Raw genomic sequence first — 72,089 nt, 5'->3', positions numbered from 1 at the left:
GCCATGTTAGGCTCCAGTTGTTTGTGTCTCCTGAAGTGATGGTCGTTCCACGGCAGATAAGGCAGACAGTAGCCAGTTCAGGTCTCTGTGCTTGTGCAGCAGGTGTCGAGGCAGCAGGTGCCCTGACGGTGCGTCACCTGTCATCCAGAAGTCCGTTTGTGTGGTGCAGGTGTGCTGTGGGCTTTCTGCAGCCCTGGGTGGAACCATGTTCCTCGCAATGGCCAGTCAGTCCTTTAGGTCTCCTGCCTAGGAAGATGGGCTGTGCATCTTGACACTTTTATGTCCTATGCTGACTAGGAACTTTTCCAGAGGGTGCCTCGCATTGTGGCCAGGCTGGGTGCCTTCTGGTGATCCACTTTGGTTTCTCTGTTTCAAAGTTCAAAGTCATTGGGGTTTTGAGAATCCCTTCAGAGGCGGCCTTGTGTTCGTTAAAGGCCTTCTTTCTCAAATCACATGCATGACATAGTGTGGGGCTTGGCAGTATTGCCTACAAGGTGACTAACTGGTGTTGGAGGAGAAGGTTCTTGAAGCTGGTGTAAGGTTAGGCAGAGGGCTTGGGCTCCTCCCCCCCTTTGCGTTTGTGTGCAGGGCTGGAGGAGCTTGCGCTGCTGATGTGAAGTTCAGGAGAGTACGTCTTTCTTTTGAGGATTCATTTGCAGTTGGTGATCAGCAGTCCAGGTTGCTCTCTCAGTGCGATGCCCGAGGTTGGACCCGGTGTGATGATGTCTGGTGGTGGCTGGCCTCTGATTGTCTGGAGGCACAGGAGCATGATCACGGCCGCGTTTCTTAGGCATTTCCAGATCTGTTGCATGGCCTCGGTAGTGAAGTGGATGCCTCTGTCTGAGTTGATTCTCTGTGGCAATCTTGACAGGAAAAAGCTGTGATTCATCAGGGGGTATGCCGTGGTCTGGGCGGTGTCGTTGGGTGCTGGTTGACACTCCACCCACTTGGTAAACTGGCACACCGCTGTGAGAAAGTACTTTTTGCCTTTTGTGGACCTGGGCAGGGGTTCTACCCGGTCGATTTGTAGGTTTGACCATGGGAACGTGGTCCCTCTGTGTTGCAGTGGGGCTCTGTGGTTCGGGTTTGCTGGTTGGAACCGGCAGCGAACTAGCCCTTCTCTAACATACTCTGCTGCATCTTGATGCATCCCAGGCCCATATGCCACCTGTTTCAGTGTGTCATACGTGGTTCTGGTGCCGTGGTGTCCAGCACATGGTGTGTTGTGGGCATACATTAGCATCACCCCCCTTTGTGACCGTGGCACTACAAGCTGTGGCGCTGTGTTGCCATCGGGTGCACACCAGAGAATGTTGTCCATAAGACGCATCATGTGTCTGGAGTTATGTAGATGCTTGTGGCTAGAGTCATCAATGAGCTCAGAGTCAGTGATAGGGTGGTTGGAGGGGTCTGAGAGGTGGTCAAGAATTGTCTTTGTTGCAGTGTCAGAGGCTTGCGTATCCGCAATATCGTTGTTGGAAATTTGCGGAGTTAGCGGTAGCAGCTGCAAGGCCGGCATTGTAGCCGGTGTCGATCGCTTGCTGTTAGTTAGCACTGCAACAATGGGGCTGGATGTGGGGTGCGGGGGTGCCCACATGTCGCCGTGTGGTGTGTTTTTACTGATTGTATTGCACAGTGGTAGACTTTTGGTTGAGTTGTCTGCCCACAGTGCAGGGATACTGTTCGTTGTGACAATGTCATTCAGCTGTAGATCATTCATGACCTGGGGGCAGAAGGCATCAGAGTCTTTGGATAGCTGAAATGTGCAAATTAGCGAATTTGAACTTGCCTTTGGGGCTGAAGCTGTGTTGTCACAGTGTGCTGCAGGGGGTCCCGTGGCCTTTGTGACCTGGCAGTCTGGCTCTGTGGGAGTTCCCGTGACCTCTGTGACTTGACAGTCTTGCTCAGACGATGTGTGTGTCTGAAGGGGCAGAGGGTCACGCACTTGAGCCCAGACTTTCAGCTGTTTGAAGTCCAGTACGGGTTCGAAGCGGTCCAGCAGGTCTTTTCCGATGAGAAACGGATAAGTGTTCATAGGGGAGATATAGACTGGGTGTATCAGCCTCATAGGTCCAATTGTCAGGTGGATGGAAGCTACGTGCTTGAGCTGGATGTCGTTTTGGCTATACGACTGCACATTTAGCTTACAAGTGTGAAGGTTAAGGGTGCGATTTTTCCTCTGTGCTTCAAATCTGAGTCTTTCAAACAGTTGGGCGGATATAAGCGTGAGGTCGGAGCCAGTGTCAACTAGGGCTTCGAGCTTAAATTCCCTTTCCATAGTGATAGTCAGATAGAGTTTTCGAGCCATCCCCTTCTCGATTAGGTTTCCCAGGAGTCTTGGTGTGGGGACCTGTATGTTGCTTGATAAGCCGTCTGGATATGTGTCAAGTGTCTCATTATGCGTGCAAACAATCAAAGCAGCGCTTTCTGGTACGCTGGGCTGTCCCATGATGCTGTCTTGATTAGAGGCTGTTGCTGTCAGCTGTAGTGAGTGTGTGCTGCTGACGTGTGGGGGTGCAACAGTTAGTACACTAGTCCGTGGTTGGGGAACAGTGTTCAGGGTGGATGATTCAGTTGCAGGAAGGGCGGGAAGGTTGATTTCAGGTATCATGTCTAGTCGTGCTGTACCTGGTCCGTCCTTCTTGTCTTCCTTGTGAGGTTTCTGTCGGAGGAACTCTTTTAGGATCTTTATGAGCTCTGTAACTTCAGAAGCAGCTACACTTTCTTTGCCAGACGTGGGTTCAGGTCTGGGCCTACCATTGTCCCGTCGAGAGTGGCCTCTTCGCTGGCTTTCTGGGCGAGGCGGGTCCCAGGATCGTTCAGAGCGATCGCTCTGGTACCGTGGACGGTCGCCATTATGACCACGCTGCCCTCTGCTGGCTTGGAGTGGTTTGGACTCTCTGTTGAGGGGTCGGTACCTGTGGTTCTGTTTGGCGCCCTCTAGGGTTAGCTCTGGGTGGTGCTCAGAGACAGGGCAGATGGTGGGCTGTTTTACAGTCTTTTCAGAAATGGTTTTCTGTTTGACGTAAGCTTTGTGAGCCAAGTCTCTTAACTGTTGCGTGCCCATGCTGCGCGGGCACGCCAGCACCCCCAGGTGGTAACTGATGGTAGGGTGCAGGTTTCGGAGGAAAAGAGTTTTGAAGTTGATGTCCTCCTCCATGCCTGGGTCGTTACGTGCCCCGAAGTAGGCACGTCGCAGTCTGTTATAAAAGTTCTGTGAGGTCTCACGTCGAGCTTGCTTGAGGTCCATGGCAGTGATGAACCCCTGGTCTGACTCGGGGTCGGAGTACTCACGAATTAGAGCTTGTCGTAGATGCCAGTAGTCCGCTTTGATGGCCTCTGGTTGTCGATCCAGAAAGCTGCGTACATCACGATTAGACGTGGCCCTGAGCAGGTACAGTCTGTCCCAGTTGTTCGCGTGAGCGACAGTTTGCAAATAAAAGTCTATGTCTTTTAAGTATGCGTGGACGTCGTGTCCTCCTGCCGGGTCTGGGCTGAAAGTAGGAATATTTCTGGCCAGCTTGTCGAGGTTCTTTGAAGCTTCGTGGCTGTTGACCTTGACTTCCTGGAAGGGCGTCCTTTCCTTTGCTGCTGACAGGGATTCGTGGAGACTGGCGGGTGCTCTTTTAAACAGGGGGCTGTCATTCCCCTTCGTAGCTCTTGCTTCGTGGCTAAAATGTGCGGAGTAACTGGTCAGGGGAAACTGTGTGTTGTGTGTTTCCCCCTTCCGGTAACGTTGCACTATATATGATTGTCTCAGTTCTCTTTGCACCATGTCAAGTTCATTTTTGAGCTCGTGTCTTTGCTGGACGAGCTCGTCGATCTCGGCTTGTGCCGACTGCAAATGTTTTGCATAGACTTTAGCTTTAATGTCTCTGTCTTTAAGTTCATCAGTGGCTCTCTCCAGGAGGAATTCGCCACGCCGAAGCTTTTCGTCGAGGTTTTTCCTGGCGTCTTTCTCTGACTGTACTCGTCGGTCGGTGTCACGACGGAGCTCCTTCAGGGTCTTTTGAAGTCTTTCTATTTCATTTCTTTGTTCTTTGTCTGTTTCGCCGTCTTTCTCTGTGTCTAGAAGCTGATCTAGACGAAGCTGGGTGAGGGCTTGGTCTCTCCGGGCCTGCTCGGCTTGAAGCTGTAGCGTTGCTGCCTCCTGTTCCAGGTTGGCGTAGCTCCCTTCGCTTAGCCGTGCCTGTGCGATGAGGACGTGGGCGAGGCTTCCGAGGATCTTGGCCACTTCCTTGTTGGAGTAGCTCTGCGTGGGGTCGTGTGTCATCAGCTGGTCTAGCTCTGTGTCCAGTTGTTCCTGTTTCAGCTGCCCCAGACTTCCTTGACTGGTGGCCGTTAGCGCTTCCAGCCATGTCGTTAGGCGGTCCCACGGGACGGCGGAACTGGGTGCATGGAACATTACTGCGGACGAGAGAAACACAGCACACACACACACACACAGAGAGAGAGCCAATGCAAGCTTGTTCTAAGCTAACGAGCTATCGTACGGATAGCTGGGAATTTTGGCTAACTGATGTAGACAGTTAGATAATCAGACAATTTAGACAATTAGGTGGGCGGTAGCCCTGGGGGGTCACTTGGTGAACTGCTGCTCGGTCGTCCCGGGACTATCTAATTCTCCTTGGGGTCTCTTGGTGAACTGAAAGAAACACAAACGTGATAGTCCAACAGTGAGGATAGGAAAGAGCACAGTGGAGACAAACACAAGATGAATTGGTCTGTAATGAAAGGAATGTCAGCGTGCGCGCCGGGAGTGTTAGGGAAATTAATTGGCTAAATGCTCAAGATATACTAAAATTCGGCTTGTACTATGGGTTATCCCATTTAGCTCATCCGGGGTGAATTGAGGTCGCTTAAGTGGAAGATTAAATATCAAGAGCAATTTAGAAAAAGGCAAAAGTTTCTGTCAAGTAGTGATAAAACAAAAAGCACTTTTGATACCGTTTGTAATTACCAGACTGAGCGTTATTCCCAATGGGAGGGGAAAAGAAAAACTTTTGCAGAGAGAAAAAAAATTAATAATAATAAAAAAAAATAAAAAAATTAATAATAATAATTTTTAATTAAAAAAATTAATTAAAATTAAAAATTAAAATTAAAAATTAAAAATTAAAAATTAAAAATTAAAATAAAATTATAAATTAAATAAAATAAAATAAAAATAAAAATTAGAAGCTCAACTTAATTCAAATTAAATTCAAAGCAAGTTTAAATGAAATTTAAATAAGCCTGTAAGGAAAATCAAATAAAAGAAAGCCAATCAAAAATCCTATCCTATAACGATTAATCTCTAAGTGGGAGTTATCCAAATAAAAGAATTAATCAGGAAGGGCATAGGGATTTAGTGTTGCGCTGACTTAACAGGGTATAGCCACACGGTGGCGTCCTTCCTTCCAATTGGACTGTCTGTGACTTAAACCTAATTTCACTTTGAGTTAGAGGAAGTTATGTTTCTTTTCAAACTTCAAATTCGAATAAGGGTGTTTAATCAGCGAGAAAGGAGACTTGGTTGTTGCTAGAAAAATTGTATAAATGAAACTGTGTACAACAGTAAGCAATAAACAATTTATAGGCTCAAACTTATTTTGTTAAGGCAGAATCAAATAACGGAGAGTGAAACTATCCGAATTTATCCACACGATGGCGCTATTGCGCCCGCCCTAGACTACAGTTAGTTAGGCGGAAATGCTCACCAGATGGCTTTGTCTGGTTCTAGAGTCGCCCTCCGGCGTGCTGCAAGCGGCGTTGCAATTCTTGAGTCGCCCTCTGGCGGTTTGCAAGCGGCGTTGCAATTTCTGAGTCGCCTTCGCGTTTTGCAAGCGGCGTTGCAATTCTTGAGTCGCCCTCTGGCGGTTTGCAAGCGGCGTTGCAATTTCTGGGTCGCCCTGGCGTTCTGTGCTTTACTGGCTCTTGCAAATCATTTACAAATGACTGGTGCTCTAGATGCACGAGTAACAAGACGGGTGAATGCAGGAATTTTCCGTCTGCCTATTCACGCATTTTACATGGACTCCAATAGACATTTATCAATATGGCTGACGGTTTTCAGCATCTCTGATTCAAATGTTTTAGGTCTCAAGTCTTTGGTTAGCTAAGCCAGACTTAAACCAGGAGTTATCGTTTATCTTAACGATATAATAATTATTCTGAGGCCCCTTATATTGTACAGGAGAGTCTCGTCCTGTCCCAATCTTCCGCACAGATAGAAACTTTTTGTAGTTCAGATCAAGCGGGATAACGCAACGTACGTGTCTACAGACATCATCAAAATCTCATTATTTTGATGGAACACATAATATATTGCTCGAGTCAAATGTATGGATTTTCTACAATACATTCGTTTGGAAATCACGCGGATAACCCTATTGTGCCTACGGCTGCAGAGTTTTTCGTTTCAAAATTGGATTTTTGTACCGTTCATATTTCCTTTAATATAATCCGGCTACTTCAACATTTCTCAGCATCTGTTTATGCCTGGGTTCGCTTTGCGCGTACCGTTCATAATTCACAAAACAAAACGAAACAAAAACGCGCGTGCAGGTTATTAATACCTCAAAAATACACAATGAATAGAATATGAATATCATTCACACATACACAAACGTTTGAAACTTGCCCGCATTTTTCTCCACCAAATACATGTAACAACAACGACTAATGAGTTTAATGTCTCGGGGAATAATTAACTCAAAAGGGATTTAATATTCAATATTCATGAATTTATGAATATAATTTGCCAGTTGTTCATTACGTATTAAAATTTTCCGATAGGGAAAATTGTTTAATTAAATACAAGTAACCCTTTATGAAATTGCTTGAAATTATCCTACTAAGTTTGTCCTGCAAATTAGTTATAGACTTTTCAAATCAATTCTCAATAAAGGGATTACTGCTTTACGAGCGCATAAGAAACATTAACTTTACTGATCAGGATAAGTTCAATATTTCAAATGGTCATACAGTTTACTTTACTAACATAGTAGCATAAGCAGTTAGGTAACGTTTAGATCGCAAGTTTCATTGACTTCGTGTATGTGGCAGAATAACAGATTCAACTCATTAAATGTCTTTTAAAGGTTTAATAAACACAGACTAAAAATAACACTACAATTCACACAGAAAGTACATACTAAATATGCAACAAGAGAGTAGAAGTATAGATATTAACGAAAGAATACATAAAAGAGAATAATGAATAGACTGAAGTTAGAGAGAGATAAAAGAGAGAGAGAGAGAGACAAAGAGAGTGAGAGAGAGAGACAAAGAGAGTGGGGGAGGGTAAGAAACAGCTTTCCTTCAGTTCAACCAAATACGACCTTCACGGAGTTAATTTATCCCAACGGGAGAATAACACACCCTCTTTACAGCAGTAAGAATAAGAATACTTGCATTCCTTTTGGTTTCGTTTTGGCTTCTCGCTTGTGTGCGTATGTGTCTCTGCGTGTTCAAATGTCCTGCATGTCCGGCGGTCCTTTCCGAGGTTGGGAGGGAAGCGGCTGTTTGCTTTAGCGATGCTTCGTGTTCTTGAAGATCGGATTGTAGAAGAGAAGATTTTTGGAAGAGATGAGGCCTGCTTGGAGGGCCTGCATTGGTGGCATGGCTTAAGTGCCAGCCCCGATGACGTGTTGGTTCAGCCAGAGAGAGAAGAGAGAGAGAAGAGGCTGTCTTCACTGGTCTTTTAAGGTCTGGAAATAGTCCCACCCTCCAGGGTTAGACTTAACCAATGAGAGTGTTGGGATTTCCCGGCGGGAAATTCCTCAGCAGAATTTATAGCTCTTTGTTTAAAAGTTGGACTCAGTGGGTCTCTGAGTTCTTCATACTATAATTAATGCAACAAACACACACTGCATTTTCTGAATAAGTGATATACATGGAAGTGTAAGTCGTGAAGTGAGCATTAATTTGATAGGAGACATGACATATATGAGGTTATCTGAACTAGTACTTTGTTAAGACAAAGACAAAAATATGCAAAATACCATACAGAATAAACATTTTACAAGACAGTTATGTGTTTACATATAATGTCCTGGGGTGCATGTTCATTTATAGATGGTTTGTCTATAATTTGAGGCAAAAGCTCTGTGTCTTAAAGTCTTTGTGTATAAGACTTCCTGTGGCCACATTCTTTCCGGTCATAAAAGATCTTATCAGATGGTTTCCAGGGTAGCTGAAGAATCCTTCTCTGTTGTGTTGGGGGAAGGTCTGTCCATCAGCACACTTTCAAAACATATTTGTTAAATGTAACTGGCGATTGTGTGTTTGATTCGCCTGAGTCGCTACAATAATAATAATTCAAATGTGTTTGTCTGGTTCTGCTCATCCTTTTGTATTTGCCTTTCTCTAAAGTCTAGATGATCTTCAGCAAACGCCTTCTCCAGCACCAGCAGCAGAGACTGTTTAAGCTTCTTCTTATATTCATCACACATTAACACATAGAGAAAGGGGTTCAGAGAGCTGTTCAGAAAAAACAGATAGGCACTGAATATCATTGCTTTCCGAAATACTTCATCACTGGCACTCAAGTTAACAATTTTTACTGCACAAAACAAGCAAAAATAGTATGGAAAGCAACATATGAAAAAAGCCAAGATGACAGTGATAATGACACGGTACGATCTGAGCTGCTTCCCCATTTTGAGCCGTTTGATTCGTACTCCAATAGCAATGTGGCAAGATGCAATGATCAGGAAGGGGATGAGACAGCCCACTAAAAATTCATATGTGACCAGAAACTTAGCAAAAGATGAATGTACAGTGTAGAAAGGGATAGAACAACCGATGGATAAAACCCACACTATCATGCAGATGATCCTGGCTCTAAATACAGTTCGGTTATTTTGAGCCCAAACAGGCATCCATGTGCACAGGCATCGGTCCAGACTGATAACTACCAGTAAAAAATTGCTAGCAAACATATTTAGTGTCATTGCAATGGAGATAAAGTATATTAAGGATCTGTCCAATGAAAAGTAGATCATAAAAAGTATTATGAGGATGATGGCTAATATGTAAATGAAGTCTGCAGTTGCCAAGTTGAGAAACCAAATAGACTTCACTGTTGTCTTCATTCTGCAGCAAGTCAGAAATATGACAAGCCCGTTTCCAATCAAACCCACTATAAAGGTGACAATGAAAATGCATATAAAAAAGATCCCAAAGCCTAAGCTCATAGGTTGAGTAGTGGTATCGTTTGTTGGGCCTTTGGTCAGGTTTTCAGGTCCAAAACTTGTGGCTTCTAGCAGAGAGAGAGAGAGAGAGAGAGAGAGAGAGAGAGAGAGAGAGAGAGAGATGTAAGGGCTGTTTTTGAGTTTGTTTCAGATCTTAACATTGTGGTGTTTCATGTGCAACATAATTTTTCCATGAAGTTTCATACACCAAAATACAATTTTCTTGAAAAAAATAAAAATAAATTATATATTAATATATATTAATATAATAATTAATAATATATATATATATATATATATATATATATATATATATATATATATATATATATATATATATATATATATATATATATATATATCTTGATCTATTGGCACCAAAATGTATTCATACCTTTGTATTATGTAATCTAACTTTTGTATTTATTTTAGGGCTGTCAATCGATTCAAATTTAATCACGATTAATTACATCATTGTCATGAGTTAACTTGCGATTAATCACAACTTAATAGCACATTTTTTTCATTTGTAAATGTATCTTAAATGAATATGTTTCAAGTTTTAATACTTTAATCAACATAGGTATAGACAAATAATACATATGCATGCTTTATGCAAATATACATTTTATTTAGTAAAACCATATTTAGTAAAACCATACTCAACAGAGAATGAAGACAAGACATTATTCAAAGGTCATAGAGGTTTTTCAAAGAACTCGTTCATGTCTCTTTAGCCTAGGCTTAAAAATTCAGAATAAGCAGTGACTTCTCTTGTTTTAAGAATATAAATAAAGGAAGTTTTTACACTGGCAGTTTAGTTCAGAACAGGGCTCAGTTCGTATGAAACATTGGTAATGTGAAATCTGTCATGCAGACCTGGGACGCTCCAGTACCACACCATACCTGGAGTAGGTTGTAATGAGTATGAGTACAGTCCCTGACAAAAGTCTTGTCGCTTATCTATTTTCTAGAAATACCTGATATTAACCTGACTTTTTATTCATTAATTGGTGTTAGAAATAGCTCATTTGAAAAGCTAAAACCCTCCCAAATGATGTTTAATGCACTGAAATAAATAATTTTCATAGAAAAAATATTTATCATTTAATCAAGACAGAAAGGTCAAATTTTGGCAAGACAAAAGTTTTGTCGCCTATACAGAAATTGAACATATTTACGGCAAATACAAAAATATGTCAGCATATTAAGTTGTGTTGCTGTGAGATCCAAATTTAATATCTTGTATGACTTCCATGAGCTTGAAGGACTGCATCCATGCGGTTTGGCAAGGATTCATACAATTTATTAATGAAGTCATCAGGAATAGCTAAGAAAGCATTCTTGCATGCCTCACAGAGTTCATCAATATTATTTGGTTTCATCTTCCATGCGTCCTCTTTCATCCTACCCCACATATGCTCAATGATGTTCATGTCTGGTGACTGGGCTGGCCAATCCTGGAGCATCTTGATCTTCTTCGCCTTGAGGAACTTTGATGTAGAGATGGAAGTATGCGATGGAGCACCGTCCTGCTGCAGAATTTGGCCTCTTTTATGGTTGGGAATATAAGAGGTAGCTAAGATTTCTTTGTATTTTAGACTATTGATGTTGCGTTCAAAACTGCAGATCTCTCGCACACCCCCATACTGGATGTAACCCCAGACCATGAATTTTCCGCCACCAAACTTCACTGTTTTCTGGGTGAATCTCGGATCCATTCTGGCTCCAGTAGGTCTCCTGCAATATTTGCGACTGTGGTGTAATTCAACAGAAGATTCATCTGAAAAATCCACCTTCTGCCACTTTTCCAGCGTCCATCCTTTTAGCAGGCTGTGGGCCTTGGCAAATGCCACACAGTTTTTCAATTGTCTTTTGTTTAGTGCTGGCTTCTGGGCACTGATTCGACCATGGAGGCCATTTCGAGACAGAATCCGACAAGCAGTTCTGGTTGACACAGGGACTTCAGGTGACCAGGTCTCGTGGAGCTCTGCTGCAGTGGAAAATGAGCTGGCCTTGGATTTTCGAGCCAACAAACGGTCCTCTCAAGCAGTTGTCTTGCGGGGTCTGCCTGACCAGGGCTTGTCAAAAACGTCTCCAGTCTCTTCAAATCTTTTTTTATCCTCTGTACTTGACGCTGAGACACATTGAAGGTGTCTGCCACATCAGCAGTGGATCTGGTCTTCAGCCTCTTGATAATCAAAACTTTAGTCTCTGGGTGAATCTTAGGCATGTTTGCAGAGGTCTAGTTGCAGTTGATGTGAAGGTCTAGCGTACTGGGGTTCTTTTTATACACACTTGAGACTTAATTGATCCATTATTAGTCACAGGTGAAGCTCATATGACAAGGTGACAACATTTATGTCTTTGCAAAAATTGACTTAATGGGCTTTACCAAGCTGTAAATATTAGAATACTTTTTCACTGAAACATTATCACAAAAGCTGGTGGGATTAAAATGAGCCATTTCTTGTAAAAAAAATCTTGATTAGAAATATATTTCAGCGACAATAATTTTGTCAGGGACTTTATAGTGTGGCCCCTTTATTCTCTATTTTATAGAACTGCTGGTATTTTGTGTGTCTATCTGTGCGCTGAACTGTGCCGCGGACCCGGGAGCACTCTTGTTCAAAAAAGTAACCTGCGTATTATTTTTAGCCGACTGTAATGTATTTAGTTCAATAAAACGTCTCGGTTACGTATGTAACCCTCGTTCCCTGAGGAGGGAACGGAGACGTAACGTCAGTGACTGACGAATGGGGGTTTCGCCTAGAAGCCAATCATCTTCGAGATCTTAGAAAGCGCCCAATGGCAGTGCCAATGCCATGGGCATGCGAAATTTGCATGCGTAACTCCGCCTACCCACCTGGGTATATAAGGAAGTAGCTGGCATGAATCGCATTATGTTACCTGCTGAGGAGCCAAGACTGAACTCTCGGAAGTGGCAGCGGGACGTTACGTCTCCGTTCCCTCCTCAGGGAACGAGGGTTACATACGTAACCGAGACGTTCCCTTTCGTTCAGTCACTCCGACGTAACGTCAGTGACTGACGAATGGGGGTCCCAATGCAATAACGCCACTCGGCTGTCTTCCAGTGCCCTGCGCAAGCGTGAGAACCCTGATGCAAGTTAGGTCGGTCAAAGGCCTCTACTTAACGCAGGAATACCAAGGTACACTGGGAGGCATATTCCAGGAGGAGATATGCGCCAAGATGCCTACCCGTAGGGAGGACTTAGGAATACACGTATGACCCGGGGGGCAGCATACGGAAGATCACTGGGGTACCAGCCGCAGGTGGATTTTTAACTCCAGGGGGTGGCAAGGTTGTCAAGGGAATACACCTGCTCAGGGAGGCTTACGGTGGAAATACACATGTGGGGGTCGCCGGAGGGGAACCATGCACATGGGGCACCTGGCTGGACACGAGTGTCTGGGCTAAGGGCAGACTTACTGGCGTCGGCGTCGTCAGTGCTGGAGGAGCTCAGGGCTCTCGGGGAGCCCACCTGAGAAGAATATCGCACGTATCCAGTCCGTGGAGTGGAATGGCGAGCCAAGGTTATTATAGTTTTGCTTTTTGAAATTAGTTTTTATTTTATTATCGTTTTCAATTTTGCTCCAAATTTCAGTTTAGTTTTAGTTAGTTTTACAAATGGTTTTGCTAGTTTTAGCTTAGTTTTTATTTTGCAAATACATTTCTATTTAGTTTTTATTTATTTAGTTTCAGTTTTAGTTTTAGTAATTATAGTTTAGCAGAGTTACCATAATGAAGTGTAGAGACCAAATCAAGGTTTAGCAAAATTTCAGCAAAGTTTAATGTTTGCACAGATTAGAGTTTAATCTTACTAAACATCCTTAAGTGAAATCAATTGATAAACAAGCATTATTGTTTAAACCAAGGACGGTCTTACAAAACATGCATAAAGTTGGGTCTTCACCTTTGAGCAAAAAAGCTTGAGTCAAACTATGACCTATACAAACAACAATCTGGAGATTAAAAATGAAATAAATTATATTTTGATATTAAAAAATTATATTTGATATTTTTGACATAGATCCTCTGAGTATTAGCCTATCTTAAAGAACAAAATAAATACAAAGCAAAATATAAAAGTAAAAATTATAAATTCCAGACAAACTCATTCATAACAAAGATGAAATATTGTTAAACAATTAAAAGCTTATTTTAATTTCTTCAGTAGTACAATGTAGGCTAGCAGTGTAAGACCACAGCTAAAGTCATCTGAATACAGCCAACACACACTGTTGTGTGTGTGTGTGTGTGTGTGTGTGTGTGTGTGTGTGTGTGTGTGTGTTGTGCTATAATTGTAAAGGGGGCCAATGTCTTCACTTATCTAGTAAAAATATTATGATAACTGACTAATAAGGACATTTGACTGGTCCTCACTAGTTAAAAAGGCTTATAAATCGGCCAAAACATGTTTTTATTTAAATCTATTGTTTTGCACGTTCTTGGGATGGGGAGGTTTAGGGATAGGGGTTGGGTTTGGGGATATAAAATATCATTAACCTGATATAAAATCAATGGAAGTCCTCACAATGTCCTCACTTATATAGTGAAACAAACGCGTGTGTGTGTGTGTATCCTTCCTGGTATTCCCTACTTTGTGGGGAAATGTCTCCACACAGATAATAATATAATATAATGTAAATGATTATGATAACACCTTTGAGCCTGTCATTATTATGCAAACATGAAATCTCAAACGTAGGCTACAGTAGGCTAGTACTTGCTACTAGTTGCTGACTTTTGCGCCTGCGTCTCTCGTCGCGTAAGAAACGGCATTCTAAAACAGTGAGCTTAAGTTAAAAGAAGTTCAACGTGCATCTCATTACCATGTGTTATTTCCCATTTCACTGCCACGGACGCATTTGATTCTTTGTGAACTGCCTGTCTGCACCATAGACCGTAAAAAAATATGGACGACTCGACATCATCCGTTTCCGCTTGCCATATTTGAAGCTTTCAGGCAGCCTTGCACGGCGCGGACATCTTGGGACCGAGTCTGCGCAGTAGCGATTTCGGGACCGGAGTTGCGCAGTAGAGCGCAGGAAGTAGAGCAGGAAGTACAGTCGCGATATCAAAAGCCCGCCCACACGCTCGCAGATGCAGAACAATTAATTATGTTGGTGTGAAATAAACAGTTATGGAAATGTAGAAATTAAAGCTAAAGCTCTAATCTGCTCCCAAAAATTTCGAAAAAAGTCCGTTAGTGCCTCAGTGACAACTTCACTCAGAGAAGCCGTCAGTCTCAGCTGTCAATCATGACGTCACACCCCCGTTTTTATAGCATCAAATAACTAACTCAAACTAAACTTATTTTTAAAACGAACACCTGAAATGAAATCATCGTGATGATAACTGCCTTCAGTGACATATACTAACTTTGGGGGAACATTTTTGAAGTGTAATTTTATTATTTAGTTTGCCTCGTGTCCATTAGAAAACACAGAGGGGCGGCTATACTGGGACCGGTCGCCGGGGGGCGATCGAGGCGCGAAAGCTTCAGTAAATGAGAGGGAGACTGCAGGCTTGGTCTGCACGTGTCCGTCACTCAGATCACTTCACGCGCAGTTGCGCAATACAGACACTCCCTCAACCGCCACAGTCAGATTTTCCACCACATTAAAGAGAGCTTATTAATAACGAAAACGAATATTTATTTTTGGTAATTATTATTTTATTTCAGTTAGTTTTTTAGTAAGAGTAGTTAGTTTCGTTTAGTTTTAGTTTTTTATTTATTCAGATTTTTAAATTTTATTTCAGTTTACGAAAATGTTTTTTGACCAATAGTTTTAGTCTTAGTTTCAGTTTTCGTTTACGAAAATAACCTTGTGGCGAGCAAGCGAAGACACCTGAGCCAATCCTTACCGGCCACTAGTAGAGGCGAGTACATAGTCGGATACAGGCTCCACTCGGAGGTTATAGAACCTGGCGAATGTGTTTGGTGTCGCCCAGCCTGCAGCTCTGCAGATGTCTGTCAGCGGAGCGCCATGTGCTAAAGCCCAAGAGGAGGCCACACTCCGAGTGGAATGGGCCCTGACCCCAAGGGGACATGGACGTCCCTGTTGCTGGTAAGCCAAAACAATGGTGTCCACTACCCAGTGAGACAGCCTTTGCTTTGAGAGAGCCTTCCCTTTCAGCATCCCACCATAACAGACAAAGAGCTGGTCTGAGGTCCTGAAACACTGCGTCCTGTCTACGTAAGCGCGAAGGGTGCGTACTGGACAGAGCAATGCCAAGGCTGGGTCTGCCTCCTCCAAAGGCAGCGCTTGCAGGTTCACCACCTTGTCTCTGAACGGAGTGGTGGGAACCTTGGGCACATATCCAGGCCGGGGTCTCAGGATCACGTGAGAGTCTGCCGGCCCGAATTCCAGGCACGCTTCGTCAACCGAAAATGCCTGCAGGTCCCCTACCCTCTTGATGGAGGCCAATGCGGTCAGGAGCGCTGTCTTCATGGACACTAGAACTTAACATCTACTGACCGCAAAGGCTCAAATGGGGCCCTCTGCAGAGCACTTAGAACTACTGAGAGGTCCCAAGAGGGTACGAGAGGAGCACGAGGAGGATGTAGTCTCCTTGCACCCCTCAGGAACCTGATGACCAGGTCATGCTTACTTACCGTTTTCCCGTCCAGGAGGTCATGGTAGGCAGCGATAGCGGCCACATAAACCTTCAGGGTGGATGGAGACAGCCTTCGATCCAACCCTTCCTGGAGGAAGAGAGCACAGACCCGATCGGGCATTTCCAGGGGTCTTCTTGGCAAGAAGAGCACCAATTGACGAAGAGGTTCCACTTCAACGCATAGGCCTGTCTCGTGGACTCGGCCCGAGCGGAAGTGATGGTAGCCACCACCGTAGGTGGTAGGGTACACAAACCTGCCGCGTCCCGTCCAGGAGCCACACGTGGAGGTTCCAAAGATCGGGACGCGGGTGCCACAGGGTGCCCCGTCTCTGAGAGAGTAGGTCCTGTCTCAGAGGAATCGGCCAGGGAGGGGCTGTCACAAGGAGAACTAGTTCTGGGAACCAGGTCCGGCCGTGCCAGTACGGGGCGACCAAGATGACCTGCTCCTTGTCCTCCCTGACCTTGCACAGAACACGTGCAAGAAGGCTCACTGGGGGAAACGCATACTTGCGTAGGCCTTGCGGCCAGCTGAGCGCCAGTGCATCCGTGCCGAACGTGCCCTCTGTCAGGGAATAGTACAGGCTGCAGTGGGATGAGTCGTGGGAGGCAAACAGATCTACCCGTGCGTCCCCGAACTGATCCCAAATCAGCTGGACCGACTGGGGATGGAGTCTCCACTCCCCAGGGATTGGCTGAACCCGTGAGAGCTCATAGGCTGCACGGTTCAGGATCCCCGGGATATGGACAGCATGAAGGGACCTCAGGCACTTCTGACTCCATAAAACGAGATGGCGGGCGAGTTGAGACATGCGGCGGGAGCGTAGACCGCCCTGGTGGTTGATGTACGCTACTACGGCCGTGTTGTCCGATCTGACTAGTACGTGTTGACCCTTCAGCAACGCTCAAAAGCGGTGCAGGGCGAACCGTACTGCCAGCAACTCGAGGCAATTGATATGCAGGCGGCTCTGGCTCTCTGACCAAGAGCCAGCGGCTACATGTCCATTGCACATGGCATCCCAACCCGTGGTGGACGCATCTGTTGACACAACAACATGCCGGGAAACTCGTTCTAAGGGCACACCTGCCCGTAGAAAGCTGAGGTTCGACCACTGGGTGAGTGTCTGTCTGCAGGCCCGAGTCACTGGGACCCGGAGCGTGCCGGACTGCCATGCCCATCTCGGGACTCGATCGCGAAGCCAGTGCTGAAGCGGTCTCATATGAAGCAATCCGAGCGGCGTACCGCGGCTGCAGATGCCATATGCCCCAGGAGCCTCTGAAACAGTTTCAGTGGAACCGCACTCTTGCTCTCTATCTGACGGAGGCAAGTCAGCAGTGATTGTGCGCGCACACTGGTAAGCTGCGCACACATGGCGACCGAGTCGATCTCCATACCGAGAAAAGAGATCCTCTGCACTGGGCAGAGTTTGCTCTTCTCCCAGTTGACCCGAAGGCCCAAACGAGCTAAGTGGTGGAGAACCAGGTCTCTGTGTTCGCACACCCGGTCCCGAGAGTGGCCCAGTATGAGCCAGTCGTCGAGATAGTACAGGATGCGAACCCCTTGTTGCCTGAGTGGCGCAAGGGCTGCCTCGACAATCTTCGTGAAGACGCGAGGGGACAGAGCTAGCCCGAATGGTAGTACGGCATACTGATATGCCCGCCCTTCGAACACAAACCGTAGGAACGGTCTGCGTCATGGAAGGATGGACACATGGAAGTACGCGTCCTTCAGGTCGATCGCTGCAAACCAATCGCATGGACGAACGCATTCGAAAAGGCGTTACGCAGTCAACATCCTGAACGGAAGCCTGTACAGGGATCGGCTCAGGACGCGAGGTCCAGGATCAGTCGTAACCCACCAGATTTCTTTGGTACAATGAAGTAAGGGCTGTAAAAGCCGGACTTCATCTCGGCTGGAGGGACGAGCTCGACCGCGCCCTTCGCCAGTAGGGTCGCGATCTCCGCACGCATGACTGGGGCATTGGACCCCACCACGGTGTACCGGACACCCCGGAAGCGGGGAGGAGCTCGCGCGAACTGAATCGCGCAGCCGAGCCGGATGGTCCGTGCGACCCAGCGGGACAGTCCCGGCAGCTGTAGCCACGCTCCCAGGGAGTGTACCAACGGGGTCATGCGGAGCACCGGCATACCCTCGGTGGGGCAGCGAGGCAGCGTTACCGGCCCGGACTCGGGTGGCGTAGCGGCCCGGTGTCGGGGCGGCGGTAACAGCTGCGCCCTGACAGAGGAGACCAGGGAAGGACTCGCGTTCCACTGGGGTCTGCTCTGAGAGGGGGCTGGCGACAGAGAGGGACGAGAGCGGCGTGGCCCGGGGGCGGCGCACACTGCCGTCACCGGTCTCTGGGTGCTCAGGGATGGGTTAATCAGTTCTTTCTTGCAAAGGTTGCTGCTGACCCGTGGGCCAGCAGCTGGACAAAGGATTCTCCCCCGGCCCTCCACCGGGGGAAGGGGCGGACCTGCCACCGTCCCATGAAAGAACTGCCCATCCCAGAGCTGTCCGCGTCCGGAGCGCCGCTGGCCTTATTTTCAGCAGGCTGCGGGGCTGGCGCGGACTGGGACGGCTTCCTGCAGCGTGCCCTGTGGCGTGGCCAGGGTGAAGGCTGCTGCTGTGGCCACGCGGGAGGGGGTCGCAGGAAGTCGCCCTGGCGGCGAGGAGGCTGAGGCAACTGTGCCGGCGGCGCTTAGGTGCAGCAGCGGGCCGCCGGGGCAGATGGCCTCAGTCTGCCTCTGGGGACAGCCAAGAACTGTTGGGCGCAGTCCCTGACCGTGCCACCGATAAGGCCGGCCTGGGATATGGGCGAGCTGAGGAGGCGGGCTCACTCATCCGTCCCACATCGACCAAGTAAGGCCAGTTGTCTTTCCCGGACCACAGCTGTGGACATCTCCTGACCAAGTGGGCGTGTGGTCACCTATGCCGCGCTGGGCGGGATCGGTGGCGGCACGCCTTTCTCGAGGCAGTGTTACCGGCCCGGACTCGGGTGGCATAGCGGCCCGGTGTCGAGGCACTGGTAACGACTGCGCCCTGACAGAGGAGACCAGGGAAGGACTCGCGTTCCACTGGGGTCTGCTCTGCGAGGGGGCTCGTAAGCCCTGGATCAGCTCTGTCCTCGTGCATACGCATCGGGGCGGCAGCTTACCCCATAGCACTGCTGGACTACGCCACCGAAGTAGACGAGCCAGCAGGCTTGGGAGGGCGCTTAGGATAGCCTCACCGCGTCAAGTCAAAGCACTCTAAGTGGACACCGTAGTGCGCAACAGAGCACCTGACTGAGAAGGAGGGACCCCAGTGTACCCTTAGGCCGCGACCCCTCGAGGGCAGAGAAGGCGGAGGAGGCCACCAAACGGTCGCGGGAAGACCCGGAGATCTCCCGGACCGCGTGCACTCCTCATGCATCTCGGGAGCGAAATGGCATTGGGGGCGGGGCCTGCAGCTGTCGGGTGCCACCTCCAAAAACCAATCGCCCAACCGCGAGCACTCGTGACAGGGTGGAGATTCACACCAGCCCGAGGCTCGCGGCTGCCCGAGATAACATGGCTGTCAACTCTAGGTCAGATTCTACAGTGCTACCACACCCGGAGGCGGAGCATAGCCGAATCGTCATCCCCAAAGGACTCTAGCCCACCTTGAGATGCGGCAATTGACCTCTCGCCACTATCTGGAGTATGAACGAAACGAACGGGGCGTCAGCAGATGGTCCCGCTGCTTCAGTCCAACACTCACTGGAAGCGATGTGCAAGAGGGCGGGAGTGGCCCGAGGAATGATCGTCGGGGTTCTTAATACCACAGCACCGCGCTCAGGTCACCCTGGCCACCAGCCAAAGTACCACCTCTCTCGGAGATGGTAGATCGGGGTGTGGAAGAGGGGACTCTCTCTCTTTACAGAGATCATTGAGTCTCGACCACAACATCGCGATGGTCATGTTCCCACAGAGGGAACACAGCACATCCACAAACACTGTCCGAACGTGCTGGGCCCAAACACGTCGAGCAGTGAATGCGTCCCAAAGACAGCAACAGATATCGACCGCACCCAGAAGTGCGCGGGCAACCCGTCTTGAAAAAGACGTGCCACACGCAAGCTCTTTTTGTGAGAGGAAGCTCTGCAGAGTGCCGAAGCGCTCAGGGAAAACACACACAGCTGTTGCAGATCACTGCACAGATCAGCAGGCAGGCAATGTGAGATCGCTGGAACGCGCCGTTACACCAACACCCTGGAGAACCGCTTGTCTCGAAGACTGAAGAGAGGACTTCAGAATTCAGGCTTGCCGGAGTGAAGAGATGCTCTTGGCTCCGAAGCAGAAACATAATGCGATTCATGCCAGCTACTTCCTTATATACCCAGGTGGGTAGGCGGAGTTACGCATGCAAATTTCGCATGCCCATGGCATTGGCACTGCCATTGGGCGCTTTCTAAGATCTCGAAGATGATTCGCTTCTAGGCGAAACCCCCATTCGTCAGTCACTGACGTTACGTCGGAGTGACTGAACGAAAGGGAACACATGTTCTGTAAGTGGTGATAGTGTTAATGATTTTCCTCGGACATGAGCGAGAGTGAGCTTGCAGTGTATTCATGCATCGCACACGGACTGCAAAGAATGTGCTTAGTGTAAAAAGGCACTTTTCTTTCGACCTTGTTTCTAATAAAAATTAAACTGAATAAAATGTTTTAAAAAATGGTAGCTTATGTAGGCTATAACTGCACTTGTTTCAGAATATTAATGTTAATGTTATCCCTTTTCTTTCCCTATTCATGTTTGCTGCTGCATCATTTACGTTTATGGCTGCTCTCGATTTCTCCAACTACGGGCTAGACCACAGATCAAACAGAAAATGCACGCTGCGTTAAACATGCGTTAATAAAATTAGTGCGGTTAAAATGAATTTGCGTTAACACGTTAATTTTGACTGCTCTAATTTATTTATTTTAGTATAGCTTTATGCATTTGAAGTGAAATTATACAAATAGAATAGAAAATGTTAATACAATATGAAAATAACTTAGAGTTAAACTATGTCAGAACAAATTCATCTTGATGTCAGATAACTTTGATAGAAATGTCTGTAATGGATTACAATCAACCAAACAGCTGTCAGCTGTTCAATTTAAGTACACAATTAGATAATACCAATTTATTAAAGTAATGCTTCATTTTGTTCATTCTTTTGTGTAAAAGGTTGCATTAGCAATTAAAGTAAAAACACTTCAGCAAAACATAGTTTGGTCAAAGTGTCTGAATAATTTTACTGGTAGTCCATTGTATGAATCATTTTGGGGTATAATATGTCACAGTTTACTTTAGTTTGCTATCCTCACTTAAATTAAATATAGTGTCCTGCACTCACTAGTAAAACATATTTCTGGTATCTGACATAATTTTGGGTTTGACTGTATACAGTATAAATTATATAACATATTTGTATATATTCAACAACAGTGTAATGTTTAAACTGTGAGGCAAACATGTTCATGGGATACATTTCTATTCAGACTAAAGAATAGGCTAGTTTGGTAATATTACATGATATTATATTAATTATATAACACATTAATTATATAACAGTTTTGCATTAGAATGTTATTATGCTTTTGATGATGATAAAAAAAAAACATGAATAATTGACATATTAAGTTCTTACCCATTTTTCAGTTGTTAATGCACTGGGTAAAGCCGAGTCTTGATCTTGGTTTATCTTCTTAGTCTTGCTGACAGTTTTTTTTGGTTTTATACCAGACAGTAAAACCCTGGTACAGCCCTACATCCTGATCTGATGTTACTGACAGTGGCCATCAGACTTGATGAAATGATTACAGCTGTATATGGCATCTGTTACATGTAAGCCTGTCTTGTCTGTGCTGGTTTAGATTTGCTGCATCCCAATTCGCCTACTTATACTACGTCCTAAAAGTATGTACTCTTTTTGTGAAGAAAAAGTATATACTTTTGAGTGTGTAGCAGAAAAGTACGCAAGCTTCGGGACATACTACTTCGCCACTCTGTCGCTTAGTTACATGCATCCCGTCACCGTTTATCTGCCCTGTCAATCATCGTCAGATTCGTCACAGTTCAAATCCTCCACATTCAGATTAATCTCCTACCGTATCGGAGAGAAATGTAGCTGCTCGTTGATCTGCCATTTGTGGGTCTTTAATGCAGAGACTCTCCTCATGTGTTTGCAGTTTGAATATAATGATGCATTTAAAAGTTAATGGCCAAACATGTCATTACAAAAGTTCACAATGCTGCTGCAGGTGAAATATAATGTGGACAACACTGAATAAATATATTTTTGTCAGGTTAAATATTGATAGTTGGTCACTCCTTTATCTAAACTTCTCTACTTAACCGTCGAACTCGCACATCCGTCATGTTTGTAGTTTTTTAACGCTTTTTATCCGCGTTTGTAGTTCTAATCGAATCCTCGTCCAACTCGCAATGGGTTGTGGGCAATATCAGCCGTTAGAGTGCCCATCGATCCATACTGTGAATTCGGACCGGAAATAGTAAACCATCCGGGAATCTTTGGAATACTCTTTTCAACATACTACGATTTGGGACATACTAATTCTATTTTCGTATACTATTTAGGATGGATAGTATGCGAATTGGGACGCAGGGATTGTGTTTCTCAGTTCAGTTAATTAATCATGTCAGTCACCTGTGCCTTGTCCTTCACCTGCACCTCATTATCCTCATTTACCCAGTGTATTTAAACCCTCAGTTTGCCCTCAGTGTTTGTCGGTTCTTGTTTGTATGTAGCTGTGTTTCGTGTATTCCTGAGTTTCAGATTAAAATACCTGTTTTCTGTTCTCCTTCGTCTCTGTGAGCTTATTTATGTCAGACAACTTGTAACAGAAGAACCGACCGAAACAGTTTTTTGCAGCGTTTTTTCCCCCTTTTTTTGTATGTGTTACCCCGTCTTCCCATGGCCCTTTCCGAAGTCCAGCTTATCTGCCTGGAGCAGGGAGACCGCCTGCTGGAAGCACATACCCGGGAATTTCTCCAGCTCGCGTGCCTGTCCCTTTTCCCGGACCGCTCGCTCAGTGTTCTCTACTACGCCGGCCTGAGCGAGCGGTCGAAGGCACGCGTTTCAGTTGGTGGTCTAAAGGAAGACTTCACCGTATTCGTGGAGTGGGTGCTGGTAAATAACCACTCACCCTTTACCATTGGCCCGCTGAGGAGGACAACGTTACCAGCCTCACTCCACCACTGCCAGAGACCAGCCAACCACCACCAGCGAGTGACGCACTGGAGAAGTTGCACAAGCCCATCGCAGACCGGGGGGGACTGGCCAATGCGGATGACGAGCCCGTACTGAGGACAACAACGGAGGGTGTCATCGCCACGGAGGCCGGACCACCAACGAAGGTCCACCAAAAAAAATTAAACATGAATTTGCAACATGCCATCATCATCAACATCACAGATACATTGATTTACTCCCCATTTGTATTTGAACATATCTATGTCATTAACCAATCTATAGTAAGTAAATTCTATTTTGATCCGTGATTTTAGTAAACCTTTAAAAATGGCCACTACATCCGTTGTTCCATCACCTCTCAAAAGATTTGTCTGTGAAAGCCATATGGCCAGTTTTGCTTGCCCAAATAAAAAATGTATTAAAACATGAACATCCCTCCTTTTTCTACTGTATGTTGGGCCATAGATGAAAAAAACTGGTGTAAACACTTCCCTCAGAGTATTACACCACTCTTCCAATTTCTGAAAAAGTGGCTAAAGCCTTTCACATTCTAAAAACAGATGAAAAACGGTTTCTTGCTCTTCACATAAAGGACAACCCCCCGCTACCTGTGGATCAAGGTGTGCTCTGTATCTGTTTGTAGCTATAATCCCATGTACAATTCTCCACTGAAGGTCTCCAGACCTTTTCTCCAGCGGTAGTTTGTACAGGGCCCGCCAGCTACCTTTAGGGCGCCTAGCCCGAACAACTCCAGCCATTTAGACTCTTTGACACTCTCAAGTGTTTTCAAGTGCCATATTTTAACACACGGTGTATAAAAGTCTTTTTTTCCAGCATCCCGAAACAACAACAGCTGAGGTACCTTAAAAGTTAGCAAACTACCTTCCTTTTCTTGCCATATTCCAGTCTCAGCAGAAACACTCAGGTCTGGAAACACACATTTGTCCAGCTCATCATCAAAAGCTTCCAGTGCCCATCTATAGTCTTGTGGCAGAGTCTCTAAAAGTCACTAAAAGCCCCATGTTCCCTGCCTTCCTCAGGAGGGCACAGGCAACTCCAGCCCAGCTCACATCCTCATCATAGAGCAGTCTCTGTGTCGTCTGCATTCTGAAGGCCTTTATTCTTGATACGACATCGATCAGTCCTTGGCCTCCTTCCTGCGTAGGCAAATATAACACTGTCGCCTTCAGCCAATGATGTCCTGACCAGAAAAACTCCACCAGTCGCTTCTGGATGTTCTTCACCAGTTCATCAGGAGGCTCGAGTATTGCCATTTTATGCCACAAAAAAGACGCAATCAAATTATTACAAACCAGTACCCTCCCCCTGTAGGATAACTGGGGTAGCAACCACGTCCATTTAGACAACCGAGCACACACTTTCTCCACTAGGCCCTCCCAATTTTTTTATTTTATACTCTTTAGTCCTTATAAATACTCCTAAGTATTTAAAACCATCACTTTTCCACTGTAAGCCACCAGGAAGTACAGGACCTTTAAAAACTCTTCCACACCACAAAGCCTCACATTTCCCCCAATTAACAACTGCTGAAGATGCTTTACCATAACTCTCTAAAGCCTCCTTGAGCCTCTGAATATAATTTTGCTCCCGAACTACAACTGTGACATAATCAGCATATGCTGAAAGTTTAATATTTGGACAAAGGGTATCAACCTGTAGACCCTTCAGCTCTCTTCTCAACTTGCACAGCAAGGGTTCGATCACGATACTATATAGTTGACCTGAGAGCGGACAACCCTGCCTAATACCTCTTTCCACGCTAATAGGGGTACTTAAACCTCTGGCCATTTTAATCATACATGTTGCCTCTGTATATAAAAGTTTAATTTTTGAAATAAAAATATCCCCAAAACCAAAGGCTTTCAAAGTATTAAAAAGAAAAACATGATCAACTCTGTCGAAGGCTTTTTCTTGATCTAAAGATAACAAACCCAAATCAACATTATTATAATAGGTAAAATCAAACACATCCCTTATTAGGTGAAGATTATCTGTAATAGATCTTTTCTTTATGCAATAGGATTGATCTTTATGCACAATTTCTTGTAACACATTATTTAGTCTGTTAGCCAGACATTTAGAAAGAATCTTATATTCAGTGCATAAAAGCGCTACCGGCCTCCAATTCTTTAAAAGGGTCAAATCACCTTTTTTTGGGAGTAATGATAAAACAGCACGTTGGCAACTTGTCGGACATTTTTGAAGAATTCTAAAATAGTCATCACCAATAATGGCCCAAAAACACTTATAGAATTCACCAGGCAGCCCATCCAGTCCTGGAGTACGACCTGAAGAGAGACTCATAACGGCCGAAGTAAGCAATTTCCCACCATTGTACAATGCTTTCAAAGAAACTCTTTTCTGTCTTCCATGTCTCCCAAAACAAATTAAAAGCTTCACAAAAATCCTTATCTTCTAAAAGTTTTGTGTTAAAATGCCAATAACAACTCTTATGTGTATTTTTTACCAATGTAATCGCAACAGTAATAAATTTATGATCAGAAATCACATTAGGAATTATACTTGTTCCAACAACTCTATTTCTCATGTTAACAGATATATAAAAACGGTCCAGACGAGCAGCAGAAATAGTTTCATTGCAAACTTTCACCCATGTATATTGCTTTGTAAGGGGATTATGTTCTCTCCACACATCTATTACGTTTAACTTTTTCATAACAGCAGCTAAACAGGTGGCTGACATTGCATGAGGCTCCTCACCATTTCAATCTAAAATAAAATCAATGGTACAGTTCCAGTCACCTCCAACCACAATAAAAACATCATCTTTTTGTTCCTTAATTATTTTCTCCAACTTAGTAAAAAATGTTAAACGTTCTGCTCCAACATTAGGAGCATAGATATTCACAAACAAAAAGTTTAAATTACAAATTTCAACCTTTACTATTAAACACCTTCCTGGCTCCACCTCGTTTTTAAATAAAACTTTTGCTTTAATAGAGGGGGAAAAAAGAATAGCTACACCGGCACTTAAATTAGTCCCATGACTCAAAACATATTCTCCTTTCCACCATAAACCCCAATCAACTTCATTACTTAGAGTACTATGGGTCTCTTGTAAGAAAGTAACATTTAATTCCTTCAAATTGATCATTTCTGATAATATTCCATTCTTCCTCCCATCTCTCATCCCATTTATATTGAGGGATCCCACCCGCAAGATCTCCATGAGAGAAAGGAAAAGGAGAAAAAAACAGGAAAAAGAAAACTTTTAGTTTTAGTATTTCCCCTCGTTATTCTTTCTCTTCCTCCTTTCCTACTCTGTCTAATACCAGTTAAATGTTTTTTAGACGGAACCTCTTTTGTTTGAGAGTACGTCATAACCACTTGATTTTCTTACTTTCATCACAGAAGTAACACATTTTTCAGTGTCAGGGAAATAATCACCAATATCAACCCCAGCTTTACCTTTAGTCTTGTCCAGAAAAGCATTAATCTCTTCAACAGTGTATAGCTCATTATCACCCTCTCCATCTGACCACTGCTCACCATCTCTCATACCATCATCAGTAAACTGTGACAAAACATCTAACTCATCAGCCATGTTCTCATCAGAGCCTCCTGCCTGAGCTCCACCATTCACCTCCTCTAAAACACCATTATTTCCATCATTCATCTCAATAATCTCATCACCAGCAGACTGAGAGGCATTATTGTCAATAACATCAGCATCATTTACACTTTCAGCATTGACACTCACCTCCTCTTGTCTTTTCACCTCCTCTGTGACTCCTTCATCTTGTTCCTCACTGCTCTGCTCTGCTTCATCGTTTCTCTGATGTTCAACAGCAGCTCCAGTGTCAGCTCTAGACGTGGTCGGCCTTTGATCATCTCTATGCGGGCACGCATAGCGTTTGTGGCCCAAATCGCCACACTCAAAGCACTTCAAACTCTCGGTACTCGCATATACCATGTAATAGTTTTCTCCGTGATTCACACGAAAGGAAACTTCTAAAGTTCGCGTTGGAGAAGTAAGAAACATGTAGACCTGACGTCTAAAAGACAGTACATGTTTAAGTGCCACATTTTTACACCCGAGGTGAATCATTTTTACAGGGCTCGCAATCTTCCCAAACCTCTGCAACTCTTTCGTGATTGCGTCATTAGAAACAAACGGGGGCGCATTTGAGATTGTCAGTTTTGTTGCCGGAGCAGATAACGGGTTCACGGAAACAAACGTTTCTTTAACCCATAACCCACTCACGGTCAACTGATTAATCAGCGCTTCAGTTTTCAAAAATACCACAATCGCTTTATTCATTCGCGATGCCGACACTATGTTATCAAAACCAATCTGCTCCCCAACAACTAGGAGCAGATCTTCCACCGTCACTCCAGGCTCTGGCACACACCTACACCCGTGCCGGAGGGACAGAGCTGACCCTGGAGCAGACGCCATCCCGGCGTCTAACGCACGCGTTTTGAAGACCGCGACTTTTTCCGTCTCTACTCTCTACCTAAACAATATAACCAAATACCGAGGGGGAAGAAAGGCCACAATGAAATGAAAGGAAAAACAAATGTATGAAAAAAGAGAAAACGTCTCGGTTACGTATGTAACCCTAGTTCCCTGAGGGAACGAGACGCTGCTTCGAAACGCTGTGAGAACGCCTCTGCGTTAATGCGTCGTGAAGCGCCTGTAGAACTATTCCATCGGAAAAAAGATCGATCGGCGGCGTGATGACGTCATCGACCGGAAGCTATAAAGCGTCCGTGAAAACAAACAGGAACTAACTTCTGATAAAGCCTGAAGTAAGTGATCACGGACACGCCGGGAGTATGGCAGAGCGACGCAGCGTCTCGTTCCCTCAGGGAACTAGGGTTACATACGTAACCGAGACGTTCCCTTTCGGGGAACTCGAGCTGCGTCGAAACGCTGTGAGAACGCTTATACCCACATCGCCATAGGACCAAGTGTCTCGTATGTGTGAAGCCGAAGCGCACACGGTTACAAGAGTACCTGCGCCCCAACAGTAGATGCCAGGTCTAGTTCGTAGAACCTGACGAAGGTTAGCCAACCCGGACCAACCGGCCACATTGCAAATATCATGGAGGGAAGCCCCCGACAAAAGTGCTTTTGAAGCAGCCATACCCCTGGTAGAATGCGCCCGGACAGCCAGTGGAGACGGCTGTCCGGCCGCCTCGTAAGCAAGTGAGATGGCCTCGACCACCCACTTGCTCATTCTCTGCTTAGATACAGGGGCCCCCTTCTTAGGGGGTCCGAAACAGACAAATAACTGATCAGTCTTTCTCCACAGGGCAGCTCTGTGGACATATGTTTCCAACGCCCTAACAGGGCACAGCAGATTTAATCTTTCCTGGTCTGACGTCGTGAAAGGAGGAGGACAGAAGGCTTGAAGAGTAATGGGGCCCCGTGGGCTCATAGGAACCTTGGGGACATAACTCGGCCTGGGATGTAGGAAGGCTTTCACCATCCCCGGCGCAAACTCTAAACATGAGGGCCCTACTGACAGGGACTGAATATCTCCTATTCTTTTGAGAGACGACATGGCCAAAAGAAAGATGGTTTTTAGAGTGAGGAACTTGTCCGAAACCTCCTCTAAGGGTTCGAACGGCGGCCCAGACAAGCCCCTCAAGACAATGGCCAAGTCCCATGCTGGGACCCTCGAGTGCATAGCCGGCCTCAACCTTAAAGTACCACCGAGGAAGCGTGTAATCAGAGGGTGTCTTCCCAAAGACACTCCACCCAAAGGGACGTGGAAGGCACCCAAGGCCGCCACGTACACCTTTATTGTGGAGGGGGTCAACCCTGCCGAGAACCTTGCCTGCAGGAACTCCAGCACTGTACCAACCGGGCAGTTAACTGGGTCCCACTGACGTTCTCTGCACCATGCTGAGAAAAGTTTCCATTTCAGAGCGTACAGCTTCCTTGTGGATGGAGCTCTGGAGTGGAGGATGGTCTCTACGACCTCGGCCGAGAGACCTTCCTCTATGAGCCTAGCCCCCTCAGAGGCCAGGCCCATAGTTTCCACATCTCCGGGCGTGGGTGCAGGAATCTCCCGCCCGCCTGAGAGAGTAGATCCCTCATGGTCGGAATCTCCATCTGAGAGCCTTCCAGGAGAGATATCAGGTCCGAAAACCACACTCTGGTCGGCCAGTACAGAGCCACTAGAAGTACTTGAGCCCCGTCCCGGCATACCCTCTCCAGAACTCCTGGAAGCAAGACAATCGGGGGGAAGGCGTACAGAGGTAGCCTCGGCCACTCCTGTACCATGGCATCCAACCCCAGCGGGGCTGGATGGGACAGAGAAAACCACTGCGGGCAGTGGGAATTCTCCGCCGAAGCAAATAGGTCTATTTCTGCCTTCCCATATACCTTCCATAGGAGCTCCACCACCTCTGGGTGGAGTCTCCACTCCCCGGGCCTCGGCCCCTGCCTCGACAGGCTGTCTGCTTCCTGATTCAGGACCCCCGGGATATATACTGCCTTGATTGACAGCAATTTCCCTTGGGTCCACAGGAGGATCCGATATGCCAATTTGTCCAGCGGACGGGACCTCAGACCCCCCTGGTGATTTATATAGGCGACCACCGATGTGTTGTCTGACCTGACCAACACATGATGGCCCCTGAGGTCGGGCAGGAACTGTTTCAATGCCAGAAACACTGCGAGCATCTCTAGCCGATTTATGTGCCAGTGCCGCTGATGATCCTGCCATAGACCCTGGGATGAGCGACCACTCATGGTCGCCCCCCAGCCCGTGAGAGAGGCATCTGTCGTTAGCGTTATGCGACGAACATGAGCCCCTAACACGGGACCCTGAGATAGAAACCCCGGGTTTTTCCACATGACCAGAGCACGTAGGCATCGCCGCGTGGTCTCATGTATAGTAGGCCAAGAGGTATTACGTTGGACGCTGCTGCCATGAGACCTAACAGTTTCTGGAACTGTTTCACAGTGACGGCCCGGCCTAGCTTCTGTTCTTTGACTGCTGCCAGGATCGATGCTATGCGTGTTGGCGATAATTGCGCCCGCATTATTACCGAATCCCAGTTCACGCCTAGAAAAGTGGTTCTCTGAGCCGGAGAAAGCACACTCTTCTTGGCGTTCAGCCTCAACCCCAACTTCGACATATGCGCGAGAACAGCATCTCGATGCTGAACCGCCATCTGCTCTGTATTCGCTAGAATCAGCCAGTCGTCGATATAATTCAGTATGCGGATGCCCTGCAGAACCTCAACCAGCTCCTCGCATGCAGGGGACTGAAGTGGCGAGTCTTCAGTCTCGATGCTTTCAACGTCCACCTCCTCAGAGCTGGACAGTTGAAGCACCGGCGACTCTCTCGGGGGGGAAGAAACCGCCATGTGTGCTTCCATGCCCCGAGAAGAGCCGCTGGATGGTGCATGTGAGGGCAGAGATAAGGCAGCGCCCGTCAATAACCCCTCTGCAACATCCAATTGTGATCCCCACGACTGCAGCCTCCGCTCCACCTCGGTGGCTCCTCAAAGAGTGCCCGGCGGGAGCGCAGTGTTCTCAGCGGTAACTTCTCACAATGTTACCTCTCTCTCTCTCTCAATGAGATTTTTCACAGAATTCAAGCGATAAATGTCGTTTTGACGCTCTTTAATATGACTTGACTGATCACTGTATTGGCGTGTCAGTTCAAACCGCAGCAAGCGAGTAAACGCAATCATCTCTTCCTAATAAACATGAATTGATATCTCTTGTAAGGTGTGTTGAGGATACATTACAACTTACTGAAATGTATCATATGTTGTGTAATAACTCAATCAGTGTTTCAACCTTGGAAAGACAAAACAGCTTGAGAACATGTCCTGTACCATCACATTTACCTCAGAAGTCTTTCAGTGTAGCAGTTATTCACTAGAGTGAAACAAACTCTTTCACTATTATGCACTATATTATTCTATATATTCATTATATTCTACTTAACCAGTTAGTGATGTCCTTTTTATTTAATGCATGCTTAAATAAATATGGTATCATTTGACAGTTGTGTAAATGGTTATATTTCAAGAACGAATTGGAGCGAATTATTATTATTAGATTTAGAAGCTAATGCAAAAAAAACATAACAAATTATGTGAAGCTAATGAGTTTTGATTAGTATATCTAATCTTGATCAGTTGGCACCAAAAATGTATTTAATACCTTTCTAAACTGCAATCTAAGTTTTGTATTTATTTATTTAATATATTTTATGAACTGCATTTGGTAAATGGACTGCATTCATAGAGCACTTTTAACAGACCTTATGGCCATCCAAAGCGCTTTACATCTTGCCTTGCATTCACCCATTCACTCATACACCGACAGTGGTGTCTGCCATGTTAGGCGCCATCCAGCTCATCGGGAGCAGCTGGGGTTGGGTGTCTTGCTCATGGACACTTCAACACTTGGTCAAGTGGAACCGGGGATCGAACCACCAACCTTCCGGTTTGTAGACAATCTACATGAACCACTGAGCCACTGCCGCCCCCATTTTAGCCATGTTTTATGCATTTGAAGATAAATTATAAATTGTGCATATATATATATATATATATATATATATATATATATATATATATATATATATATATATATATATATATATATATATATATATATATAGAAAGGCATGTAATGGATTGCAATCAACCAATCAGCTGTTCGATTTTTGATTAACAATTAGATAATACCAATTTAGGTCAACCAATGACCAAGCAATGCTTCATTTTGTTCACTCTGTGGTGTAAAAGGTGACTTAAAACGCTATCAAAGAAAAAACCCTTAAGCAAAACATGGTCAGGTCAAAGTGTCTGAATAAATTTGGTCCCAATTTATATAATTTTTTTTTCTGGTAGTCCACTGTATAAACAGTTGTTTGGATATAATGTGTATATTTTTACTTTTTTTTTTTACTGTCCTCACTTTTATAAATTAGCTATAGTGTCCTGCACCCACTAGTAAAAAAATCTGGTGTCTGAATAATTTTTGGTTTGACTGTATATAAAGTGTATGTCATATATTTGTATATATTCAACAACAGTGTAATTTTTCAACTGTGAGGAAATATATTTATTGGATATATTTCTATTCAGACTTATTAATCGGCTAGATTTATATTATTATATTTTATGATATTATTTTAAATATGATGATATATTATCAATGATCTGATTTACTAGAATGTTATGATAGACTTTTTAAAAACATGAATAATTAACATATTCAGTTCTTACCCATTTTTGAGCTGTTAATGCACTGGGACAAGCTGAGTCTTGATCTCGTTTTATCTTTGTAGTCTTGCGAATTGTTGGACTGTTGGTTTTATACCAGACAGCAAACCCCAGTAGAACAGCCCTACAGATTGATGTATAATACGCCATAAAGTGCGTATCATATGCACGGGAAAAACCGCGTACCATAAGCACGCCAAAACTTATTTTGGCGTATACATTTCACGAGATTGCAAACTCGTACTATTTATACGCATTTTCGTGAGATCCGTCTCATCAGACTTGATGAAATGATTACAGCTGTATATGGCATCACAGTGGGTATTGGATATGTACCGCAGAACCTTTCCTGCCACAGAATGGTCCTATACCTCAAACACAGAGGTGCAATAGTCAACAATGCAATTAATCATAAAAATATGTTTCAGTGATTAATATGAAAGTCACAAACATAGTATGCTTGGTCTGAAGAAAAAAGGTAACATTACAGTTTTTTAATTGCTTACACAATTTCTGAAATGGCTCCATTTCTCAAAATTCTACACACACAAAAAACACACACGCACTGAATATACAAAACATAATAGATCTCTTGCAAAAGCAAACACTTAATTCAAAATTATTTTAACTTTTCTAAAAATGTTTTTTTTTACATTGTTTTGGGGCCCTTAAGTTTTGACATTTGACAGCTGATCTGATGCTTCCTAATGATATCTCCCTTGCGGTACTCCATACTGAACTTTTGATCAGTGTAACATCTCTTAATTTACTGCTACAAACTGTCAGATAAGTGTGATTTAAACCTTGCCAATGCAGTTCCACTAATGCCAACATAATTTTCAAGTCTATTCAAAAGAATGTTGTGATCGATAGTATTGAATGCAGCGCTAAGATCAAGTAACACTAACAGAGAGATACAACCACGATCGGATGGTAAGAGTAAATAATTTGTAATTCTGACACCAATGCTCTGTCTGAAGTGTTACGGCTGCATGGTTATAATTTTATTCCTAATATTATCAATCTTAACAGTAAAGAAATTCATAAAATCATTACTGCTGTGCTGTTTACATACATCAGAAGTTGAAGCTTTGTTTTTTTTTTAATTTAGCCACTATATCGGAAAAAATACCTAGGGTTGTGTTTGTTTTCTTCTAAAAGAGTTGAGAAATAAGCAGATGTAGCAGTTTTATGGCCTTTCTGTATGCAATCATGGTCTCTTTCCACAAATTGCGAAAAAACAGTTTTGTTTCTTTCCAGCTCCGCTCCATTTTTCTGGCTGCTGTTCCCTTATCGAGTCGGTTCCTCGACATTACGTATGGGGAAACCCTTTTCCTCGAAATGCTGAAGCCTGATTGAATCACTCTATTGCTTTGCAATAGCCAATGGCGTCCTGGCAATCGCCTGATTGGCTGGCCCAGCCACTATAAAAGCGATGTCAGGCGCCAAAAAACCTCAGAATCTTTCTTCTTCACCTGGAGCCTGGTTTCGTCGTTGATTTACGCTACGAGAGTGGACCACGCGGATTGCGAATCCCCTCTTGCGTTCCGGCGGATTACTAACTTCAAGATGTCTCTTTGTGCGAGTGTGGCGGGCCCGTCGATTTTCCGGACGCACACGAGGATTGTGTGCTGTGTCTGGGCCTAGCCCATGCTGAGGCGGCATTGGAAGGATCAGATTGCCGAGCCTGTGAGGAATTGCCAATCAGGATCCTTCGTGCGCGGCTAGCCGTCGTTCGCGGCGACGACCCGCTGCCTCCTGCATCTCCTCAGCCCGCCGCCGTCGAGCCGCGGGCCGGCAGATCGCAGGTAACCCCTTCAAGGGGCTCTGCGGGGGGTTTGACGTCGGCCCATCCCCCACGTTGCCCTCGCGTGTCAGAACCCCCACTCACCTATGTTGAGGATAGTTCCCGCCCTCCGGCCGAAGCGCGGGAAATGGTCTCATTCGGATACGGAGAGGACGACGCCATGTCCACGAGTGCTTCCGATCCGGGTGCCTGGTCGGAAGTTCCTTCAGAGGCTGGCTGTACCTCAACCTCTCTGGATACGGAACTGATGAATATTCTTTCAGAGGCAGTGGCGGTTATGGAGCTGGACTGGGCGGCACCTGAACAGCCGTCCAAACGCTGGATGGACGGGTCCTTCCTCGGCGCTAGCCACCAGGCGGACGTCGCGCAGAGGCCCGCCCCCTTCTTTCCCGAGCTCCACGAGGAGCTCACTCGTTCATGGCGCTCCCCTCACTCAGCTCGGGCCCATGCTCAAGGGACTCAACTGCTCACGACAGTGGAAGGGGCGGAGAAAAAAGGATACGCCAGACCGCCTCCCGTCGAGGACGCCGTCGCGGCTCACTTATGCCCGTCCCGCGGTTGGAAAGCCGCCTCACTGCCTTCTAAGCCATGCCGAGCCACTGCTCACATCGCTGAAAAGGCATATATTTCAGCAGGACATGCAGCATCTGCCCTCCACACGATGGCAATCCTGCAGGTCTTCCAAACGCGACTCCTGCGGTCCCTGGACGAGGAAGGCCCGGACCCAGAATCAGTCCGTAAGCTGCGCATAGCAGGACCTCGGATTGGCCGCTTCTAAGAAGGTGGCCCAGGGAATCGGCCGCAACATGGGCAGCCTCGTTGTCCTGCATCGACATCTGTGGCTGACACTCACGGAGATGCGGGACGCGGAGAAGAAGCAACTCCTCGACGCGCCGGTAAGCCCGCAGGGCCTCTTTGGCGTCACGGTGGAGGCGTTTTCAGAGAAGTACACGGAGGCATTGAAGCAATCTAAGATGCTGCCGCATCTTCTCCCCAAACGATCGAATGCGCTTCCCAGAGCGAGGTCCAGATCGTCATCGGCTCAACGTCAGGCAGGTTACGCTGGGCGCGCGCCTGTCCAGGGCGGGAATCCGCGCCGCGAGCCGGAACCGCCACTCCGTCAGAGGCAGTTCAGGAAACCCCGTTTCGGGGCGAAGTCGGCCCCTCATCATCAGGGTCGGCAGGCGGAGAAAAAGGAGCAGCGCTCCTGATGTTCCTGTGAGGAGGAAAAGAGCGCGGCCCGCGCACGACAGCGGACCGGCGGCCAAAAGAGCGCGTTCCCGCTCAGAGTTCTTTCAGCAGCCAACAAAGAATCCCAATGTGCATTCAAATGTTGTGTCAAATACAATGTACTGTGTTGCAATAAAACGTTACATGACTCACCAAAAGAGCTCTTTTCCTCCATTAACTACTGTCCGCGACATAAGCGAAACCTCTCCCTCGGGAGATGTTTGGCGGAGCGGAAGCTCGGCGCAACCCGAGTTTTTAAATGTCTCCGTGGGTCAGACCACAGACACATCACCTGCCGTCATTGTAAGCAGCGATGCTCTGCCGGCGACTGGCACGACGCCCTCGCCGCAGCGAACACCGCCGTCACTATTGTCGAACCACCTAAGCGCGTGGGCACAGCTACCGGCGGCGTCAGAGTGGGTGATCAACACTGTAAAGCGCGGCTACACGCTACAGTTCGCTCGCAGACCACCCCGCTTCAACGGTGTGATTATGACAGAAGTGTCGGAAGAGAGCGCCCCACTGTTACGGGCAGAAATCTCCTCCCTCATAGCGAAGCAAGCGATAGAGATGGTACCCGAGGAACAGAGGGAGTGCGGGCTGTACAGCCGCTACTTCCTTGTTCCGAAAAAGGACGGGGGCATGCGCCCCATTTTAGATCTAATACCGCTGAACAAAGCGCTCGCGAAACGATCGTTCAAAATGATTACAGTGAAGCAAATCCTGGCGCACATTCAGCCCGGGGATCATTTCATTGCGGTGGATCTGAAAGACGCTTATTTTCACATCCAGGTAGCCCCTCATCACAGGCGTTTTCTGCGATTTGCGTTCGAAGGTGTTGCATTCCAGTTCAAAGTGTTACCCTTCGGCCTAGCACTGGCCCCCCGTACATTTACGATGTGCATGAATGCGGCGCTTTCTCCCCTGAGACTCAGTGGAATGCGCGTGCTAAACTATCTCGACGACTGGCTGATCCTTGCTCAATCGAAAAGTGTGCTCGAGGAACACAAACAGATGCTCCTCGCTCATTTAGCGCGCCTAGGTTTGTCTGTGAACATGCAGAAGAGCACGCTTCAGCCCTGCCAATCCATTACCTTTCTGGGTATGGTTTTGGACTCGCGCACGATGATCGCGCGCTTATCGACACAGAGAATCCAGTCCATTCACAATACACTGGCCTCGTTTGTGCGAGACAGGGCAGTCACTTTAAAAACGTTCCAGAGACTACTGGGTCTAATGGCGGCTGCAGCCTCCGTCTGTCGGCTGGGCTTACTGCATATGAGACCGCTGCAGCTCTGGCTACAGAACAGAGCCCCATCACACGCGTGGAGGGCAGGGACAGAACGCCTTGTCATAACGCGAGCATGTCTCGAGACCTTGACGCCCTGGTTCGGCACAGCTATGTTCGAACAGGGTGCTGCTATGGGCAGGGTGGTCAGGAGGATAGTGGTGACCACAGACGCATCGCTGTCAGGCTGGGGAGCCCTCTGCGATGGCAGACCAGCGTTCGGTACGTGGACGGGAGACCAAAAGCGCTGGCATATAAACTGCTTGGAGATGGAGGCTGTTCGTCTGGCGCTGCAGGTTTTTCTTCCGTTTCTGAAGGACCGTCATGTTCTGATCAGAACAGACAACACGGCGGTGATCGCGTATATCAATCGCCAGGGAGGAATGCGCTCCCGCGCCCTACACGGCTTGGCGAGACGCCTGCTGTTGTGGACGGATCGGGCACTTCTCTCGATCCGGGCAGTACATATACCGGGCAGCTTGAACCGCGGAGCCGACATGCTGTCCAGGGAGGGCATTGTTCATGGGGAGTGGAGACTGCATCCCCAAACAGTAAAGATGATCTGGAGCATCTTTGGCGAAGCGGAAATAGACCTCTTTGCGTCGGAAGAGAACACTCACTGCCCTCTATACTTCTCGCTGACGACCGCTCCCCTGAAAGGGGACGCGCTGTCGAGCCGTTGGCCCACGGGTCAGAAATACGCGTTCCCCCCAGTCAAAATAATGCCGCTAGTGCTGCAAAAGATCAGGGAGGAGAGGGACGCTCTGCTTTTGGTAGCGCCAAAGTGGCCCAACCAACCGTGGTTCCCGGAGCTGATGAACATGTCGTCAACTCCTCCGTGGCGAATTCCACTGAGGAGGGATCTGTTGTCCCAGGCGAGGGGCTCCATATGGCACCCCAGGCCGGAATTGTGGGACCTACACGTGTGGAAAATCAGTGTGGAGTGAACCAGTTGGATGCTTCACACCGAGTCTGGCTCACGCTAGCAGAGTCCAGAGCACCGTCAACGAGGCGCTTATACGCACTGAAATGGGGAGTGTTTGCGCACTGGTGTGATAGCAAAAATGAAGACCCTGTGGTTTGTGCTATTCCCGTAGTTTTAACCTTCCTACAGGAACGTCTGGATAATGGCAGCTCTCCCTCTACGTTGAAGGTCTATGTGGCCGCTATCGCAGCCTCTCATAGTATACTGGATGGCCGTTCAGTGGGTAAACACCCCTTAATAACGAGCTTTCTTCGGGGAGCGAGGCGACTGAATCCCCCTCGCCCTCGCCAAATGCCAGTATGGGACCTAGCCTTAGTGCTCAGAGCGCTATCTGACACACCGTTCGAACCAGCTGAGTCTATCGAACTGAAAGTGCTCTCATTTAAGACGGCGCTGCTGCTCGCGCTGGCGTGTGGGAAGCGGGTAGGTGATCTACATGCCCTCTCAGTTAGTAATGCTTGTATGCAGTTTGGTCCAGACGATTGTATGGTCAGACTCACGCCCAGACACGGCTACACGCCTAAAGTGCTCTCAACCCCGTTCAGGGCCCAGGTTGTCATGATACAAGCTTTTTGTTCCACAGAGCCAACCTCAGATTCAGCGTCACAGAAGTGCGCCTTGTGCCCCGTGCGTGCGCTGCGTGCTTATGTAGACAGAACTAGTCAGATTCGAAGTTCAGAACAGCTCTTCGTCTGCTACGCTGGCGCCAGGAAAGGTGGCCCGCTGTCGAAGCAGAGACTGTCGCACTGGATTGTGGAGGCTGTGCGCCTAGCTTATCATTCCCAGGGACTTGACTGCCCGATAGGAGTGCGTGCCCACTCTACTAGGAGTCTGGCATCTTCATGGGCCTGGGCTAAAGGTATGTCTATTCAAGACATTTGCCTTGCGGCAGGCTGGTCATCTCACAACACTTTTGCGAAATTTTATAACTTAGATATTCCCTCGTTTGCACCACACGTTCTGTCAGTGCAGGAGGAGAAGGCTGAACAGCCATTGGACGACTGAGTCACCTGAAGACACGCCCCAACCCAGCGCGTGTTTCAGACGTGGTTTCAACTAGGTCGTCTAAGCAGCACGGGACAATACAGAGTCAAGTTAACTCTATAGCGCCTTTAAGTCATAACCACATTTTCAGTGTTATCCCCATTATCTATGCCCGCTTATCCACGCCGGCTATATATTCGAGCACCAACATCTTGTTGCCTTATTCACCCCCTGTAATTCACTAGTCCAACGTAGTTCGACTGTATACAAGGGAGACGCTGACAGTGTCAACGCAGAGTTGGCTCTCTGCCAGGGTTTTCAACCAGGTCCGATACCTGACCTGAAGGGGGAGGGGCGAACGCGCTGATACCAGTGGTTACAGCCGAAAGCGCCATTGGCTCTGTTGTACCGGGCCGACTCTATTTTCTTTTCACACGGCGGGGTTTTATACGTTCCCCATACGTAATGTCGAGGAACCGACTCGATAAGGGAACGTCTCTGGTTACTCAACGTAACCTTAGTTCCCTGAGAGGAGGGAACGAGACATTACGTAAACTGCCGTGTGAAACGCCTCCTCATTGCCTCAATAGCTCTCGTTCAGTCGAAAGATTCTGAGGTTTTTTGGCGCCTGACATCGCTTTTATAGTGGCTGGGCCAGCCAATCAGGCGATTGCCAGGACGCCATTGGCTATTGCAAAGCAATAGAGTGATTCAATCAGGCTTCAGCATTTCGAGGAAAAGGGTTTCCCCATACGTAATGTCTCGTTCCCTCCTCTCAGGGAACTAAGGTTACGTTGAGTAACCAGAGACGTTTTAAGGGCCTTAGTGTGCTCGTTATACCACAGCGTTGGATTATTTTCTTTAATCTTCTTTAAGTGCCTGGGATCAACTATGTCTAAAGTGGTTATAGTGGGTATAGCAGCGGTTATAGTCCTGCAGAAAATCAGCAAATTCTTTGATAAAGTCTGTATTGTGCCCTGGTGGCCTGTATACAGTCGCCAACACAAATGTCAAACGGGATTTATCATTTACACTACACAACGTTACATAAAGCACCAAAACTTTAAAGGAATTATATTTGAATCTAGACCTCTAAATAATACTGAGGATATTATTATAAATTACATCAACACCTCCCCCTTTACCTTTCAGACATGGCTCGTGTTTATAACAATAATCTCGGGGAGTGGACTCTAAAGTTATGTAGTCATCAGGTTTTAGCCAGGTTTCTGTCAAACTCAGCACATCTAGGTTATGAAATTTGTCACAAAGACAACTAAACTGAAAACAGTCTTCAATCCAACTTACTCAGAGAAATACAGGGAGATAGGCTTCACAACACTTGAGGCACCCTGAAGGGGGTAAAAATATATATTTATTTCTCAAAACAATGAGTTATAATTAACATTATTATTATATGTTATATTATATGGTGATTGTGATCATGGTGAGCTGTTAGTTTTGAGTGGTGTGACTAATGTAGAGAACTGTGTTTAGCATTTGAGAAAAAGTTTGTTTTACAGTTGCAAACTAAGTGTAAAGCAGAAAATATTACAGTTTTGAAAACTTGGTCTGAAGATTCGGTACATGAGAGAAAAATGTTAGTGTCTAAGCATTTTTTTTTAAATGTCTAGAAGCACAAAGACAAGTATTCATGGTAAATGTTTTTTTTTTTTTTTTTTTTGCAATATTTCTTTAGTAATGCGTAGATGTGCCACAGGATATTTCAAAATGTGGTTAGTAGAAATTTGCGGTTGTTCTAAGAAATACAGTTCTGAATCTATGTGTAAAAATTGCAACAATTCCACTAATTTAGATAAGTTGATCAGATTGGTATTAAACCATTATAAAATTAACTTTTCTTATAGAGGTGAAGGTCGTTTGTTGACTAAACATCACTATGAGGAAGGAGACTAGTCTGCCTCAATCTTGTTCTCATGATACATGGAAGTTAAAGTATGTAAAGAAAATGCACTTGTTTAAGCACTTCTTAAGTGCACTTGTTTAAGCCTGTGTTTTCAAATTGAAAAACGTCTCAGGTTACGTATGTAACCATGGTTCCCTGAGAGGGAACGAGACACTGCGCTGGAACATTAAATGTCAAAGCAAGACGGTCACAGGCATGCTGGGAGTATGGCAAAGCGACGCAGTGTCTCATTCCCTTTCAGGGAACCATGGTTACATACCAAACCTGAGACGTTCCCTTATCAAGGGAACTCGCACTTCGTCGGAACGCTGCGGGAACTCAATACCCATTCCACCATAATACCAAGTGCCTGTTTGTGTGAAATCTTAGCGCACACAGTAGCTGTGTCCCAAAGTGAAGGGTGCGCACTTCGAAGGCCATGCACTTCGAAGGCCAGACCAGGCCACGCCTTCAAAGTGCACGAAGTGCACGAAGGGCGAACCGAGGGACAGGGTTGCCAGGTCTGAATAATAAAACCCCTCCAATTGTTATTCAAAAGTATCGGAATCACAGCCAGAATGGGCCAAAATATCCCAAAATGCGGGGCGCGGGCAGTAGAAATATTGCTTAAGTAAAGACAACTTAACCTGTGGACTATAGGCTACAAACACCCCAAAGCAACAGTAGCCTAAATGCAACCCCATTCCAGACTTGGCAACAATGAACCAAGCGCCGTTAATGGACTAGCAGGTTCTGACAACTGACAGCGGACGTTCGTGAGGAGATTTTAAAAAGAGAAATGGAGCATATACTACTACTTAGATTATATATATATATATATATATATATATATATATATATATATATATATATATATATATATATATATATATATATATATATATATATATATATATATACTTTTTTTGAGCTTTCTATTGGGTTTTGACATGCTTCAAAGCCTGCGACGATGGGCTGGACCATAAGCATGGAAATCTGTAGCCGGTTAAATATTGTCAAATTGCAAATATTATTTAACAGTTTATTTCTTATGTTAAATGTAACTGTTACAATATATTTTAAACATTTAGCCTATATACGTCCAAGTTTTTTTTTTTAAGTAGGCCTACTTATTTTTATTCAACTCATCATCTCAGATGCATTTTTTATGGCATGCCATGCAGCCGTCGACCGATTCGGCCCCACAAAGCTGCGGACAGTGGAAATATGCACTCATCCCAGAAGATGATGTCCCGCTCAGGCCTTACCAGAGTCTCTAATGTGCATTATTCCCCATCCCGGTCCAGCTCCAGCTTCTCCCGCTCAGCGCAATGAAAGTGTTGAAAAGTGTTTTCTTCTGGTTTGGCTGATAATAAAAATTTGTTGTTTCTAATGTTAAACTTAAGTTATTTTATTGGTCTATAAATAGGCTATAGTTGTAAAAAGCCTACGTAGGCTAATAGACCAATTTATTTTCATTTACACATTTTAAATTACATGACAAGAAATTATATGTATAAACATTTAATGTAGCTACAAATTATAACGTGCATTACAAAAATAAACAATAACTAGGCTATAGAAAAAACACTTCTCTTTAATTTAGCCTACGTTTGAAGTTAACGAAAATGAACAATAGACAGCAGTTCGTTTAATTTACAAATAACTTGCATAAAAAATAATAAGCTAGCCATTTAAATTGTTCTGTGTCGGCCACGCATTCAGCCTTTGGAGGATCGATGTTTCGTTGACCGTCGTCAGTGAACATTCATTCAATCATTCATATATATATAAAAAAAACTTTATTTTAGCATCTAAGTCAGCAGTTTTCGTTTGTTTGTATTTTTTCTTATAATTCTGAGTGACAGATGTCACATTTGATTTAGCTTATTTTTCTGTGATATTTGTTTTAGTTGTTGACATAGGCTACAGCAGGCTGTAAGAAAAATAAATGATTGCACGGACAATTCCTATCCAGTGTCTCTGTAAGGGAAATTTAAAAGATAGATTCTGGAAACAACATCTAAATTTAGCTGGATCAGTCGGGTCGGGAATAAAATAATTTATAGCGGGTGAGCACCGAGTGAATTTTGCGCGATCGGAATGGTGCGGTGCGGAATAGCGGGAGCAGGACGAAAATACAGCGCCGCGCAGATTATATTTTGAAGGCTATTTAAAGAAAGTGTATGGGGAAAAAAGAAACAAGGAAAAGGGTGATAATGGACTGATTCCTCTTCTTGAGATAATGGTTGAGAAATAAATAGCATTTAAAAATTGGGAAATTAAAGTTTATCTTGCTCAGGGCAGGGAACTGGGAACTGTGTGAATGCACTAACGTTGGACGTTTTATTTACTTCAAGCGCTTGCGCTGTTGTGTTCAATAGTACCCAGGCTACACTTGAGTTGCAAACCGCTACCGTCTTTAACTGGAATCTGATCGAGTGCCGCGGGAATGCGGACCAGTCAAATCCTGTAGTCACCAGTGTGCTATGAATTCTGGGATAGGGAAGGCTGCGAAGTTATGGGAAGGTCCCATCTGCTGTACCCTTCCTTTGCCTGAGAACCGAAGGGCGCATTTTGAAGTCGCTCATGAATTGCGGCAGCCTTCGTCGCACCGCTGTGACGCAATCGCACTTCAAATGCGGCCTTCAGGGCGCTTCAGAGGTGCAGCTTTCACTTTGGGACAGCCTACGTAGTGCCGCTGTGACGTAATCGCACTTCAAATGCGGCCTTCAGAGGGTGCAGCCTTCACATTGGGACAGTCTTCGTAGTGCAGGTATGACGTAATCGCACTTAAAATGCGGCCTTCGAAGTGCGCGCACTTCACTTTGGGACACAGCTTATGTCACAAGCACTCGAGACCCTGGAGTCGAAGCCACACCCAGGATATTACCATACTCCGACTTGAATGGGTTCGGATGAAGAAGGTTGACCAGCCGACTTATAAGCCACTAAAATAGACTCAGCTATTAAATTGCTCAACGTCTGCTTCGATGCAGGCTTCCCCTTAGGGGACCTAAGCCACACAAACAACTGGTTGGCTCTACACCACAGGGCAGTACTGTGGCCGTATGCATCTAATGCCCTAACTGAGCAGAGCAGATTTAATTTCTCCTGGTCTAGATTCTGAAACAGATGAAGCTCTGGAGTGTAGAATAGTCTCTACCACCTCAATGGAAAGACCTGAATCTATGAGCTGTGCCCCCTCAGAACCCAAGCTCACAACTTCCATAACTCTGGGTGGGGGTGAAATTTTGACCCCATCCCTTGGAAAAGAAGGTTCCTCCTGACAGGAATCTCCCCCGGAGGGCTGTCTAGGAGAGACCTATGTTCTAATGTATGTCCGACCAGAACGGGACAAAACCTCATCCCGGTGTCTCTCTCCAGAACTCCTGGGAGCAGCACCACCAGGGGAAAGGTATGCAGACACAGCCTCGGCCAAGTCAGCACCATGTCAACCCCAAACAGGCTGGATAAGCCAAAGGAGCTCCACCACCTCAGTGTGGAGTCTCCACTTCCCAGGTGTCAATCCCTGCCTCGACAGGAAATCTGCTCCATGATTTACTCATGATTGCCCCCCAGCCGGTAAGGGATGCATCCATCGTTAGCATCAGTGACGACATGAGCTCCCGACACAAGTCCTTGGGATAGAGACCAAGGCTTCTTCCACATAACCAAGGCATGAAGGCATCGCCGTGTGACCATGATCATGCAAAAAGGATTTCCCCTCGGGGAGAACCCCTTGGTCTTGAGTCACCACTGCAAGGGTCTCATGTACAGTAGGCCAAAAGTTATCATGTTGGACTGTAACACTCAGCCTGATAAAGGCTGTTTACACAACTATAACGGTACGTTAATCCTTTTCTTAAAAGGTGCTCAAATAAACTTTTCACAACATCCACTTAGATAATAAACCAAAGTGTATTGAATCAGCAACCCCAAACCCCATAAACAAATATATATGTATACAATATTAACAATGGTAGAAAAATAATGTATAGAAAATTCAGTCCAAGTCCTGTGTGTGTGTGTGTGTGTGACGAATCGGTCTCACCGGTGCAATATTATAGTCCGGGAGCTCGATGAAGCAAAGTTATCCTGTGCTGGATCCTCAACCAGAAATAGTCCACTCTTATTTCCTTAGGGAGATAAACATCCACAGAAGGTGATAACCAAGCTCTTGTGCAATGATCGATCGATCGCGTATTCCTGAGAGCGTCCTCTCTCGAGCGCCGGTAAGCCGGCTTCTTTTATCTGATGTGCCACATCAGCCGTCAGGACCGATGACGTCACTGGGGATTCCCTGACGCTCCCGACGGAAGTCACGCGAGAGTAAGAACGAGAACCAACACATATCCGGGGCAAACAACGACAAGGGGAAATACATACAACAGCTGTAATGTGTTAATAATTAAATGAATTAACGGCAGTCTATATATATATGTATCCCTTTATGTGGCAGCGCTACATAGATCCCCTCCCCCAGCCAGCGGCATCGGAGGAGAACGTTCGTAATAACGCTTCAGGTTTACCACATTTAATACATCGATTCTAGGTGGGTTGCCCCAACACACAGTGTAATTTATTGGCCCCGTTTTACTTTTTATTTCAGCTGGACCCTCCCACTTGGGCACTAGCTTGGCAGAGAACCTATTTGATGAACTAGAGAGAGGATGGGTTTTAATCCAAACTAGGTCACCCGTTTGAAACTGTGCATTTTTTCTACGGTAATTATAATACCTAGCTTGTTTGGCTTGGCACATCCTCATTCTATTTTTCACCTCCTCCACCATGATGTTTTGTCGTTCCACCAGGGAATATGCAGCTTGATCTGGCGACGGTGGCCGATGGATTAGGCGCTCCAGTGGTCCCCTAATTTGCCTGCCCATCATAAGCTCCGCAGGTGTCCTTCCTGTGGTTTCCTGTTGGGCATTGTTGATGGCATAGCGGAACTCGGGCAGCCACTGGTCCCAGGTCTGATGTTGTTGACCCACATAAGCCGCAATCATGGTCTTTATGGTCCGGTTGAATCTTTCAGTGAGATTTGATTGGGGATGATAGCTCGTGGTGAGTTTTTGAACGCAACCCCATGTCTTGCACAGATCCCCCAGCAGACTAGAAGTGAATTGGGGACCCCGATCAGACACCAGGTATTTGGGCACCCCCCATCGGGTAAATATCTCCTCTCTGAGTATTTTCACTAACTTCTGGGTCTTTCCATCCCTCAATGGAAACATTTCCACCCACTTAGTGAAATAATCCACAATGACCAGGAGGTAGGTGTTCTGTTTTTTACTGCGGGGAAAGGGTCCCATTAAGTCCACCCCGAGCATGTAACCTGGTTCTGTGAACGGTGAACTTTGCATAAATCCAGACGGTTTTGTGTTACAGGGTTTATATTTCTGGCATACCTCACAGCCTTTGACGTACTGCCACACATCCTTCCTGACGGAGGGCCACCATGCCACATCTAGGATTTTCAGCAGGGTTTTCAACTGTCCCAGATGGCCACCTAGGGGGTTATCATGGTAATAATGCATGAAGTCAGTGGTTAATGATTGGGGTACTACCAACTGGAACTTCTCTCCCTTAGTTCTTAAAGGAACTTTGCGGTACAACACCCCCTGGTGGTCTTCAAAGGTGATGGGCTGTTCTTTGGCAGACCGAGGGTTGAGGCCAGACTGCAGGTGAGTAATAGTATCGTCCACCCGTTGAGCTTGAGCTATTTCTTCCAGAGAGTGTGGTAATGTGGTCGAATGTTGTGTAGACATGGCTAGACATGGGGCATCATCTGTAGAAAACGGCTCCTGAACCCGGGATAGAGCGTCGGGTCCCATGTTGAGGCAGCCCTTTCTATGGTGAACCTGAAAGTTGAATTGTTGCAGGCGGAGTGTCCAGCGAGTGAGTCGAGAGGAGGTTTTAGGGCAGTTGAATGCCCATGTGAGAGCTGCGTGGTCAGTGAAAACCTCAAAAGGCCATCCCTCCAGGTAATGCCTCCACTTCTCCACCGCCCACACCACTGCTAGACATTCCTTTTCAGAAGTGCTGTAATTTTTCTCTGCTCCTGTTAAGGTCCGTGAAGCATAAGCCACCACTTGTTCTCCTTCCTCAGAGTGTTGCGTGAGTATAGCGCCCAGTCCTACATCACTCGCGTCCGTGTGAACCTGGAAGGTTATGTTGAGGTCAGGTTGAATTAAGACGGGTGCATTCTGTAGTGCTTGTTTCAAACCATCCATACTAGCCTGACACTCTGTAGTCCAGTCCCACTTTACTCCTTTCTTTTTTAGATGGTTCAATGGGGCGGATATGTCTGCGAAGTGGGGTATGAACTTATGATACCACCCCGCCAGGCCCAGAAACCTTTGCAAGCTCTTGAGATCTTGTGGTGGCGGGTACTCAGCCACAGCTCTGGTCTTCTCTCTGTCAATCTCCACCCCCCTCTCAGAGACTATATGGCCCAGAAATTTGAGCTGGCGCTTGAAGAAGTGGCATTTCTTCATGTTCAATGTCAAATTGGCTTGGGTAAGTTTCTGAAAAACAGAGTTAATGTCTTGAATGTGGTGCTCTTGAGACTTTGAATAGATGATTATGTCGTCAATATATACAAAGCAGATTTTCCCTCTCAACTCTGCTAGCACACTCTCCATCAAACGCTGGAAGGTGGCCGCGGCATTTCTGAGTCCATAGGGCATGGACTTGAATTGGTATAACCCTTTGGTGGTGATAAAAGCCGTCTTCTCCTTGCTCAACTCCTCCATCTCCACCTGCCAGTACCCAGATTGCAGATCTAAGGAGGTAAACCATGAGGCCCCTTCTAGTGATTCCAGAATGTCGTGAATCAAAGGCATTGGGTAAGCATCCGGTACGGTCTTGCTGTTAAGCTTTCTATAGTCCACACAGAAACGATATGCACCATCCGGTTTGGGGACCAGAACCACTGGAGAAGACCAAGGAGAGAAGGAGGGCTCAATGATGCTGTCCCGCAGCATCTGATCCACCTGCTCCTCTATGACCTGCTTCTTTAGAGGTGACACTCTATATGCCCGTGATTTGATGGGTATATCTTCGGTTACCATAATCTTGTGTCGTACCACTGATGTTTTACCCAGGGTGTTAGAGGTGGTGAATGGCCAGGTGGAGATCAATTTTGCCATCTCTTCCGGATTGTCGGAGTCCCACTGGCTGATCTCTGTGTTGAGGTACGGGAGTTCAGAAAACCTGCCAGTTGGTGGTAAGGCGTAATATAGGTTCAGCGTTGCAGCCGTAAGAGTATGAGCTTGTTCTTCCGGGGTCGCTGCGCCTGTTGGTATCAGTGATGGCAAGAAAGGGTAGTATGTGTATCCTTTTTCAGATTTTAACCCATACCTCCGTTGTCCCACCTCCAAGACTGCTCCTGTGACCCTCAGGAAATCCAGACCCGCAATAAGAGGAAAGGCGAGGTGAGTGTTTTTCAGGATATAAGTATCCATAATACACTCGTGGTCATGCCATTGAAACCTAACCTTTTGCAGGTCTCTGGACTGATGAATGGTTCCATCCGCCATAATAAATCGCTGAGGGCTGGAGTTCATTGTCACTGGCTTCTCTGCCTTCAACTGATTCCACAGGTTTTCTTGCATTAAGGTATAAGTGCTTCCTGTGTCCAATACAGCATTCACTTCTTTACCATTCACCTTTACAGGCACCACAAGGAGTGAAGACCCCGGATGGTGTTGTGCCAGAGTTACTCCTGCCAGGTTTTTGTTGAAGGTACGCTCTCCAGATTTCTTGTAGGCCTTCTCTTTGCTGCTCTGAGAGCCGACTTTTTGCCAATAGTCCTTGGCTCCCATGCAGTCCTTTTCCACCCTTGAGCCAACCTTCACCAGTTGTTCCACTGAATTCACCGTTCCCCTTAGACATCCTGCGACCCTGGGGTTGATGTTGTTTAGTATTCGGTTCACCAGTTCCTCCTCAGATATCTCAGGCTTCCACTTCAGACAGAGAGCTCTGTAGTCGTAAGCAAAGTCCCTCAGGCGTTGTTGTGGCTGCTGAACCAGAGTCCTCAGTTTTTCCTCCACTTCAGAGAGGTAATCATCTGCGAGGAAAGCAGCCATGAATGCCTTTTTGAAGGATTTCCAATCTGTTATCTTTGACTTCTCTGCCTTCCACCAGCTCAGAGCTGGTCCCTTCAAGACTGTGCTTAAGGTTCCAATAAGCTCGACACCAGGAAGTGGCCTGATCTCTAGGAAGTTCTCACATTGTTCAAGGAAGTTAAGCACCTCCGCTGTTTCACAGGAGTCTCCAAAGGACGGGAACTCCAGGCGGATGGGAGGTCGAGCGTAGAATGAGGATGTACCAGCCCCTACTGCAGAGGTAAACACATTAGGAGTTTTAGAATGCACAGTAGGTGTAATGTCATATGTATCATTAACCGTGGGAATTCGCTGCCTAGTTACAGGAGCTGGGGTTGGGGGATGTCGGACCGAAGCCACCCGAGAGGCCTCAGGGGTGAAGGCCTGCAACCTGGAGAGTGTGGGAGTGCTAGTTAGTCTCAACTTCCTCATTTGACTTTCCCATTTATGGTCTCGCCTGAGAAAACAGTTTGTGACTGCTTTTTCTAATTTTTCTAGCGACTTTAAAAAATAGTCCTCCAAACCTGCCAAGCTAGAATCCACGGCCTCCCTGAAACTGGTTTCTCTGTTCAATGTACTGTCCATTGACTGTTTAAAATCATTTTCTAAGGTGTGTACCTTTTGATTAAGAGCCAATAAATCCACTTTACATTGTGCCAGATCTGTTTGTATTGATTGTACTACCTCAGCATTCCTCATATGACCTTCATCATCATCATCATCATCATCATCAGACTGTTCAGAGTCAGACATGTACAGTGAACTAATCATAGAAGTTATTTCTGCAGTAGGATTACGCCGGGTCACAAACGGGCCTGCAGTAAAATCTGTCTCATTTTGTTCTACATCATCTTGAACATTTACTGGCGTCACCGGGTTATCAGTATTCTCTATCAGAACTTGAACAACTGCATCCCTATTTACCTCATCCATAATTCCGGTTGAAAAAAAAACAAAAACAACAAAAAAAACAATTCAAACACCTTAATAAGGAAAATCCCCGTACGGGCCACCAATATGTAACACTCAGCCTGATAAAGGCTGTTTACACAACTATAACGGTACGTTAATCCTTTTCTTAAAAGGTGCTCAAATAAACTTTTCACAACATCCACTTAGATAATAAACCAAAGTGTATTGAATCAGCAACCCCAAACCCCATAAACAAATATATATGTATACAATATTAACAATGGTAGAAAAATAATGTATAGAAAATTCAGTCCAAGTCCTGTGTGTGTGTGTGTGTGTGTGTGACGAATCGGTCTCACCGGTGCAATATTATAGTCCGGGAGCTCGATGAAGCAAAGTTATCCTGTGCTGGATCCTCAACCAGAAATAGTCCACTCTTATTTCCTTAGGGAGATAAACATCCACAGACGGTGATAACCAAGCTCTTGTGCAATGATCGATCGATCGCGTATTCCTGAGAGCGTCCTCTCTCGAGCGCCGGTAAGCCGGCTTCTTTTATCTGATGTGCCACATCAGCCGTCAGGACCGATGACGTCACTGGGGATTCCCTGACGCTCCCGACGGAAGTCACGCGAGAGTAAGAACGAGAACCAACACATATCCGGGGCAAACAACGACAAGGGGAAATACATACAACAGCTGTAATGTGTTAATAATTAAATGAATTAACGGCAGTCTATATATATATGTATCCCTTTATGTGGCAGCGCTACAGGACGCTGCTGCCATCAGACCTAACAGTCGCTGAAACTGTTTCACAGTAAGTGACTGGCTTAGCTTTACCTTATTTATGTCTACGAGAATTGCTTCTACCCGAGCAGGCATTAGATAAGCCTTCAGGGTCTTTGAATCCTAAACTACGCCTAGAAATGTGGTACTCTGTATTATAGATAAAACACTTTCTTGGCGTTTAGCCTCAACCCCGACACTTTCATGTGAGCGAGAACAGCACCTTAATGCTGAACCGCTAGTTTGAATCGTCAATCGTCTCTATAGTTCAGAACCCGGATGCCCTGGAGTCTCAAGGGAGCCAGAGTTGCATCCACGCACTTCATGAATATGCGGGGAAATAAAGCAAGGCTGAATGGAAGAACCTGATACTGGTGAGCTTCACCCCCAAAAGGGGTGTGGGCAGTCTTCCGTGAGGGGCTGCCCACGTTTTATTTTGTGTGTTTGCGGGCAGTCATCCGTGAGGGGCTGCCCACGGTTTTACTTTCGTTTTCCGCAGCCCTTGTTCCTCCTTTTATGCTTCCGTCACATGGCCGCGAGACTAGACCGGTGTGCCACGCAGCTGGCACTAGTCAACATTAATCACCGGCCCGCTCTCGCGGCCCCTCGCCCGCTGCCTGTCACACCCACATTTAGTTTCTTTACCTGCAATTTAAACTGATGCAGATCTAGAATGGGAATCCATCCTTCTTCGGAACTATAAAGTACCGGCTGTAAAAACTTGACTCTCTGCTGTGGGGTCCTTACTTCTTGTTCCATAACCAGAGCATGCTCGGGGCTGACCACTGTGGATACCACCCCTTTATATCTGCAGGACCCAATCAGAGATAATTGGCAGAAGTTTCCACGTTGCCTGAGAATCTACTAAGGGAACCAGCCTCTCAAGGCCAGCCTCTGGTATTTGTTGAGCGGTCAGCTCGGTGTCCTGAAACGGTGCACCAGCAGGGAGCAACCGAACTGACCCTCTTTGAGCCCTCCTCGGAGGGCGCGAGCTTCCCCGTGCCGCTATGTTTCCGGGTGGACATGGAGACGTGTGCTCGCTGAGGACCGCTGTGCCCTGAAGCACCAGAGGTGGCAGGGTTGGCAGAACGGCCCCCTGATGGCACTGAAGGTGAACATCGACTCACTCCGAAGGGGACTGCCATCACAAGTCTGACCCTTCCGGTGTCAGGACTTTATTTTATTTTTAATGCAGTCAAATATCAACCATACAAGTAAAAACGTTCTGGATGAGAGGCTGCATATAGTGAATAGCATTTATCATTTAATTCCTCAGAATCAAATGCAGCCAAATATCAACCAGACAAGTAAAAATGGTCTGGATGAAAGGCTGAATATAGTGTATAGTATTCATCATTTAACTCCACAGAATTAAACGCAGCCAAATATCAACCAGACAAGTAAACACGGTCTGGATGAAATGCTGAATATACTATATTAATACAGATTATCTTCAGAAAAGTATTTATCATTTAATTCCTCAGAATTAAAGGTGCACTATGCAAATTTCCATCCATTGGAGGGCATCTATTCAAAACAAAATGCGTAGTTTGATGACGCAAAGTTTGAGCGCAGTATCTTGGCACATGTGGTCTTCACCTCACAGCCGGTGGAAAATAGGACTCGGGCAGAAATTAGCAGTTATTAACGTTACTGTAGTGTAAAGCAGAGCAGGACCGAGTGTTGTGGGCCTGAGCACAGCTGCTGGAGCGATTCTTAAACAAATACCTGCCTCGCAAATACCGGGACTTTTATTATGATGGGACGGGCTCCGCTATTCCGGTTATGATAATGGAGCTCTGTTTATCATATTAGATACATTTAAGTGTGTTTAAAATTATGTTATGACATTACTCTGTACGTTCACTTGTTCACACTGCTAATAGTAAAGCGCTCCTGCCAATTAAAACCCGAAACCAAGGGTAGCGCAGATATGACGCAATTGACAGGCGACTCCCTCAATGCTGAAACGTCCCGGTCCTTAGTTAAAATAGCAATTTTCTCACAATTCACAAATAGTTGGAAACATTTGGGATATTACACTACGTCCTGTGACAAGTAGGGGCTCGTCCTTAAGTTAAAGTTACTTGTATTTGAGTTTACTTTAACAGTTTGCCGTTGTTTGGGTAAGTTATTTGGTTGGTCTTTGTTTGTTTGATTTGATATTTTGGTTTATTTGTGGTTTGGCAATAATTTGGATTAGTTGATTATTGTTGTAGTTTTTGTCAGTTAAGTTTAGATTGCCAAATTTGTTTGAGGGGATGCTTTGATTTGGCCAGTAATGTTGGAGAGAGTGGAGAGAGCCATGTTTCTTTTTTATTTTATTTAACTTTGTAGCTAATATGTTTAGCAATTAATTCTGGGCCTTGTCTGGGTTTATAGTTCAGGTGGGAGTCCTCTCCTGTTGAGGTTTATCAGCGAGTGTCAATAGGAGGCTCGTGGTGTTTTTGTTTTAGGTGGCAGTGTACGTGGGTAGAGCTTCCTTTTCCCTTTTCCCCTATATCGGCTCGGGAGCACCTCCGTGGATGTTGGGGGGGCCGCCAGTTTCTGGTTGTCTTTTCAACTCCACTGGTTTTGTGTGCATAAAAACCCACCACATGTGACTGCACGAAGACTAGGGTCCAGTTAGTTAGTCATTTTTAGATGGTAGTGGGGTGTGGCTCCTATCCTTAAGCCCAGACTGGCAGCAGATGAGTTGTTTTTTTGTTTTTTTGGCATTTGTAGTAGTTGTATGGGTTGAGAAAAATGTCTTCCATTCTGAGCAGTTTTGTTAAGGCTCCTTCAGAGTTAGCCTTAGATTTGTGTACTAAAGAGCAGTTAATTGAAATAGCTGAACATTATCAGATTGAGATTGTTGATAGAAAATTTAAAGAGACTGTTAAAGCTGGATTAAAGCAAGGTCTTCTGGAGGTAGGTGTTTGTTTTGGTCAGTAAGCTAGTAGTGAGGTTGCAAGTTTTCAGGCTAGCCCTTCACTAACTTTTGAGCAGCAGAGGGAGCTGTTGCAAATGCAGTTGGAGATAGCGCAATTGCAAAATGGCAGTAGACCAGAAGTAGTACCACAGAATCTTTGTTTGTTGCCTAAATTTGATGAGTCTGATCCAGATACGTACTTTATCTTATTTGAGCGTATGGCAGAGGCTAGAGCTTGGTCAGATTTGGACAGGATTATGTTGTTGCAATGTGTACTTACAGGCAAGGCACATGGGGCTTTTTTGGCACTAAGTGTAGCTGACAGTTGGCAACGTGGGGGAGAGGATGCTGGCGTTGTCTGTTCGCCGCTTCTCCATCCACAAATCATGTTACTGTCCTATTAGATTTAGATTTTATTTTATTTTCTTATGTTTGTGACTAGTCTAACAGTCAGAGCTACAATTGGGACTGTTGCTGATTGCTGGCAGCCACTGAGAGGACATTGTTTGTTGTTTCGCCGTTTTCCACCTCTTCTCTGATGCTTATGTTTGAATTGCTGCGGTTGGTTCTGGTTTGAAAGACATTTGATGTTGCTCGCTGCGGCTTCTCTCTCTTCTGGGTGTCGGCTGCTCACTGGTGGTCTCCCTCGGGCTTGAGCTGCATGGTGGCTGAAGTTTGCACCGGGCTAGCTTCATCAGCATCCAGCATGATGTTAGGATGTTCTGCTTCTCGGCTGCGTCGCTGCTCCATCTGCATTGCGGCCGTGGAGCGACTTGGATTTCTGCGTCCACCCCGTTGTGTCCACTGAATCGTCATGAAGACCCATATCATCTGGTCTTCAGCTGTCATGCCTCAACGACGTCATCAGGACACTGGGAGAAATGTAAAGCGGAGTGGAACACAGTGTGCTGCAGAGCTTACAGAGACTTCCACCATCAGCTCTGTTTTCTGTTCACCGTCAGCTCTGTTTTCTGTTCACCATCAGCTCTGTTTCTGTTCAGTTTTCTGTGTTGGTTGATTGTTTGTAGTATTCTATATTTTTACTTGTTATTAATTTTTGGGTTATTTTTTCCCTTTGTTGCACTTTGAGATTCTTCGGAATGAAAAGTGCATTATAAATAAAATCTATTACAGTAAAGTTTATGCTACAGTAAAATCAGCAGTTCTGAAGGTCTACGAGCTTGTGGCATATCGTCAACGTTTTCGTTACAGGGAAAAGCTAGATTCACAAACCTATTCTGAGTTTGTTTGGGATTTGATTTCTGCTTTTAATCGGTGGTATACAGCTTCTGACGTTAGCAATTTTGAGGGTTTGGTTAACTTGATTGTGTTAGAACAGTTCAAAGAGTCCTTGTCTGACAAGGTTGCTACATACATTAATGAACGTAAAGTTAAGTCTCCAAGTGATGCAGCTGTTCTTGCAGATGAGTACAGACTAACACATAAAAGTCATTTTGAGTCAAACAGTGACATGCACCATAAACATAATTTTGCTCCTAGGCATAGTAGGTCACCTTTTTCTGGAGGTTCTTTTCAAAGGCATCAGCATAAGTTTGGTTCTGGGGGACATAAACCACCCGTTAATGATAATACCTGTCGCTACTGTTTAGTTGAAGGTCACTGGAAGATTGATTGTCCTATACTTAAATTGAAGAAGTCAGGTCAAGTTAAACCTGCTGTGATGGCAGTTCCTGTTACAGTCTCTGACGATCAAGGTGAGTCTTTTCAGCCACTAGTTGAGTTTGGTTCTCCATTTTCCCATCGTGATTTTTCAGCTTTTATTTCGGATGGGGTAGTGTCACTGGTAGATGGCAACCAAAAGGTTCCAATTAAAATCTTAAGAGATACTGGAGCTTTAGATTCTTTTATTCTGGAATCTGTGTTGTTGTTCTCTAAGGAGTCTGATACTGGCAGTTGTGCAATGGTACGTGGTATGGGTTTAGTTCCATTTTCTTCTCCTTTACATGAAGTTACCCTAAACTTTATGGGGTTATAGCTGTTGGGGTTAGACCCCATTTGCCAGTAGAGGGAGTCCACATGATTTTGGGGAATGATTTGGCAGGTAGTAAGGTGTGGGCATCTGGCAAACCAAACCTTTTTGAGAAGCAACCTTTGCCCTCTGCAAGTGTATCCTCAGATTGTAGTAGTGTGTCTTCTGAGGTATTTCCAGTTTGTGCTGTTACCTGCTCTGCCTCTTGGAAGGAGATGGAGAGTAAGCCGGAAAGTCGTGAGTTGCCAGTTAAACTCCAGATAGAACAGTTAACTAGTTCTAGAGATTCATTGATGGCTGAGCTAAAGGCTGATACTGTTTTGGCCGATCTGTTTGATTAAGTTGTTCCTGATTCAGTGGTGAGGAATAGTGCTCAGGGTTATTCTCTTCTGGATGGGCTGTTGGTCAGGAAACGGGTTCCATACTGTGATCAAGGTCTAGGAGAATCAGTTTTTCAAGTAGTTGAAACTCTGGGTCATAAGTCCTCTAAAGTGTGCCATGTGAACCTGTTAAAGGGTTATAATTCCTGTGATTTAATTGTGGAAGGCACTCCAGCAGTGAGGTCAGCGTTGCTTACTGCTCCAGTCACTGCATCTTGTGGCTCTAACTTAGTGGATGGGGGAGAAGAGAAGGTTGATACGATTTCGGAGGAGGTCGTACAAGGTGATTGGAGAAACTCCCAGACTTGGGAAAACCTCAGGGTTTTGAGAGATAATTTTAACTCTGAGAAACGTAATGAATTGGTAGCTCTTAGAAGTTACCCTGGTTTGTTTTCTGACAACCCATCGCAGACTCTCTTCACTGAGCATGACATGGCCATCGGATATGTTAAACTTAAACAGAGATTCTATTGTGCATCTGAGGCGAAGAGACGACAATTGGAAACTGTGGAGCTGTGGTGTAGGTGCAGGAGAGTTCAAGTCCTGTTTGAAAGATTGGTGTGGGCCAGGCTGACTATCAATTTGGCAAAATGTGAGTTTGTTAAAGCTACAGTCACATACCTTGGCAAGGTTGTGGGGCAGGGTTTTGTCTGTCCCGTGGAGGCCAAGGTCCAGGCTGTGAAGCAGTTTCCCCAGCCCTCTGCAAAGAAAGAACTGATGCGCTTCCTAGGACTGGTGGGGTCCTACCGTGCTTTCTTTAAAAACTGTTCTGTAGTGTCACTCAAGGCTGCATTTATCTGGTCCACCCAGTGTCAAGAGGTATTTGATGCAGTTAAGATTATTTTGTGCTTGTTACCCAAATTGCAGTTAGACACCAGGCTTTGGGACTCATTTGGGTTTTACAGCACTTTGAAGTCTCTGATTCCGGTTTGACCTTTTAACTGTGTTTACAGTTAAACACAGGAGATTTCAGGAGATTACAGGAGATTTCGCCGCATTTTGTGACAGGACACATAATGTTACGCACAACAGGGAAGTGCAGAGGGGAGGCTTTGTGGGTTTGAGCCTCTGCTCTTTTTGAAAATTAATCAAAAGTGCCCCTTTCAACAATCATCGATAATATTGTGGCCAATAAAACAGATTTGGAATTATAATTAATATAACAACGTCTACAAACCTGTAACAAATGGCGGAAAAGTCGCGTTTATCTTTTACGTATCTGTCAGTCGGAAATGTTGTTGCCATAACGTGTTGCTATGGGCGGTGTGTGTTTTACTTGACTGTTCATTCTGAACACTGCATCCTTTCTATATATTTTGTTTTATTTTTGTTGTAATTATTATGCTCATTGTAAAAGTAAAAAACAATAAGCTTGTATCTGTAATCGCAAACCAGATGGGTCGTTCAGTGAACGCCTGTGGCTTGACGGCAGGAAAAACAATCCAAACAGTCACAATTTTTAAACCTTTTTCATCATTAATCAAAGCTATTATTCTAAATGTAGGCTGTCAATAAGGAGGAAAGAGGGGTAGTGTCTCTTCAAAAAAACAGAAAGAGACAATGCATAATATTACAAAAATAAATCAACGTAAATGTATATAAAACATAAAAACGCATGTTTTTTATAATTCTTAATGTAAAGTAACACTGTCCAACAGCGACACCCACAGGTGAAGTTAGCGGGTTTCCTGAGCCCATAAAATTAACAGACCTGCCAAAGTCACGCTATGATTGGATGTTGGAGAACATAGCGTAGCATGGGGACGTAATGACGTGCCATAATCGATATAATAATAATAATAATAATAATAATGCATTTTATTTAACAGCGCCTTTCAAAACACCCAAGGTCACTTTACAGGGAAAAACAGCAATAACAATATAAATACATAAATCAACACACTTAAAACACACATGCATCATAGAGACAGAAAAATAAGTAGTAAATCATAAAAAAGCCTGTGTAAACAGGTAGGTCTTAAGACGAGATTTAAAAGTATGTAGACTGTCAATATTACGGATATCGAGAGGGAGAGAGTTCCACAAGCGAGGGGCCGCATGGCTAAAAGTTCTAGCTCCCATGGTCTTTAAGCGTATACGTGGTAAGACAAGAGAGAGTGAGAGAGAGGATCGTAAAGTGCGTGAAGGAGTGTAAATATGAAGAAGATCAGTAAGATAGGGAGGAGCTAGCCTGTGAAGTGCCTTGAATGTGAGAAGCAGGATTTTGAAGTCAATTCTATATTTAACTGGAAGCCAGTGAAGTTGCTGGAGAGTTGGTGAAATGTGCATGGTAGAAGGAGTTCTAGTAAGAACACGAGCCGCAGAGTTCTGTACCAACTGAAGTTTATGGAGAAGTTTGGAAGGAAGACCAGTAAGAAGAGCGTTGCAGTAATCAATACGTGAAGTAACTAGTGCATTAATGAGAATTGCAGTGTTGTTCATTGAAAGGGATAGACGAAGGCGATTAATATTACGCAGATGAAAATAAGCGGTACGTGTAATATTATTAATATGGGCTTCAAATGAAAGTGTGCTATCCAGAGTTACACCCAAACTCTTAACCTGTGAAGATGGATAAATGAGATGTTGATCAATATCCACAGGTATATAGTCAGAGTTTGTCAATGTGGATTTTGTCCCTACAAGTAGGACCTCGGTTTTGCTACTATTAAGCTTAAGGAAGTTAGCTCAGAGCCAGTGTTTAATATCAGCCAAACAACGGGACAAGAGAGGTGGTGGAAAAAAGTCAGAGGTTTTGGAAGATAAGTATAGCTGGGTGTCATCGGCATAGCAGTGAAAGTGAATGCCATATTTCCTGAAAATATGACCAAGTGGAAGTAGATAGATAATGAATAAAAGCGGACCCAAAACAGAGCCCTGAGGAACACCAATAGTGACTGTCGATGATCTTGATCGGAAGTGCTTTAATTGGACAAACTGAGTACGACCAGAGAGATACGATATAAACCAGGACAGGGGTGTGCCAGTGATCCCAATAGAAACTAACCTGTCAAGGAGTATTTTGTGCGAGATGGTGTCGAAGGCCGCACTCAGGTCGAGAAGGACAAGAATGGTTAATAAACCAGAGTCAGCTGCCAACAACAAGTCATTAGTGATTTTGACAAGAGCTGTCTCTGTACTGTGGTGGGGACGGAAGCCAGATTGAAACTGCTCAAACAGGTTATTATTGGAAAGATGATCATTTACCTGTGTTGCAACACATTTTTCCAGAATTTTAGAGATGAATGGCAAATTAGAAATCGGACGGTAATTATCTAGGTTAGATGGATCCGCCCCTGGTTTCTTAAGGATTGGAGTAATAATAGCAGATTTGAAATAGGAGGGTACATAGCCAGAAGCAAGTGAACAATGGATAATTTTAGAAATTAATGTAGATAAAGATGGTAAACAGGCTTTGACTAAGTGAGTTGGCAGAGGATCAAGCCAACAGGTAGTAGGCTTGGATTCCCGGATAAGACGCAGTATCTCCGCATCAGTTGGTAATAAAAAAGAAGAGAGACCAGAGTGTGGGGACACTTGAAAAACTGAGCAGCAGTAGTTATAACCTATGTTACTAGCAAGTATTTGTTGGTGAATATTTTTAATCTTAGACTCAAAAAAAGTCATAAAATTGTCACATAGTGTGGTAGAATACATGTCTGATGGCAGAGAATCCGGTGGTCGTAAGATATTTTTTACCACAGAAAAAAGAGATCTTTAATTTGTTTCTCTGGCTCCAATTAAAATAGAGTAATAATCAGATTTAGCTTTAGACAGTGCATCCTTATAAAGTTGGACATGTTCAGAAAGCATTTGTTTATGTACAGTGAGACCAGATTTGGCACACAGACGCTCTAACCTACGACCTTTAGTTTTAAGTTGACGAAGTTCTGGGTTAAACCATGGAGCAGAATGAATGAAAGAAACAGTCCGGGTTTTCACAGGTGCATAATCATCCAAAATCTTAGTTAGTCCATTGTTATAATAAGAAACCAGTACATCAGCATCAGTAAAATCAGCTTTGCTGGAAAAGATGGCAAGTTCATCAGAGAAAGAAGACACATCAATGTTCTTAATGTTCCGAAATTGGATAGAACGACACAGATTTACCTTAAAAACTGTCAGTTGGATGCAGAAAGACACAAGTAGATGTTCTGATATGGACAAGTCGAAAACAGAGCAATTATACGGAATAATGCCAGAACAGCAAATTAGATCAAGGATATGCCCTTTAGAATGGGTGGGCAAGTTAGTGAATTGCAGCATACCAAAACTATCCAGACAGGATAGAAAATCACTTGTACTTGTGTTGGTGACTTCATCTATATGAATGTTAAAGTCCCCCAGCAAGCTCAGAAAGTTCAGTTAAAAAGAAGGGATTGCTCTTAGGGGGGCGGTAGATAGACATGAGAATGGTAGGAATAGCCCCATTGATTTTTAGGGCAATCGATTCAAATGAAGAATATGTAGGCACAATTAGCTGGGATACTTTCCATTTCTCTTTATGAAGTATTGCCAAACCCCCTCCCCGTCCAGTAGCGCGGGATTTACAAATAAAGGCATAACCCGGAGGAACAGACTGGTTAAGATGGAGAAAATCATCCTGTTTCTGCCAAGTCTCAGTTAAACAGAGGAAATCAAACTTACGGTCAGACAGCATATCATGCACCAGAGGTCCTTTATTGGAGAGTGATCGTACGTTGAGTAATCCAAAGGAGAGATTGTTTTTTCCAGTATCTTTGCCAACCGATCTGGCCAAATTGGTTAGTACACCATGATCAACAGTGCGTGTAGACCTCTTTGCTGGACGTGGATTCGACGACCAGAATGACCGTATTGAGCACGAGTCATCGATGGTGTAGCTTCGTCGAGACCCACGATGACTGTACGGTCGACGTGGTTGATACGCAACATCTGGATGGAAATGTAAAGCTGACGGGAGTTCAAAAGGACGGGAGCGGAGCTGGAGAAGTTCCGCCGCAGAATATTGAAGGATCAACACTGCAGGGTGGTATATTGCAGAGAGGATGACCCAGACGTAGTTAATCCATACAAGCAGTCCGATGATCTTCATAGTTGCTTCCCGCGCCAAAGGCACCTCGAGTGAAGAATCAGAGGCCAGTAACTGGCAGGCAAACCGGCAGCCACGAGAAGTATCACACAGATCAGCTGATAATAGCGTGCGGTGGTCCGAACTCGCTGTAGTCAGCGTAACAGGCAGATCACAGATAGATGATGGCTATAAAACAGCTTAAAACAGCAATAAAACAACTACTAAAAGTCAAAATATCCAGGAACAGCGGCAGCAGGTATCGCCAGCGTTCACCCCGGATATGACGCGATATATGTTCTATCACATGTAAAACGGGAACATGATCGGAGTACTCTAAAGCAACTCATGTAAACACCTTAATCAGAATATTATCTTATTTAGAATAAGGTCAATAATTAGATTACTGCTGTCCATGTAAACGTAGTCACTGTCTCACTAACCTCTGTCTCTCTCTCTCTGCTCCTCCAGGTATGATCGTGTCTTGTTTGTTCCTTTGTAGTTTTATTTAGTTTCCACTCAGACATGTTCACACACACACAGATTCATGCATCCATGCACTTTACATACACTCTACATTATGACATGTTCACACCTCATCCTGTTTCCCTTGTTTATAGTTAATAGTTTTGATTTACAATAAAATAATCTTGTTTGGCCTATACCTGTTGTCAGTGTCCCCTCATTCTTTGCCACAGGCTAAGAGCCGGCCTGTGACAATCTAATATAATGTTTTAATACTGATAAACTTCTGAAAAGTATTTATAATTTAACTCCTCAAAATTAAATGCAGCCACATATCAAACAGACAAGTAAAAACGGTCTGGATGAGACTGAATACAGTGTTAATACCGACATCAACTCGGTGAGTATTTAACATTTAATTTCATCAGAAAACATGGTCTAAATGGTACTAAACTTGGTCTACCATAGACAGTTTGCAAACACATAGGCTACTTCGTTTGCACACAATAAAGAGAGAGAGAAAGGGAAATTCCTGTCTGCTCAATTTTCCCACGCATATGCTGCTGACCCATAATCTACACATTGCCTCAGCAAATGCGAGATCTGAGCCGCGATCTGTAGTAATAAGATTTTTATTGTAGATGCAGACCCATAATCTTCACGATGCCTCTGCAAACGCGCAATCTGAGCCATTAGAATCAACCCCGTAATCTACACGCTGCCTCGGCAAACGCGAGATCAGAGATCGAGTCATGGAATCTATATTTCAGACCCGTGATCTGCACGCTGCCTCGGCAAACGCGATATCCGAGCCACTAGACTCAATATTGCAGACCCGTGATCTACACGTTGCCTCGGCAAACGCGAGATCCGAGCCACTAGACTCAATATTGCAGACCTGTGATCTACACGCTGCCTCGGAAAACGCGAGATCCGAGCCACTGGACTCAACCCAATGATCTACACGCTGCCTCAGCAAAAGCGAGATCTGAGATCGAGTCAGGAATCTTTGTTGACTTTTTCCCCTCGAGAAGAAGCCAACAGGAGCAGATACTCTCGACAGTGGCATATTGCACGTCAGGAATTTTATGAATGAAGCATTCGTCACTCCAAACAAACAACACATTAATCGCGTGTATTCCCACTCTTAATGAAGCGAGGGTAGGGAGGAACACACGATCCAAAAGGCTGTCTGCTCGCCTCTATATGCATTATTTATTTTTTTGGACAAAAAACAATAAATAGACAAAGACAGTTTCACACAGAGCGCTAGTGAAGACATCAGACGCTGACATCTTTTGGGTCAGGCGCGCTTTATAGTTTCCTGGTCAATGACGTCACCCGCCTATGACGTCACGTCACGCCATTGGACTGATTTCACAAGTGCTTCATGACACGGTCACGCAGAGGCGTTCCCGCAGCGTTGCGACGCAGTGCGAGTTCCCTCGATAAGGGAACCTGTATTTTAAAAGTAAATTACTGTAGTTAGACAGTAGATTTATAAAATAACTCATAAATTTGCAGAGATTAATTTGAAAATTAGTTGTTTTATGTGTAATTTGACATAATTTATCTGTTAATTAACAGCAAAATACTGTAATTTAATACATTTTGACTGTAAAATGTTATCTGTATTTTTACAGTTTATTGCACGTAATTTTGTGAAAACGTTTGTTACTGTAATTTTACGGAATCCTTCTGGAAACTTTGCTGCCAGAGATTTACCGTTTTTTTACGTTTTGTATTTATTTATAATAATTTTTTTTACGGTGAATTTCAGTGACTAAAGAATCTCTGCACACTGTAAGGGGTGTTGTTGGTCTTCTAAGCTTATGTTCATTACAGCGACCGCGCCATGTCTGCCTGCAAGTGAGGTCAAATAAACGAAACTTGCCGTAAGTGATGGTGCGGCTGCTGCATTTGTACATAGTGTTATTTTTGAGGTAAAAATTTATGTAAATACTGTTGGGTTTCTCGCAGAAACCGATCGTTTGTGTCTTAAGACATCAATGCATTATGCAAGCAATGGCTGAGTTAAAAATCTTCATTTGTGTTCTACTGAAGAAACAAACACACCTACACACATTGGTGATCAAGATCCAAGATGGTGCTGGTGTGCATTGCAAGCCGTCTGTCTCACAGCACTTTGTTCGGTTCGTTTGTCTTTCGTTGGCCCGGTTTGGCTTTTTGCGTTCTCTTGTTTTCATTTTATGTTGAGTCTCTTGTTTATGACCGTCAGACTCTTTTAGACATTCGAAAACGGAGTCTATACATCCGCGACACTAACCTGGGACATACCATCGACAACATATATGGGAGCCCTGTGAACGACATCCCAGATTTCCTTCGGCGGTGGCCGTTGGAGACTGTACAGAGAAGGCACGCCAGAAAAGACGGGGCAAACGCGGGGGATCGGTCGTCATATTGAGGATCTGGCTGCGCGATGGCGTAGCTGCAAATAAACCCTTGAGGCATTATCCAGGCAGCTATGTGTTTGCGGTAAGACCGTCTCACTCGTCTCGCTGGCTAAAACATGTCATATTAGCCCCTTCGGCCTCAGACTACGCCGCCGGCCCTTCCAAAGAACTTTACCAATGGCCTATAATTCGGCGTCACTCTGGAGGAGTAAATAGTTAGAACCTTCTATTACTGAGGAAATCTAATGACTTAGAAGCGCGGCGCTCCCCTACGATGGCATTATTAAATGCCAAATCCCTGGTAAATAAAACTTTTATTCTAAATAAGTTTATATCAACGCAGAAATTGGACTTCTTGTTTGTTACTGAAACATGGATAACAGTAGCGGATCAAAGCCCGTTTTCTGACCTTTTACCAAAAGCCTGTTGTTTTTATAGCTCTCCCCGCCTCTCTGGTAGAAGTGGTGGTTTAGCTATTATTATGAGGGAATGCTATAAACAGAAATGTTGGACACTTTCATCCATCTCTTACTCAAGGTTTGAAGCACAGATTTTGCTATTTGACTGGTCCGCTCATACTGTCCTAGCACTAATATATCGACCACCTCATTTATCCAAAGGTTTTAATGTGGAACTCTCTGAGTAGTCAGCTGCAAATATGGTTTGACCCCCAAAAAATTCTAATAAAAGGTTTCTCAGTGGTTTACAGTAGTATCAGATGTACTTAAAAACATACTAAAAGTTTGACTCCAAGAAAGTCCTCATTTTCAAAATGGCGGCTGTCAGGTCCTTAAAATGGCCATTACTCATTTGTATTCCTCCTAGACCAGGAATACTAGTGCATACGTTTTGGCCATGTAAGATTCTAATTAGCATATCTGCATGATAGATAAGTGATTACAAGTACAATTATATATTAAGGCAATTAGTTACAAGCATATTTATGCGAAAAAATAAGTACAATTCCTATTAAGTTATTGCATATTTCTCCTTTCTCATATCATTTTGCCTACACAGCAAACTCCATACTCAAGTTTGTTAAAATGAATTTGAAGCAGTGTTAAAATAAATGAGATGGGTGATCAGGTGTCGTAAAGGGTGTCGAGTTTAAACAGTTTTACTCCCAAGTTTGCTAAACGTACTAATGATACATTTCATAATCCTATTCCGTGCATCGTTGATTATGACAAAGAGAGAGGAATATTTAGATATAAAACACGTTATGGCTGGGAGATATTAAAGCAGAGATACATTCTTACACAGGAATACAAGCATTTAAAATGAACTTACATTGTTTATACATCATGTGTCAGGATCTAATAAAGAGACTGAAAGATCCAAATGCGATAACTCATTTATTGACAGTACTGCACGAAGCACATAAAGTCCGAAGACCACTGAAATTCAGAACGGGCAGGATACAGGACGGTCAGGCAGGTCCAGAGAACGGTGAAGGCGGTGAGTTGGTTAGGGCTCGTGACGCAGGGGAAGCAGTGGGCAGAAGAGCCGCGGGAATCCTGGAATCCGGAACAGAGACGATCTCCCGGGAGAGACAACACACACCAGGGACCACAGAGCCTGCAACGATCTGACAGTGTTTGCAGTTAGTGCCACGTATATGAAGGGAGCGGTGATGAGTGCAGCAGGTGATAGTGCTCAGGCAATAATCAGAAACCACACCCCCAACACAACCACACAACACACAGTGAGTGAGACGAGGGATTGATGAACCGTGACAGTACCCCTCCCCCTAGGAGCGCCTCCTGGAGCTCCCAGGAGGACCTACCTGTCGATTGTAATCATCGATAAGGGAGTGATCCAGTATGTCCCTAGCAGGAACCCAACTCCTCTCCTCCGGACCGTAACCTTCCCAGTCCACCAAGTACTGGAATCCGCGTCCCCTCCGTCTCGAGTCCAGGATACGATTTACCGTATAGGTTGGTTCCCCATCTACGAGACGCGGCGGGGGAGGAACCGGGGCTGGCGGATTAATGTGGGAGTAAAACACGGGCTTTAATTTGGAAACATGAAACACGGGGTGTATCCTCCCGTACGCAGGAGGTAGTTTGAGGCGTACTGTCACCGGACTAAGAATTTTGGTGACAGGAAACGGGCCAATAAATTTGGGGGCCAATTTATTACTCACGGAGCGGAGAGGAATGTTTCTGGATGAAAGCCACACCTTTTGACCCACGACGTAGACGGGAGGCTTAGACCGGTGGCGATCGGCTTGGGCCTTGGTGCGCGCACGCACCTGGAGCAGAGTCTCGCGGGCTCTATTCCATGTGCGGCGACACCTCTGGACGAATGCGTGGGCGGAGGGGACCGCGACTTCGGATTCCAGACTGGGAAAGAGTGGTGGCTGGTACCCTAGGCTACACTCAAATGGCGAGAGGCCCGTACCCGACACTGGTAACGAATTATGGGCGTACTCAATCCAAGAGATTTGCTGGCTCCAGGACGAAGGATTCTTGGAAGCTAGACATCGCAACCCTCTCTCAAGATCTTGGTTGGCCCGCTCAGTCTGACCATTACTCTGGGGGTGAAACCCTGAAGACAGACTAACCGTCGCCCCCAGTAATTTACAGAATTCGCGCCAAAATTTCGAAATAAATTGGGGCCCCCTGTCGGAAACCACGTCCATCGGAAGGCCATGTAAACGAAAGACGTGGTCAACGACAGCTATCGCTGTCTCCTTGGCCGAAGGTAACTTGGCTAAAGGAATAAAATGAACCATTTTCGAGAACCGGTCCACGACGGTTAAAACAACCGTCTTGCCCTGAGAGGGCGGGAGGGCGGTGATGAAATCTAGTGCGATGTGGGACCAGGGTCTCGAAGGGACTGACAGCGGTTGGAGTAACCCATCGGGAGGGCGATTAGAAGTCTTACCAATGGCACAGACTGAACAGGCCAAAACAAACTCCCGGATGTCGCGAGCCATGCGAGGCCACCAGAATCGTTGCTTGACCAAAAATTTAGTTCTATTTACCCCTGGATGGCAAGCTACATTGGAACAATGACCCCATCGTATAACGTCGGACCGAACTCCCTCTGGCACAAATAACCGACTCGGTGGCCCGCCGGGCGGAGGCGTTACCCCTTCTAGGGCCGATTTGACCCTCGACTCGACCTCCCATATGAGTGTGGAGACAACCAGTCTCTCAGGTAAAATGCACTCGGGAGTAGACGGGCGTTCGGAACGGTCAAAAACGCGCGACAAAGCATCGGGTTTGATGTTTTTGGAACCCGGGCGGTACGATAGAGAAAACTTGAAGCGTCCGAAAAAAAGGGCCCACCGAGCCTGCCTAGAGTTGAGTCTTTTAGCAGATCTGATGTACTCAAGATTCTTATGATCGGTCCATACGATAAAAGGTACCCCTGACCCCTCTAACCAATGACGCCATTCTTCCAATGCAAGTTTGACTGCCAACAATTCTCTGTTACCAATGTCGTAATTGCGTTCGGCTGGGGATAAACGATGAGAAAAAAACGCGCACGGGTGCATCTTGTCATCCGAGGAAGAGCGCTGGGAAAGAACTGCACCTACCCCCGTCTCTGATGCGTCAACCTCCACCACGAACTGTCTAGATGGATCAGGGGTCACCAGAATGGGAGCCGAAACAAAGCGGCTCTTGAGTTTGGAAAATGCAGCCTCGGCTGCACCAGACCACCTGAAGACAGTTCTGGAGGAGGTCAACGCTGTCAGAGGCGCGGCTAGTTGGCTGAAGTTGCGAATAAAACGCCGATAGAAATTGGCGAATCCCAGAAACCTCTGCAGGGCCTTACGAGAATCTGGACTTGGCCAATCTATCACAGCCTTAACTTTGTCAGGATCCATGCGCATTCCCTCGGATGAGACGATATAACCCAGGAAAGGAACCGACTGTGCATGGAACGCGCATTTCTCCGCCTTGACAAAAAGCCCATTCTCTAGCAACCTCTGAAGCACTAGTCTGACGTGTCGGACATGTTCCTGGAGAGACGAAGAAAAAATCAATATGTCATCCAGGTAGACATACAGAAACTGATCGACCATGTCTCCCAACACGTCATTGACTAGTGCCTGGAAGACCGCGGGGGAGTTGGAAAGCCCGAAGGGCATTACCAAATATTCAAAATGGCCCCTAGGGGTATTAAACGCCGTCTTCCACTCATCCCCCTCTCTTATGCGCACCAAATGATAAGCATTACGTAAGTCCAATTTCGTGAATATGGATGCTCCCTGTAACCTCTCGAAGGCTGAAGACATCAACGGTAAAGGATAGGTATTCTTTACCGTGATGTTGTTCAACCCCCGGTAATCAATACAAGGTCGCAGAGAACCATCCTTCTTACTCACGAAAAAGAACCCCGCCCCCGCTGGAGAAGAAGAGGGGCGGATGAACTCGGAAGCTAGAGAATCAGAAATATATTTCTCCATGGCCTCCCTCTCAGGTAAAGAAAGAGAGTATAACTTGCCTTTGGGCGGAGACTTGCCTGGCAGTAAGTCTATAGCACAGTCATAGGGACGGTGGGGAGGGAGAGAAGCAGCCCGGGACTTACTGAACACCTCCTTCAGGTCGAGGTACTCCGCGGGCACGTTAGATAAATCCGCCGTCTCCTCCTGAAACATAGAACGAGACACAGACGAACGAGCAGAAACAAGACAAGAGGCATGGCACTGATTACTCCAACCAATAACTGAGTTGTGTCCCCAGTCAACCCTAGGATTGTGTTTCAGCAACCAGGGATGACCGAGGACAATGGGGATGAGGGGGGAGTCCGTGATGAAGAACTTGATAGTCTCAGTGTGATTGCCCGAAATGACCAGAGTGAGGGTGTCAGTGGTGTATGTGATGGTGGGAAGTGTCTGTCCGTTGAGGGCGTGCACAGCAATGGGGTTGGGGAGGGGGGTGAGAGGAATCTGGAGCTGTGAAGCGAGGTGGCGGTCCAGAAAGTTACCCTCTGCCCCGGAGTCCACCAGCGCCTGGCAGTGATGAGATCCATTAGCCCACTGCAACCTACCCGGAAGGAGAGTCGCGGACGAGGATTTCCCCAACGCAGCTCCACCCGACAGTAACCCCCGTTCTACTGTCGGGCTCGCTCTTTTAACGGACACTGGTTGAGGAAATGCCCCGCCGCACCACAATAAAGACACAAATCTCCCCTCTTCCGGCGTTCTCTCTCCTCCCGGGAAAGCCGAGCTCTCCCCACCTGCATGGGCTCGTGATCGATGGGTGGGCTGACCGTGTCGTTAGCCAGATACTCCCGATACTCTGGTAATCTCCCTGTCTGAAAACGTTGGTCACGGTACTCTAGGCGTGAATCCACTCGCACAGCCAACTCCATGAGTCCGTTAAGATCAGTAGGTAGCTCCAGTGTGAAGATCTCCCGTTGGACACGGTCAGCCAGCCCATGCAGGAAATGATCCCACTGCGCCTCCTCGTTCCATTTGCACTCTGCAGTTAAAGTCCGGAACTCGATGATGTAATCGGAGACGGGTCGATTGCCCTGGCGAAGCTCCGTCAGTTTCTGGGCTGCCTCACGGCCCACTATGGCGCGATCGAAGACCCGTCTCATCTCCTCCGAGAGTGCTTGGAACGAGGAGCAGCATGTGTGTCGGTTTTCCCAAACCGCCGTTCCCCACAGCGCAGCACGGCCCGCCAGCAGATTGAGAACTAATGCCACTCTGGAATTCTCCGTGGCGAATGTCATGGGCTGTAATGAGAAGAACAGTGAGCATCTGGTTAAAAAGGATCTACACAGATTAGGCTCGCCTGCATAGCGTTCTGGCGTAGGGATTCGGGGCTCGTGCTGGCCGCCGATGTTGACTGGAACTTGGGGAACCGGCGGTGGGGCTGGCGCAGCGGGTTGTCTAAGTTGTTGTAGCTGGTTGGAGAGCTCGGACACCTGCGCCACGAGAGCCTGTACCGCCTGGGTGGTAGCTGTCACCTGTTCATCCTGGCGATCCATCCTCTGATTACTGTTAGCGAGATACTCCTGCAGTCCTGCCACTCTCGCTGGATCCATTTGTGGTCAGATCGTTCTGTCAGGATCTAATAAAGAGACTGAAAGATTCAAATGCGATAACTCATTTATTGACAGTACTGCACGAAGCACATAAAGTCCGAAGACCACTGAAATTCAGAACGGGCAGGATACAGGACGGTCAGGCAGGTCCAGAGAACGGTGAAGGCGGTGAGTTGGTTAGGGCTCGTGACGCAGGGGAAGCAGTGGGCAGAAGAGCCGCGGGAATCCTGGAATCCGGAACAGAGACGATCTCCCGGGAGAGACAACACACACCAGGGACCACAGAGCCTGCAACGATCTGACAGTGTTTGCAGTTAGTGCCACGTATATGAAGGGAGCGGTGATGAGTGCAGCAGGTGATAGTGCTCAGGCAATAATCAGAAACCACACCCCCAACACAACCACACAACACACAGTGAGTGAGACGAGGGATTGATGAACCGTGACATCATGACTATGTTGGTATGACATAGGGAGCAAACATACACACAAGGATACATCATATACAGTCTGGAATAGTTGTAATTAAAGCTTCATAAGGAAAGTGTGTGTGTGTGTGTGTGTGTGTGTGTGTGTGTGTGTGTGTGTGAGCCTGTTTATGTGGTTTATGAGGACACAAATTTGTATAACTACATGGGTATTACACTGGTATTACACTATAAATGTGGTTTATGAGGACATATCAAATGTCCTTATAATTCAAATGGCCTTAAAAACATACTAAATGATGTTTTTTTGAGAAAGTAAAAATGCAGCATGTTTCCTGTGATGGGTAGGTTTAGGGGTAGGGGCAGTGTAAGGGGATAGAAAGTACGGTTTGTACAGTATAAAAAACATTACGTCTATGGAGAGTCCCTGTAAACCACATAGACCAACATGTGTGTGTGTGTGTGTGTGTGTGTGTGTGTGTGTGTGTGTGTGTGTGTGTGTGTGTGTGTGAGTGTGTGTGTAGGTCTGTGTATTGGGAAGAGTCTCAGGCATCTCTCTGTCTGAGAGAATGTGAGGGGGGGAACAGGGTTCAAGTCATGTGACCAGATAACAATCTGATTGGAGTTGTCACAGTTTTCCAAAGATGCTGCCTGTCTCATTTCAGCTAGGTCACAAAGCTGTCTAAGGTGTCAACTTCCCCAGACTCGTCGGCATCGGGCCCCTAATTTATATGTGGCTAAAAGCTATCCACCATAAACATCAGAAATGACTCATCTTTGATCCTGACAAGAGAGACCACAGATGCTACACCATCCAGCTTCTGCTTCCTCTACAGTTCCTTGCCTCCTTCTCAACTGCATTGCTCTTACAGTTCCTACAAGATTACTATGGATCCATCACCTGTCTCCACCAAGCCTCCGCGCCTCAATCGCCCCAGGTGGTTGGTCCCAGTATAGCATAAGCCCCGCCCCTCCGTGGTTTCTAATGGATATGAGTTAAACTAAACAATCAAATTACACTTTATATTTTCCAAGATGTTTTCTGTCTTTTAAGGCAGTTTTATCACTATGATTTTTTTTGAGTGTTTGTTTTAAATAAGTTTAGCTTATTTTGTTGTTTGCTGCTATAAAGTTGTCACTGAGGAACCAACAGACTTTTTCAGGAGAAGAATGGAGGTTTTATCTTAATTTCTATATTTCTATAAAATTCCATAAATATTAAGAGCATTAGCCCGAAGGTGGACACAGTTCCAACCCCAGCATTGCAATCCTACAGGACAACTTGACCAGGACTGCCAGACCATCAATTAAACTACTGGGTTGGTGGTCCTCAGAGGCCTTTCGATTTAACTTTTGTTCGGACCTCAGCCTCATCAAACAAGCCATCTTCGCTTGATGCTGCAGTGCTCTGCCAATTTGATACTGCTGCTGCAGTATTTGGCTTTACTAGATATCACCGTTGTAGTCCTTCACTTGATGCCACAGTCCCTCGCTTGATGCTCCAGGGCTTCGCTTGCCACTACAGTGCTCCTCCAGTTTAATGTTGCAACTGCAATGCCCCTACTATTTAATACTGCCACTGCAGTGCTCCACAATTTGCCGCTGCAGTGCTCCTCCTATTTGATGCTGCCACTGCAGTGTTCCTCCTTTTTCGATGCTGCAGTGAGCCACAATTTGATACCGCCACTGCAATGCTCCTCCAATTTTATGCTGCCGCTGCACTGCTCCTCCATTTGGATGCTGCCCCTCCAGTGCTCCACAATTTGATACTACCAATGCAGTGCTCCACCATTTGATGCAGCCGCTGCAGTGCTCCGCAATTTGATGCTTCAGTGCTCCGCAATTTGATGCTGCCGCTGCAGTGCTCCGACAATTTTATGCACCGTGCTTCTCCTTAACGATGCTGCCACTGCAGTGCTCCGCAATTTGATTCTGCCGCTGCAGTGCTCCGCCAATTTTATGCGGCGTGCTTCTCCTTTTTGATTCTGCCACCGCAGTACTCCGCCAATTGATGCTGCAGTGCTTCTCCTATTTGATGCTGCCACTGCAGTGCTTCGCTAATTTGTGACTGCCGCTGCAATCCTTTGCTTGATACTGCTGCTGCAGTGCCCAGTGCTCCACAATTTAATACTGCCTCCCGTA

At 45.6% G+C, this 72,089-nt stretch overlaps 1 protein-coding gene and 2 long non-coding RNA genes across 5 annotated transcripts; 2 read left to right on the top strand and 1 right to left on the bottom strand.

The window, feature by feature from the left end:
• Nucleotides 1–8,285: 8,285 nt before the first annotated feature.
• LOC137084490 (C3a anaphylatoxin chemotactic receptor-like) lies at nt 8,286–15,091 on the bottom strand. The gene is made up of 2 exons (XM_067450764.1): nt 15,067–15,091; nt 8,286–9,244 (listed from the first exon to the last, which is right to left on the bottom strand). Exons 1-2 carry the CDS (start codon nt 15,089–15,091, stop codon nt 8,286–8,288), a joined length of 984 nt encoding a protein of 327 aa, XP_067306865.1.
• A 29,542-nt stretch (nt 15,092–44,633) lies between these two features.
• On the top strand, nt 44,634–45,153 carry LOC137085074 (uncharacterized). Its single transcript, XR_010906895.1, has 3 exons — nt 44,634–44,817; nt 44,948–45,011; nt 45,098–45,153. It is a non-coding gene; the product is annotated as an uncharacterized lncRNA (long non-coding RNA).
• A 2,251-nt stretch (nt 45,154–47,404) lies between these two features.
• On the top strand, nt 47,405–49,257 carry LOC137085073 (uncharacterized). Of its 3 annotated transcripts, none has more exons than XR_010906894.1 (7): nt 47,405–47,512; nt 47,595–47,684; nt 47,837–47,924; nt 47,997–48,092; nt 48,167–48,234; nt 48,760–48,837; nt 48,917–49,257. It is a non-coding gene; the product is annotated as an uncharacterized lncRNA (long non-coding RNA). The 3 variants fall into 3 exon arrangements; XR_010906893.1 differs by having other exon boundaries at nt 47,595–47,924; nt 48,917–49,008; nt 49,095–49,257; XR_010906892.1 differs by having other exon boundaries at nt 47,595–47,924.
• Nucleotides 49,258–72,089: the final 22,832 nt, after the last annotated feature.

Source organism: Pseudorasbora parva, chromosome 8, assembly GCF_024679245.1.
Source record: "Pseudorasbora parva isolate DD20220531a chromosome 8, ASM2467924v1, whole genome shotgun sequence".
In the NCBI taxonomy this organism is placed as follows: Eukaryota; Metazoa; Chordata; class Actinopteri; order Cypriniformes; family Gobionidae; genus Pseudorasbora; species Pseudorasbora parva.
This window is presented reverse-complemented; position numbering and strand designations above follow the sequence as displayed.

Coding starts and splice junctions, on each gene's coding strand:
- LOC137084490 (XM_067450764.1), bottom strand. CDS start 15,091: ATGTACTCGCCTCTACTAGTGGCCG. Junction 9,245..15,066: donor CTCGCCTCTACTAGTGGCCG/GTAAGGATTGGC, acceptor TCTCTCTGCTAG/AAGCCACAAGTTTTGGACCT.